The sequence below is a fragment of the Ambystoma mexicanum genome, chromosome 8 (assembly GCF_040938575.1).
Source record: "Ambystoma mexicanum isolate Mex_15411 chromosome 8, UKY_AmexF1_1, whole genome shotgun sequence".
Lineage (NCBI taxonomy): Eukaryota > Metazoa > Chordata > Amphibia > Caudata > Ambystomatidae > Ambystoma > Ambystoma mexicanum.
The window spans coordinates 463085512-463157600 of NC_090929.1; positions in this window are offsets into that span (position 1 = coordinate 463085512).

A 72089-nucleotide genomic window follows, 5' to 3' on the forward strand; every position below is an offset into this window, starting at 1 on the left:
CGCTTCTGGCCCATCATGCTCGCACTGGTGGGTGGCAGGTCAGGCGACCATTTTGGTGTGCGCAAAACTGCGCGGTTTTCCTGGATTCTGGCGCAAATGTGGGCTTTTCGGCCATCTTGGATTTTCTAAGCCCACAGCACCAAATGTTGCAGCATAATAACTCGAACATGGGTCAATACACCTGACACGTCGACCATCAAATGAAAATAAGGCAGTCCTAGTGGCGTTGGGTCAACTAAAATGGTCTCATACTAAGAAACCTATTGCCACACCTTACAACTAATTCAAAAAGGGTGTGGGGTAGTTCTCAAGAAAAGAAAGAAGTGTTCACAAATAATATATCAGGATGCCATAGCCTGAGACTCCCTTCCCCACGTTTGGAGCACGGGGTAATGTGGGAGAAGAGCACACTCTCGAGCTTCTCCAGCACGAGAAGACATTTCCCCTTGCAGCTATCAGGACCGTTGATGGCCAAGTCTTGTTTCTCTTGACTGTCTCTTTCCTTCGAGGGCCTGACGTGTTCAACAACAAAACAAACACAAAGTTCCTTTTCACGTAGTCTTTGGGTGATGGATTCACCCTTAGGTCCTTCTGTTCCGGGCACTGACCTTTCACAAATCGTGTCTCACAAATCAAATAAACAGTTCCTTTTTGTTTCTTGTAGGTGATAACTCCTGCCTGCAAATTCCTAGAAAATTCTTTACTAATGTCAGGACCTGAGATAACTATGTTCTCTCGCTTTCGAGGGCCTGTCAGGTTCCGAAGTATTGAAACAAAATTTCAATCACCGTGTTTTTCTTTTTACTTGGATGACAATTATTCACCCTGGGTCCCCCATCTTCCGGGCACAGACCCCTCTTTACTGTCCTCCATGGGTTCACTATGGCTTTTCCAGCATTCACAAATTTTAATGTCTTTTTAAACAGTTCCAGTGGACATCCCTCGGCCAAGTTCACTCTTGTCAGCACACTGTTTCGTGGGACTTTAGACTTGCCCCCTTTTTGTCAGCATCCCTCTTCCGGGTTCACTCTTGCCAACTTCACATTTACATTTGTTTTCCATGTTTGCGGGATTCACTTCCCTGGCTGTCTCACAGTTCTTATGTCAAAGGCTTTTTACTGTATGGGGATTTTCCTTGACCTCCTGTATGACCACTTTGACCTATCTTGGCGGCTGTCTTACAGCCTTCTGTTATTTGTACTTTCATTCAGACAGGGATCAACCAGAGTTTCTCGGAGCAGCACCCACGTGGTACCAGTCCCCTTTTGAAGCTGGTCTCCCCTTTAAAATGTCACAGTTCTTTGGAATTCTTCCTTTTGCCACTTTGCAACTTTCATTCACCACAGCCCGGCTCTTGTTGGCTCTCCCTTCCACTCACTGGCTGTGATGAAGTGCTTGGCTTTCCTCTTTCCTGCAGTCAAGGCCGGTACCACGGAAGGAGTCTCCCTTGCTGCGGCTTATCAGCGTCGATACGCTCCATGTACCGTTGACATCTGCTGCAATACTCTTGGGCTATTGTCCTTTGTTGTACAATTCTCTCTGCGGAGGGTTCACAGGGTTTTGTCGAAAAGGGCAAGGTCGTGTCTATCCTCGTCAGCCTCTCGATATTTGCCGCCTTACTCCTCTGCTTGAACTGCTGGGTCTGGATAGCTGTCTCATTGTGTGGTCTGCCTTGCTCGTACTTTGCTCTCTTGCTCCACCTTTTATCCCTGTGGGAGAAAAAGAAGGGCCGTCAGGTGTGTGTGATTTGAGTCAATTGCCTGACTTTGCCTAACGCTTGTATTGGGACATGTCTGGTGAACGGTTCTGGTGTTAGTCTGCCGTCTGCCATGCAGTGAGTATGTGCCACAAAGAAATGTTTTGTCCTGGGAAATTATATTATTTGTCCTAGGGGTGTTGGTAAAGTCAGAAGGGTGAAATTGATAAGATTTGGAAAGCAAACAGGAGTGACTGGAATTATTATCAGAAAATAAACCAGGGGGATTGTGGGAATGGTATTGTTTAATCTGAGTAGGCTCGGTGTTCGGGGAAGAACAACCAGAGGGATGTGGAGAAGAACGATTGGGAATATTCAGGCAGGGAACAGGGTAACAGGGATTCTGGGAGATATGGTTTCTGGGTGCAATGGGGGTTGGGTTCCTGGGGATTTGCTGAATATGGAGGTTTCATTAGAGTGGGGAATAACAGAGACAGAGGATTCTCAGAGCTGGGGTGCTTGAGGTTTGGAGTCCTAGTTGCTTGGCTATATACAAGGGAAAGTTGGATCACGGCTGGAGGGATTCGCTGGGAGGAAGGGGGGGTAGATATCATATAGCCTATAAAGGCTTCAGAGGTCTTGTCTTCCACACCCTCTTCCTCAGTATAATACCGTGCCTCACCTGGGGTCTTTCCCTGAGCACAACCTTGGGTTCCCCTTTCCAGGTGATATTCTCTCTTCCATACACCCCTGGGGTTGGGGTCTGAGAGCATTGGCCCTTCCCAAGCCACCTGAATTAGGGATTCTCAGGGCTGGCTAACGAGAAAACCCTTGGGTTTCTCACAGTACCTTAGCACCCATGTGAAGAAGCACCATCAGCTGGGAATGTAAGCAGAATTCCCAAACAAGCAATCTAGCGAGTCCCTAGCGAAGAGGGGTAAGGAGCCAGAAAAGAGGCAGTGCAGTGAGGAGATGGGAACATGTAATAGACAGACAGCAAAGGGACATGTGAGGAGTGTGATGTAGGAGGATGAAGAGTAGATTAAGAAGGGAAGAAGATCAGGGGCAACCTGAGGACAGGAGCAGTCATGTGGGAACTACAGGTGAGGGTATGAGGGCCAGAATAAGACGATCAAGTCAAAAGACAGTGTATAAGCAAATAAGTGATGTGTGGAAGGTTTTGAATTAATCTGAACCACTGTCACAGCTTTACCAACCTTCCACACCACCATTGCAAAAGGGATCCAGCCATATGCAAATCAGTCAGGTACTGCCACCAATGGGAGCAGCCCTGCCCGAACTGCTAGGCCAGGTCCTCTCTGCATGGAAACACAAGAAACCCAGATATGTTGGGCCTCATCATAGAGGTGCAGCTGGGGGCGCTGTTGCGCAGCAGACCATGATGGCCGCCGCCTGAAAAGCTCTGGCAACGGCAAACGGAATAACAACTAAATATCCTGCCTTTTACACCCAGATCCCCCCGGCGACCATCGTAGAAGAAGTGGTGAAGTTCTACAACATCGTGGTGAAGTTTCACAACAATCCGCCGCCTCGGAAAGCCGTAGTAAGAAAGTGCAGAGCTGCGGAGTGCGATCGTAGGGAGAGGAGGTGGAGCGGACAGCCCGGTGGAGCGAGACCGCGGAATACACAATAGTCGCCCCGCTCAGACACCCTGGAAGGTAACCTCTCGTAGCGCTGAGGAGCGGAGGTCAAGAACATCGCCGCCGGGAGAGGAAAGGCACGCCAGTGTGGCTGACTGGGACAGAAAGGAGGAGCGCATTAGTCCCTCTGCATCCTGTGCTGCTCGACCCGACGGGCTGCAGTGCAACAGGCCGAGTCACTGGGTCACCGCGGATCGAGTGGTGCGCACAATCTGGCCTTCCCTGCCAGCCTAATACAGCATGGGCAACCAGGGTCTGGGGCCCCCTCCACTGCAGGAGAGAAGCGCCAATTGAAGTGCAAGGTGGCGAGACGCACAGCCGTGCACCCTCCAGCGGAGCACGATGGAATCCTGAGCGCACACCACCGGCCCCGGACCAGCATCAAGACATATCGTGAGGACCGGTGGACGCCCCCCTGCACACACGCACCTGCATGGTGGGGCACCCGCGAGGGCCCCCTGCCTGGGACATGTAAGTGCGACGTAAGGCCCTGCAACGAGGCCCAAGTACAATACCAAAGCGCCATCATATAACCCAGCAGGGGATAGAACTGCCCACCCTAAGCTGTACGGAATCACAGCAGAAGCCGAAGAGTGGCGGAAACACCGAAAGGGAGGTGACTAGACCATCAGATCCTCCTGGGCACATCCAAGCACAACAGGGCTGGGACTGTAGGTGGTTCACCACCTGGGAGAGCCATTGCCCACTCACAGTGCCCCTGGAAACAACGAGGGATCCCCTCCCATGACTGGAGAGGCCGTCCAGAGAGTGAAGATAGAACTCGGGCTGCTAGAACCAACAAACAGTGAATTGCAGCTGCCCAAGATCCGGAGACCTCACGGAAGCACTAGACAGAACTAGCAGGTGTACAACATAAGAACATACAGTCAGGACAGCCGGTGGAAGGGCAAACCACGCATACTGTAACGTGGAACTGACCAGAGGGCGGACACTGGCATATGAGTTCTGAGCTCACGCACTAGGTGCCCTGACACCACAGAAACCTATACAAAACAAACGGAGCGCATATGGACAAGCAAACAGAGTGATACCCAAGTATAACACGGCAACTGTGCAGTCCACAACAGAGGAGCTAAGCTTGTATCTAACTGAACCCCTCAACAAAAGTCGAAGACCACTAGAGGGACTGTTGGCAAACCACGCTTTGCCCCTAAACCGCTGACCATTAGGCGGCATTAGCATTTAATCTACACAGAGTGGCAAGTGGCTATGTGAGATACCAGGCAGACCCAGCAAAGGTAGACCAACTGATACTAGCAACCATAAAAAAGAACCAGGCACAGCAGGAACAGACTGGGATCCCCCCAGCGTCATTATGGTTAATCCAAAAAAACTGGCGAGAATGGAGCAATTCACACTCACAGAGCATGCCCAGGCCTCGGCCTCCAATCCACAAGCCCAAACAACAGAACAGGTGGACATAGCCGCCCTGCATCAGACACTGCTGGCATTAAAGGACAGTACTGACAACCTTAGCGCCAAGATAGACGCCCTCACCTGTAAAGTGGACATTTCCACGGAGCAGATAGAAAAACTCTGCGGACGCATGGAGGAAGCGGAACAGAGGATCGGGACAGCCAAGGACAATGTTACGTCCCCTCAGCGCAAGGTGTCCTACCTACAACAGGTGGTGAAAAAAATAGCGAAATAGCGGCAAAGAACGAGGACTTGAGGGCCGCTCAAGGAGGAATAATATCCGAGTTATGGGGGTCCCGGAGTCTACAAACATAGGCAATATGGAGAAATTTGTAGAAAAACTCTTGGTCGATATACTGGACAACCCCCGTTGTCAGGCATTTATGTGGCGGAACTAGCACACCGCTCATTGTTGGCGAGGCTGCCACCGGGTGCCCCAGAGCATCCCATAATCGCCAGAATTTTCTGTTACCGGGATAGAGACGCAATACTACGAGCTGCGTGGGAGAAGAAGGAAGTAAGATGGAGAGGTTCCACTGTACAGCCATTCCCGGACTTCAGCCCAGCGGTACAAGATCAGAGGAAGATTTTCCAGACTGTGAAAAACATCCTACAGAGTAAAGGAATAAAATACTCTATGATGTTCCAGGGTAAGCTACGCGTGCAGCACAATGGATCAACAGTGTTTTTCACCACACCAGAGGCGGCAGAACAATTTGCTAGAAACCTACCAGAACCAGGCGGCTCGCCACAGAACCCACCCTGATCCAACGATAATATCCTTTGAGAAGTAAACTACAGGTAGTCGGGGAAGAGCCTTGATAAACCTAAGTCCCCGGGGGACGAGGGGAGGCAAGTTATATATTGGCGTTTGCCACATGGAGCGCTGGGGCTGCCCTCAGAGCCCCACTTGCCGTAGATACTGCGCTACAATTTAGTTATGGTTAAAAGGGGGAGAGGGGTGAGCAAGGGCAGGGGGAGTTATAGTCCACAGTTCGCCTGTCCCCCAAATCGTGAGTAACCACACTACCACTAGTTACTTCACGACTCGCATGAATCACACACTCAATACTGAACCCGATGACACTGGGAACGCAAAACCAGACCGTATCCTGAGTTACAGACCTCTGGCAATTACTGTACTCGATATAATATGGCCACAATAGTGACCGGTGGGAAGCAAGGAGAGCCTGGAACGTGAAGGGGTTTACAAACCAGAAAAAGACCTATATCATAGCAAACATTTGCAAGGCCCATAAGGTCAATGTACTATGCCTGCAAGAAACACATCTGGCTCGGAAGGCCCCCCTCCCCAGGCTCCCTGGATGGGGAGTGCATAGATATTGCTCGTCCTACTCCACATATTCTAGAGGGGTCGCCACATACCTTCATGGTTCCCTGCAATTCAGGCTACATGACCAGATAGGGGACAAAGAAGGCCGATACATAATTTTGGCCGGTGAGCTGTGCGGCACGAAACTCCTCCTCATAAATATTTATGCCCCCAATACAGACACACCTGATTTTTTTCATCAATGCGCCCGACATATACACAGGTTCCCATCCTGTGAGATAATTTGGATAGGTGACTTTGATCTGGCTCTCACTCTGGAGATGGATAGATCCACCACAAGGCAACGGACACTCCCACAAGCGGCTAAAGCATGGTCTGCGATCTCCACATACCACGACCTACACGATGTGTGACGAGGCGAACACCCTACGAATAGGGAGTATACTTTCTACTCCGGGGTACATCACAGTTCATCGAGGATAAATTACATTATGGTGACCAGCTCCATTGCTAGAACAGGCACGACAACCAATATACTACCCCGTACCCTTTCAGACCATTCACTGGTACCGGCCCAATCTCAGACCTCACAAAGCCCCCCAGACAGCTTTTATGGGGGTTCAGGGCCACGGCCTTAGAAGACGTGGCGTTCAGGGAGGAAATAAGTAAAGACATAAGAACCTACTTTCAAACTAATGAAGGCTTGGTTCCCGACAAGAGCACTATATGGGAGGCCTTCAAAGCTTATATCAGAGGGTGATGCATTTCAAAAGAAGACGGGGTGCTAAAATCGATCCGCAGGTCCATGGGTAGACTGGAGGACACCATCCGGGAACTGGAAAATGAGCAGGCAGAGTAGACACTCCTGAAGTCCAGCGAGAGCTAAGGGACCGCAGAGATGAGTACAAACAACTAGCGGCAAGCGAGGAAAGATTCCTAGGTAACCCGATAACAGCAGCAAGATATGGTGAGGGGAACCGGCCTAGCAGAACCATGGCCTGGTCCATAAGACAGGAACACCAAAATACCCCCATTACGGAGATCATGGGTCGAGATGGTAACACTGTTAAGGACCTGTATGGGATAAATAAAGAGTAAATAAAGAGTTCTGGGAAAACTATACCCACCTATATGAGTCCCGCCAAGCCTCCGGGCACGACGCTGTCACACAATACCTCGATGAAATAGCGCGGGGATGGTTGGATAGGGACCAGGGGGAGGCTCTAAATGCCCCAATCACGGAAGAAGAAATTCATAAAGCAATTAAAGCGCTCCCCAATGGCAAGGAACCACGACTGGATGGCATAACTGCTGAATTGTATAAAGCGTATGCAAATATTTTAGTTCCCCAATTGCTAGGCATGTCTGAGGGGGCTATATCAAGGAGTACCCCCTCCGGAAACTACCAGATCAACACTAGTGACAGTGCTCCCCAAACCAGGTAAAGACCCCCGGCAACTGGCGTTTTACAGACCATTATCATTAATTAATACCGACAACAAAATATTGTCAAAATTCTTAACCGATCGGCTACTACCGCATATGCCAGCCCTGGTCCTCCCAGACCAGGCCGGCTTCATCCCGGGCCGATCTACACAAAACAACATGAGACGCCTACTCAACCTAATGCATAATGTGAACCCCGAAATCCCTATAACAATAGCGGCCCTAGACGCCGAAAAGGCCTTTGACTCGGTGGAGTGGCCCTTCCTCTTTGAGGTGCTCCGTTGATCTGGGCTCGGCCTCACGTGTATCAACTGGGTTACACGACACCCAGGGCGGCCATATACACAAACGGCGTGGTCTCAGAATACATCTATCCCACATGGGAAACTCGGCAGGGTTTCCCCTTCTCCCCTATCCTATTTTCCCTGACAATGGCACCACTAGCATGTCACACCCGGGAATACACATGCAGAGAGTGGTCTGGGGGAATACATCGCGTACCATCTTATGCCCATACACGGATGACATTTTACTATACATTAAGCACCCCAGAACAAACCTGGCCCCATTAACCCAGGAAGTGGTAAGGTTTGGGGAATTGTCCGACTCAGTATCAACTGGAACAAATCAGAAGTCCTCCCCTTGACCCATGGGGTACAGCGGGAAGATGTGTGCGGAGAATTTCAGTGGAGCCCACAAGGGCTGCAGTACCAGGCCATCATGGTCTCCACAAAGGCAGAACGCTGTATAAAGATCACTACATGAAAGTCCTAGAGGCCCTGGAGCAGAAGGTGGAATTGTGGATCCTACTTCCGATCTCCCAGGCCGCTCGCATAGCCCTGGCCAAGATGGTCATACTACCCAAGATGCTCTATATTTTCAATAATGTACCAATATGGCCCCTGGTCCAGTTCTGGACCGGTGTCAAGAAAATGATGGTCAAACTTGTGTGGGCAGGCAAGCAACCCTGCATAGCATATGATACACTAGCTATGCAGGCAAGCAACCCTGCATAGCATATGATACACTAGCTGCCACATACGAACACAGAGGCTTGGAAAACTCGGAAATGAAATTATACTACTCGGCGCCCAGCTGCAATACATAGCGGGCTGGTACTCCTCACAATCTAACATTCCACACGTAAAGGTGGCTAAGGCAGTCTCCCATCCGAATAACCTAATGGGTTTGCTTTTGAGAAACAGGGGTCAGAATCTGAGAAATGAGGTCCACCCAACTGCTGTGACATGCAGGGCTTGGGAGCTCCTTGGGCAAATATTAAAGAACACCCCCCGACTATCACCCAGACCTACTGGTATACAATATAATAGGCATGCGGCTCACTCACAAGAAGTCATTCTAAGAACACTTCCAAAGGTTGGGGATACAGAAATTGGGAGACCTGGTGGTAGATGGGCGATTCAAGCAATGGTATGAGCTACAGGCGCAGGGGGAACATAATGCAGTGACCCTGCTGCAATACTGCAGACTCAGAGGGATATTGAGAACAAAAGGTCGGACTTTCCGATGGCCCCTGTCCCTCACGTGGCCCAACAATATGTAATCCAGGCTTTAGCAACCAGCAAATTAGTCGCCGCTATCTACAGGATGATCAGAAGTGGGAAAGGGATGCAGAGACAGGGGTTCAGGGGTTCAGGGTAATATTGGAAACGTCCTTGGAAGTGGCACTAAGTGAAGAACAATGCAAACTAATATGCATGCAAACAAGGAAACTTTCACTAAACGCTAGACATAGACTGGTTCACTACAAATTCCTGCACCAAGCCTACTATGCCCCACTGAAACTCAGCAGATACTACCCTGAGAACACCCTAGGATGCAAGAGATGTGGCAAAGAACTAGCAGACTTCTATCACATGACATGCGCCTGCCCCTGTATGAGGTCTTATTGGGAGGATATTGAAGGCGCCATGAAGGAAATGCTCCCTACGGCACCAACCTATTCACCGACACTGTGGCTACTGGCGTTAATTGAGGAGGGTTCTCGGACTGAAAAGAGACAGCTGGGTATGGCGGCAGGGGTAGTCAGGGATATAGTGGCCAGGGCCTGGGGCAAATGTAAATCCCCAACCTTCACAGCCTGGCTTGAGAATATGAGAATGTGTTAACTTAGAGAAACCAGATACGCGACGACATTGCCCACCACCAGCCACCCTTTGGACTACTGGCCTCTATTCTGGCAGTACATGTTAGAAGATGCCCGGTCAGTACAGGCATTTGAGGCGAATGAATGAGGTTGCATATAAACAGGGCGGAAGGGGAGGAGCAGCAACAATGAAGCAGTTGACCAGGAACTGAATGAAGCAAACCAAATAATGACTGGGTGGGTCGGCCCCAAGATGCGATTAGAGACTATTATCTCCGCAAAGATAGTATGCGAGTCGTGATGAGAGGGGAGGGGGTAGGGGGCGGGCAGGGGAGGGGAGGGTAGATGGAGTTAATGTTGATTTAAGGTTGTAATGTGTAAAAATCAATAAAGAACTTTTTTTAAAAGTATTGGAAAAGGATGAAAGGCCTCAACACACTAACGCTTCGCAAAGAGGCAATATAAAAAGGAAACATGCTGTACAAGACAAGGAAGCCGGTGGCTAATCAAGGAAGGCGAAATATAACTAAAATACCGAATGGATAAAAGATAAACTTCAAAGAAGAACACATGCCGGCCAAGAGGCAATAAAAATAAAGGAAATATGCCACATAAAAGAAGGAAACAAAGGGCAGAAATTAAACCGGACACAGCTCAACGCTGTGTCATTACAAAGTCGCAAGCTTTGAAATGAAGGGCGGCAGAGATCAGCCTCGAGTTTGCCCTACGGTGGAGTAGGGTCCCCGCTCACCTGATCCCTTGATCCCCAAAATTGTTTTGTTTTATCATTATGTTTTTTGTTTGGTTGGTTTTCTTTACACATAGCTCTTTACACAATAAAGCTTGTGGCCAAAGTTTGTCCACCTTAAACATGTTTTTTTTTTTTAAAAAACATCAGTGAGGTGCAGCTTGGTTCCTATTGCGCAGCGAGCAAGGGACCCACGTCTGGGCATACCCTCTCTCACATAGGGAGACAAACTATAACCAGAAAAGTGATGGGTGCAAGGTTTTGAATTAATCTGAACCACTGGCACTGCTGTGGGCAAATTTCCACACCACAGTTTTTTTAGCAGCCCATCTCTGCCATTGCAAAAGGAGTCTAGCCATATGCAAATCAGTCGGATACTGACACCCAGCGGAGCAGCCCTGCCCAAACTGCTAGGCCAGGTCCCCACTGCACAGAAATGCAAGCAACCCCAGACATGTTTTCGACCCAAGTTACTCCTCACTGATGAGAGCCAAAAAGGCTGAAACATGTTTGGTGATGCTTGTGGTCTCGTGCAGCAGAGATGTGACCAATGGTGTCTAGTCAAATGGTCGACACAATTTGGTCGACAGGACAAATGATCGAATTTTTTTTAATTTATATATACATTTTTTAGGTTTTCGTTTAGGGAAAAAAAGGGGTTTTTAGGAAAAAAAAGGAGGTTGGGGGGGACCCCCCAAAAAAAAAATGTGAAAAAATAAAAATATTCAATCATTTGACCTGTCGACCTTTTGGTGTCGACCATTTGTCCTGTCGACCATTTAGATTCGACCAAATGACCTACAACCGTGACCAATCAGTTTCAGCTGGACTGCCCCTTTTGGGGTGGGACCAAGCCTGATTTGCATATGGTCTTTCATCTTTTGTACTGGCTTGGCAGGTGCAGAACGATGGCCTGGAGGGTTACCCAGAGCAATGACAGAGGTTAAGATTAATTCTAAACCTTCCAGCCATCACCTGTTTTGTATTGCTGAAGTCAGAAAACAGGGCAGAAGGATGCAGGGGCTCAGGGTTAAAGTCCTAAAAAAGTAGTGGGGGACTCATTAACAAACACAATTGGATGCAACGTCACCAGAAATGAGCATATCAAGGTGAAATATGCACATTTGCCTTTCATAAAATCAACACACACACAAAACCAAGAGAGAATATTTTCTTCTGATAGTGTTTTGAAAACTTTAAAAGGTGTGCATGTTTTAAACTCCAAGAACCAATACCAATGTTTTCCCTGGAACATGAAGTACTGAAATGGGGCATATCACCTTTAGTTGTTTGTTATTTTCAACAGGCTATATACTGCAGTGGTGAAGTTTCTGCCCTGTGAACCTAAAGACCGTGGTTCAAGGTTGCTGTTAATTCATAAATTCAAAGAAGATACTCAATGTTTCTCATTTTTGCTGAGGGGCACTTAGTTCACCGTCTGAAAAAAAGAGTGTGGACTCCATCCACACGCGTGTACCCTCGACTTAAGCCCTGCAGGATAGCAAGAAAGAGGGTCAAAGAAGGGTGAATAAAAGATGTTAAAGGATGAATAGAGTATAGGAAGAAGTGAGTAGAGCAACAAAGGAGGTTCGAAGGGAGCTACACCTCAGCTAAGATCACCTGCCATCATGCCTAATGATAGGCAAAGTGGAGAGGATGGCAAGCGCAGCGTAGAGGTGGGGAGGTGAGACCCTTGACCAAGCATGTTTGAGCCACCCTATCATTCATTAGTCCCCGGCGAGGGGGTGGCAACCTCCCAGCCAATGGGGAGACTCAGAACGCAGGCATTACCATAAGGTAATCCCGTTGCCCTGAGCCTCCTCAGGGCTGGTGGCCGCCATCTCCCCTCGCCAGGGAATCAGATAATTCTTTCTCCCACTTGCCTCTCCCATCCACAGAATTCCCACCCCATCCTCCCACCCCCACTTACCTTATTTTCTGTCCTTTTCGAGACCGGATGCGCCAGAAACATTTCTGTGCCCTGCGCGCCCGCTCCCGATCTGCGTCAGGCCGTCATGGAAAGGAATAAGGGACTACATGTAGTCCCTTCTCTCCTTTCTATGGTGGGCATTTTTTTGTTTACTTTTTTCCCTATTTTTTAATGGCCGCCATGGAAAGGCAGAAGGGACTACTTCCCTTTCCATGGTAGCCATTTTGTTTGTTTACTTTTTTTCACTTATTTTCAATGGCCGCCATGGAAAGGGAAAACGGATTTCATTTTCCCTTCCCCAGCGGCAATTTTTTTAACATTATGCGGTAATGGCCGCAGGCTCGGGGCTTATTGCCTAAATAATGAGAATCATAAGGCCTGCCAGAGCCTGCCCTCTGCCACAGAGGTGGGAGGTTCTTCAGCCACTCAAGGTGTTCACAGGTTGCTGGCACACAGAAAGGCCTATATGTGGGATAGGAGCTTCCATCTTGAACAAGGGTCTTATCAGCCTGCAACAGATGAACGTGTGGTTCGAGGGGCTTCAGATGGACCCCCAAACTCAACCCTGCAAGGAGATCAAAGATGGATGTTAGTTTCAGGGGTCTGCAACATTTGGCTCTCCAGATGTTTTGGACTACAAACCCCACAGGTCCTAGCTAACATAATCAATGGCGAGGGATCATGTAAGTCTTAGTCCAAAACATTTGGAGAGCCGCAGGTTGCAGACCCCTGGTAGGTAGTCAAAGTGCTCTGTTGGGGCGTTTTATTTTTTTTAGTCTTTGGTCCTCGGAAGCAGTGGCGTTGCTAGGGTGGAGACAGGGGGGGCATGGGCCCCATCCTCTGAAATCCTGTGACCCCTATTTAGCCCTCCCTGCAGTGGCATACTGAGCGGGGAGGGGTTAGGGAGGGCAAGACCAGAATATTTGTCAGTGGGACACCTCTCCAGTTAGGCACCTCAATGAGGTTGCCCAACGGGAAAGGTGTCCCACTGGCAGGACAATATTTGCTGAGCAATCCTTTCAGAACGGCAGAGGTGTCCTGCTGCCAGGACAATGTCTAAAGGAGTTCTGGGAAGCAGAGGGGCTCTCACATTGCTCTGTGTCAACAGAGCATTTCAATGTGAGCCATTAGGCACTGATGGTGGGGCGACTATTAGCAGGGTCTTTTGTCCCTTCAGAAATGGGAATTGGAGGGAGTGATCAGAAGTGCGAAGGGTGCATAATGTTGCATGCTTTATGAAATTACTATGGCTTTAAAACCCAAGGGGGATTTGTTAGGCTCACATTCATCTACATGATGCGACTGTGACTGCATGCAGGATGGGGAGAATAAAACTAAAGCCATACTCTCAACGTATTTCTATGACAATGTATATAGTGTATAGTTAGTTTACTATGAAAGGCTAGTTTATTATGTAATGTGGTTTGCTTCCAAGGCATTGCTATAAAGTATTATTTAAGCACATGAAATGCCAAGCAAAACATTAATAAATAACTATATCAACTAAACCCGGGAAGATGTACTCAGTTTCTTAAATTGTCCACATCCCGGTTTCACCATTTAACCAAAGTGTGTGATCCTGGGCAAATATTTAATTGCACTGTGTCTTATCTGCAGCTCTGTAAGTGATTCACTTCATAGCTTATGTTAATATATCACGCTGTTATTTAAGAATAGCCTAATGACTATGGAATTGCTCCATATATAATAATAGTGCAATTGAGGTATTTTGCACCACAAAGCTATTTGCCACTTGGCTTACTTATGACAACTTATTCTAAAGTCACTTCCATGGTGCCTCCAAGTATCAAAGACTGATGATGCTCCTTGCAATGTCCATTTCGTTGAAGCCATTTCTGTTGGTTCAATCCATATGCAAATTAAGAGGTTTGCATGTATTTTGCCCCAGAGCGCCTGCGCAGAGCTCTAATAGATGAGTTTCCTGCATCTGTAATGATTCTAGAATTTTCTTTTTTTGTTTTGTTAAAATACCATCTGCCACTAATGTTACCAAAAAAGTAGACTGGGGCACGGGTGGGCGGTTTGGAGGCACAAATGAGACTGTATGGAATTGCGCACACTGCATTTGAGGGGAATAGTAGCAGGACTTTTATCGTGGCTCGTCACCCCCCCCCACTCTTGCAGTGCTGGATACTCACCTGCCCCCCTACCTGGGCTACTCTCTCTGCAGTGCTGCCTGTGTTCTGCCCGCACGGCACACACACAGGGCCGCAATGCTGCCGCTGGGGCTGGCTACGCACACGGCAAATGCAGTGAAGAAAGCACCTTAAAGGTGCACACAGAACAGCAGCACATGGGTGATGGGCAGCAATTGGGGTCCAGGGCTTGCCATTTCTACTGTATGCGTGCACACACATGCGCAGATAGGTGAAAAGGCAAGCAAGGGAGGGAGGGCACAGTGAAAAAAGACCCCAATTTGAATTTCAACAATCGGGCCAGCCCGGCTGCCAATTGTTGAAATTCAAACTGGTGTCTTGGCAGGTAGCTCGCCCCTGACACGGGTTTCCCGCCCAAGCCCACAGCTTTGCTGGGAAAAGCAGGGGGCTCAGTGATCTAATCTGCTGTCCTCCTTTCCCTAGCCATCACTTGGACGTTTGCAGGCTTCTTGCCTAGCCTGTTTCTTTCTTCTGGCCTGAAAGGCCCTTGAGACATCAGAGTGGCTCAATCTCTGCATTAGACACTGCTTTAAAGGATCATATCTTGTCGCTGGTGGACCACTGTTATAGTGCGCACACTGACACACAATGTGCTCCTCTAGTTCAAGTGCACGTCTGGATATTCTCAGTCCTCTTGCTACATTTGCACTATAAAATGTCCACACAAAGACACTGCTGAGCCCTTCCAGAAAATCACCCGCAGCCAGATGCGAGATTCACAAAAAGGTATTGTGAACCGTGGGTTTTAATGGCACACTTGTGAAAGGCCCCCTGCAGCAGATGTGATAGGGACACAATATGGACACTGTATCATTTCAAACTGCATAATATGGCAAGTGCCCATTACCAACCAATGAAAACAGGCAACACCTGAACAAATTGCCCATGAAATTGTCTCGGGAGGATAGCTCAGGGGCAACGTTTTCACCTTGGAAGCAAGACAACACGGAGCAACACAGGTTCTAATCCCTTGGTCCGTACTTAGAAACCTCTGGGTATTAAGCGTGTTATAAATAACCTATCATATCATGAAACCAGGAGTGAACTTAACTGGTAATGTGTGTTTGCTGGGCAATGGATCGAGTTTTGGAGATATACCAATATATATTTTAAATATCGATATAGGGTGAGACAATATCATTAACATTGAGATATATACAACAGAATTGCTTGCTGTATAAATGTAAGATTTTTACGTCCCTCGGGCCACTTTAGACTACTTTGCCCAGTCAATTTGGGAAAAGCATACACATTGGCTTTTTATAGGCGGTCCCCCTACTTTTGTCTGTGGCCTCCTCTGTGCCCAACCTAAATTTGATTCCTGGAGAGGCCACTGTTCGGAAGTTGCCAAGGCATGCGTGCAGTAGCACAGGAAATGTCGTGAGACGTTGCCAGCGGAAGCTTGTTGTACAGTCGCTGTCCTCGGTTGTTACAATAGGATGCTTTCTTCGACACGTCAGGCCTTTTTTTATGTTGTTATCTGCTCAATACGTATTTTTTGTTTGTTGCCAGACGATGCTTGCAGCACAGTACATGTCTGCACACGTGTTCAAACACACAGTGGCTGAATGCGGGCTGCGCGAGCAGGAAGTGCCATGTATTGAAGCCTGGGGTGGGCGTTTGATGTTTTCATAAAAGAAACGACGTCATTCCGCGTCTCTGGGAACAGCTCTTTGAAAGGAAAGCGGACATTCTTTTTATCGGCTGTGTTTGTCTTTCAATCTATATTTTGAGAAAAGAAAAACAAAATCCAGGACCAGTGGAAGGAGAGATAAAATCATCAAAAGTGTTTGCATGAGACAGAGGCTGCCATCTGTGTTGGCTCTTATCTTTCCCATTTTTTAAGTTCTCTTTTGTTAGGTGGGGTGATGTCATCCTGTCTGTCAGATGGACCATCTGTAACCCCCGTCCCCACACTCTGATGCGGTCCTTTGAAAGACTCCTCTTCCTGTGTGTATGTTGGATCTCAAAGCCAGGGGGCGCGGAAGGTCAAGGAGCCGGGGCAGGATCCCACGCTTGGACAGTCCGGAAGTTCAGCTCTCGAGAACATCTCTTGTCATGACATCTCAGTCTCCTAGGAATTAGGAAATAAAAGATGAAACTGTTAAAAATTCTTAAGCTCTCTATATAGTGCAGGTTTTGATAGTTATTTTTGGACATATTGTGGATTATTGCAAGCTAAATAGTACAATTAATGAACTTTCAAAGATGCATATTCTCCCTCAGATGACAGTGGTGCCACCATGTGGATTATCGGTGCCACCTGAAGAAATGGACGGTGTGATTTCAAGCAGCATTGTGCCATTTGGCGCAATAACTTCTGATAGCCCAGTAGGGGTGTTATGAGGTCCACTGCCTGGATTTGTGGACCCGAGAGAAGGTGACCCAGGGGGCGGCACGAGGCAGAGGGCAGTCGCATGACCCCAGCTCTGGCCAGTCTTCAGGGCCTTGACTCTCCCCAACAAATCAGTTCCAACAGGCTACCAGATAAAAAAAACCTAAAACCAGTTACCACGAGAAAGAGCCCGAATCCATATAAGGCCGGCCCATAGCCCCATCACTAAAGCCAGCCTCTCCCCTTTAAGGAGGACAGTTGTCCTGGGGTTAAGGAAGGTAGCTGGTACACTGTCCTCATTGACGCTTCAGCCAGCGCTGCAGGTGAAGGGAGAATTTGACACCCGCATAGCCCGCAACAAACCTCCCGGTCCCACGGAAACAGTAAGTGTGGTTTGCAGCATTCAGAAGGCCTAGAAGCGAGCGCACGGAGCAGCATTCTAGCTTCCCCGGTACTCGCCAATACACGGCGACATCGCGGAGCCCTACATTCTGCTCCCCACATCCACTCCAGTAAAATCAAATCTTGCAGGATGAAGATCTTATCCAGCATTGGCCTATCGCCCAACTCGCCCAGCCGCATAGTTGAGGAGAACCCGGAAGGCTTAAAGTGACACAGCCAAAATCCAAGACGTGGCTCCTTCAGACATCGCTTCGTTCCCTCCCCTTAAGATTCCATCTGCCACAGTTGTTTCCCGAGAAGCTAACAAATCCTGCTACGCTCCCGTCGAGTGGAGCTCCATCCTGCTGGCAATCCAAACTGCTCCAAGTTTCCGTCATTTTAAGAAGAAACTGGAGGTTTGGCTCTTCCAACAACACTTAGGAGTAATCTTGTGCACAGCCCCATCTGTATATTGGACTGTGAAAAATATTGCTAATGTCTACTTGATGACTTGTTAATTTCTCACCACCAATATTTTACTGTGTGATCTGTACAGAGATCTATTGTAATGATAATACTAATGACCAATTCCAATCTTAACCCAATCATGGCTCACAGGTCCAAACCCGTCATTAAAGAACTATGCAGAGAAGGGAGTAGGAAGAAAAGCCAGACAAGCCAGTCTGGTAGGGTGGGCTTCTGGAATTGGTTACGGCAGATAGCTGGAGGAGCTTGGAGAACAATACGGGTAGTGTAGAGGAGAGGAGGCAATAGGGCAAGGAGGAGGCAGGGGGAGGCAGTAGAAGGTTAGAGGAGCTGATAACAGGTGAAGGGGATTACAGCACAAGGATGTGGTAGAAGTTGATAAGACCAACAGGAGGAGGTGGTATTGTATTGGAGGAGGTGGGTGTAATAATCAGTGTGGTGCTAGAAGAGTTGGTTGCACTGGGAGGGACTAGGAAAAGGTGGAGTGAACATCAGAAGAAGGGTCTGCTGTGCCCAAGGAGAAGTTGGTAACAGTCAGAGGAGGTGGTTCAGAGGTCAGTAACTGCAGAAAGGTTCCGACTGGCCAGGTGTGCCCTAGTCAGCACCAGACGACTGGAGGAGGTGCGAGATGGGGACAGGAAGGCGATGATCAGTTCAAAGACACGCAGGGGAAGTCAAAAGGGTATGGTCCTGGACCTGCAGAATAGCCCTGGTGTGCAGAGAGTGATGGTAGGGACTCCTGGCTCCAACCCCAGCTGTACTAAAAGTTAATTGAGGAGGTGCAGCCCCAAGTGCAGGAGGAGCAACAAGCAGCAATCTCAGGCCAGGCCCACGGGCAAAACCCGGTACTGGGAAAGTCTGCATCGTCCGGCGGACCGAACCCCAGGACCGGATGACTTGGTATCCCCAGCGGGAGAGACAAAGCTTTCCAGATTTCAAATTCTATCTTTAACTGAGGGATGCATGCAAATCAAAGCATAAAACCCACTTACTGGGTCCATTAATGTATCATCCCATGAGGCCTCTGTGACAGTGGATACTAAATGAGGCCACCTTTGGAGTAAGAGATTACCTACCTCTACATCAAACCACTCTGCATGGATTTTAAAGGCGACAGTGTTTTGGGGGGCATGCCTTCCCCGGCCTGCTGAAGCTTTAGTGAGTTGCATGTGCCACTGAGGCAGAAAGGAAATTTATCACAAAATGAACACACATTTTCAGAAAAAATGGCCTCAACTCAATGACATAAATGGAGGATTTTTCATTTCTTAAAAGCATCAGTTGAACCGATGCACCATGGGAGATAAATATACACTTTTCTTTGTGCCAGGGGCACCCAATTCTCTGTCCCATTATTTAAAAATCTACTGGGCACATCATCACTGCTTCCCACCCAAATGTTTCGTGGTTAGCGCAAATCCATCCAGTGGTTTTCACTGTGCCAGTGTATAAATGATGAACCTATCAGCATATAGGAAAATCAGTGGGCTCGCTCCAAAAACAGCCCTTTTCAATGCTTAACAACTTTTGAACTGCGGGGCGAATTTGCACCACATTTTCAAGTTTGCGAGTCCCCTGCCGTGTGGGACTGATACGTTCGATAAGTAGCAATAGAATGTTTAAGTCAATGGCTCATGGGTTTCACCTTAGCTATCGAACTGCAAACTCTGCACTAAATGTGGAATGAGTGGGGAGTGGAGTACAATCAGTGAGTGGGAGTGGGAGAGGGAAAGAATCTTTTAGGGGAGTGGTAGGAGAGTGTCAGCGTTCAGTGAGGGGCTTGAAGGGAGGTGGAGTCTTCTGTTCCTTTGAAATGCAGGCGGGATGGAGCCTGCCTGATGTGCAATGGCAGGTTGTTCCATAGTTCAGCATGAGAAGGTTTGCATCCTTCTTTTTTCCTGCACTGTATGGCTCCCAGCCTGGCAATTTCATGGCTTCCTGTGAAGCACTGCACTCTGCAGATCCTGATTTCCTCCAGTTGGTAGGACTGGGTATTCTTGGAGGAATGGATAATGTGGTCGGCGTTCTTTGTGCCTTTAATTAAGCAAGCTGCACCCTGGCTCAGTGGCTGGCTTCCAGAGTAGCCAGGGCGCACGGTATTGTGGACGTTGCCATTTAGCAGAGGGAGAAACAGAGTTGGAATGGCATCCATGAGGTCAGTGGCTGGGAGGAATGGTTTGCTTTTTCAGAAGAGTAAGAACTGATTTCAGACTGCCAGTGTTGTGGTGTGTCTTTAAAGGAGAGGTCATGGTTGCTCATGATTCCAGGACACTTTGCCTAGAGGCTTGAGACACTCAGTTGGGATGAGAATCCATCCAGTTTCATTTCCATCAGCCAGGTCTGGGCTTGAGCATGCCTTGAGAGGATTCTGAGGAGAGGGAATTGAGTCTTGGTTAGATTCAGTTTCAGCTAGTGACACCACATCCAGGATTGAATGAGGAAGAGGCGGTGGCTCAGTCAGTTCATGGTGGACTGCAATGTCGAGGTTGCAGTTGAGCTCTCCCAGTGGTCCTACATAGAGGTGAAGATGACTGTGGAGCGTATGGTGGCCTGTGGGACACCGCAAGTGATGAGACAGCACTGGGATCTGTTAAGGCCCATCTGGTAGAACTGATGTCTGCCTGCAAGGTAAGAGTTGGCCCATAGCAAGACCAATGGATCGAATCGCAGGTATGGGAAGAGAAATGTGGACCAATGCGTTGTGGCAGGCACTTCTGAAGATGGTTAAGAGTTGGGGTGTGCCAGTAGGCACGTCTTCCTTCCTTTATGATCTAGTGAGCATTGTCAATGATGGCTGACATGAGACTGCAGCTTCAGAGGAAACCATACTAGTTAGTCTTGGGGATCTCTGCATACCCGCTCTTGACAAGAAGTGCTGGATTCTGTACCCACTTAAACTCCTGGCTTGTGTTAGCCACTTCAAGGACAGTGAGCTTTTGGAAGTATCCGCCATACAACATGGAGCAGCAATCATTATAAATTGATCGGGCCTGGAGTCTCTTTGTAGCACATTGAGTGATTGCTTTTCTTGCCCCAGTCGTGGCCTAAAGGATGGTTCCAGAGACCCCGCCATTTGGACACACCCCTTAAGGAAGTGAAAGCCTTGCTGCTTGGATGACTGTCCAGCCAGCAGGCGGTTATGTGGCATGCAGGGCTTGGGGCCATATCTGAGCCGGTCTCATGCATCCGAGCCCTTCGTGTGACTGAGGAGATAGAACTCACTGCATTGCCCTTGAAGCGTGAATATCTGTCCTTTCCACACCAACCCCCAAATCCTGCCCCCTTTTATATCTAGGGCCATGGCTTAAACCGTTCTTTAAGTGGTTCAGCGGATGCACAGGGGCCTATGTGCGGTCACAGTGTAAACATTGTCCTCTTCACTATGCTGTCTCAGTACCGCCATGAAGCCCTGTAAAAGTCCTAAGCGCTAGCCAGTAGGCGTCGGCTTCAATGACAGGCTGACTCCCCGTCCTGTGGCGCATGACCAGATTGGCTCATAGTAGCCGTACCCACCACTGGACCTGGATGCGGCAGGGAACCTTATCCTCCCTCTTGACGAGAGACTGTTCTCAAGCAGTTTTAAGCAGAAAGAACCGGAAACGGGGGTGGATGCGCTGGATGCAGGCGTCAAATGTGCCTCTAGATTCTACATTAAACCCATTTTGCTATTATTTTACGAAGTGACCACTTCCAGGCCAACCTCCTGGTTCCACAATAGATTGTATAGGGAAGATATTGTTACATATAATGCATAGAATATGTTCATTGATTTCCCAGGATTGTGTGCCTCTCAGTTTTATAAAACCTGACTCTTCTTTATTCATAAATTATGTATGTATGCGAGACACATGACCGTAAATGCACTTCCAGCAAATGTGGGATTGTTGTAATCGATAAACTGGCTTCACGCAAGCTCTTATGCGGGTCGCAGGGTTTGTGTTGAATGTTTTATAGAACCGAGCCCATGCAGGTCCTGCTCTTGCGACTTATATTTTTTCCTATAGAGCCTGAAACGCACTCACTCTTAGAGATATAGTGGGATGGCTCAAAGGAAACCTGCCCACCCACTAAAAGAGAACTTGGAAGCAAAACACCCAGAAGCTTAGAGTGATGCATTCATATGCAAAACAGAAAGCGGAACTCTGGATGTGTTCCCAGTTTCGGGGGTGTACGTTGCATGTGAAACACACCAACCATGCTAGCAACATTATAATTTGACTGCTGCAGTGTTTGCATTCTTGCAAGGATCAGGATCAGATAAGTGAGATCCCACACATGCCACTCCAGAAAATGACATAGGATGTTATCATTCCAGACAGAAATCAGCAGCTTCGGGATGAGTTAAAGAGCATCTAGGCCTTGCCCTAAGTCCTGGGATGCTATTGGACTATTTCAGTGCTCGTCAGCTAAGTAGGAAGTGTTGCATTGAAGGGGATCAACAAAGGACTCTGGGGGTAATCTTGGGGTAACAAGACACGTGTTATTGTAGAGGATGATGAAGATGGTACTTCCCAGCGACAGGTGACTGTGGATTTCATGGCATTAGAACCTCTCCTCTCCACAGGACTTTAGTATATTGGTGGTCTTGGCAAGTCCATCAGATATGGTATATGTCTACCGGCTAGTCCCACTCTTGCCTGCCTGTTCAGCTGTCTTTCGGTTTGTGCCCTGTGGGTCCAGGCCAACAGGCCTTTCAATGATCTCATCCTATCAACCTTGGCCGCCTCCACGTAAAGCCCCAATGACTCAATCTTTCACCACCTGACTCCCCATTTCTCCTTCTTGGCTAAGGTAATGCTGCGTTGGCTTTCTGGGGCTTGCTGTCCATCATGGTCCCAGCCCCTTCTTCTACAGATAGCACGGCCTCTCTGTTGAAATACTGCCTCCTCTCCTCTCTCCACATGTTTTCATTACTCCTCCTGATCTCTCTATTCTCCAACATTTCTCATTCACTGTTCTTGTCTCCCTCTATGCTCCTGATGCTTTCCTTTCTTTTGTCTTCTCCTTCCTCCAGAAGGTCTTCTGCTCTCTTCCTCCTAGTTGCTCCTCTTCTCCTCCTTGCTGCTAAACTCACCGCCCTCACACTTGTTACTCTCCCTACTCTTTGATATTTATTCACTCTGCCTCGCACTCTCTCACCATTTGCAAACTCTCACACCAACCCCCAAATCCTGCCCCCTTTTATATCTTGGGCCATGGCTTAATGCGTTCTTTAAGTGATTCAGTGGATGCACCTGGGAGGACACAAGGGCTGGGCCCAGGTATTGTTTAATGTGGTCGATCCCTTTCCCGGAGGAGCAGAAGAGCTTCTGACTACAAATGATTGACCCGCGGCTCCATGAACTGAGGGTATAACTAACAGGACCTCCATCTTGGAATCAGGCATCCCTCCCTGTGGAGATGGCAAGCAAATTGGGCCTGCGGAGGGAGATTTCTCACTGCTGTCTTTCCCACTGCAGCTTCCTGCATTAAACCTTTTTACAATGCCACTCCTTGGCTCTGTCACTTCTGGCTGCTGACTGAGCAATCCCAGACTATATCGGTGGCATTTGCACCTAAAAAACGCTACCTGACAATTCCGTCATCCACGCTTCAAGGGTTGCCTGAGCACATCTTGGGGCCATCACACAAGCCTGCTTCCACAGATTCTACTACTACTTGCACTGGAAAATTCCCATGAGCACAAGGTGCCTTATTCTCCTTCTTTTCTAGATCAGCATTCAGTTATGATCCATTGTCTATGATTAGACACGCACTCCTATTTACACAATCAATTCCCTTCTAATTAAACCTGCGTACACCTACCCAATTGGTCTGTTTGTTCAGCTCATCTCCACCCCTGCTGCTACATTCACCTCACGTTTGCCCTTTCCTTTTTTCCCGCAGAGACTTCAGTCAGGGTACCCTGGGCAGGGGAACAGTAGGCCAATTTTCCGGGCATAGTACTGGAACCATAAGACCATACATTGTTGAATGGTAGATCAGTATTGACAATATTGATATGATATGATATGATATTTTATTTGTATCGCGCTCATACACAAGTGTTTCAGAGCGCGACGAAGCAGGGAGAGGTACAAGGGGAGAAAATAAAACGATCTTTCCAGGCCCAGTGACATTGAGAACGCGTAAGTGCAGGGGAGAGGGGAGGAGTGGAAAGTGCTGAACACGGGATGAAAAGAGCAACAGGTAGTGCAGCCAGCAGGTGGCAAGTGCAAGGTTAAAGCGCAGACAAGGGGTGTCTAATAAGTGCAGTTAAGGGGACTGTAGGTAGCAGATACAGACCCAAGTACAGGGGTTGCCAGGAGGCAGTGCGGGTGTGCGGCTGGGTGGGCAGGGCCTGGGTCCGGAAATCTGAGACTTTATTGTGGAATAAGCTTTTAAAATGGGGCTGCCCAACTTATCTAGTAGAAACCTTAATGGAGCTTCATCGATCAACATATATCCGGGTCGGACTAAATCACAAAGGTAAACTATCTAAACACGTTGACTTTTGGAGGACTAAAAAAGGGGTGCATACTTGCTCCTGCCCTATTTAATCTTTTTCTGTTTGACCTTAGTGAAAGTTCATGTACAGCTAGATCTTTTCCTCCGTGTGTGAATGGACATCCCATTAATTGGATTTTGGTCCTTTTTGATCAAACTCAAGTGGGCCAGCAGTGGCAGCTTCATGTGCTGCATCTTCACTCTACTAAGAATGATCTGTCTATTAATGCAGTGAAGTCGAATGTCGTGGCTGTGAGATCTGTACGGAAAAGGTATATAATTGCTTACACTTGGTATGTGACTACGACCCCTCTGGCCAGGGTTGACTCCTTTATTTATTCAGGCTTTTGTAAGAGTGGAAGTGCAAATGATGCACCCTACGTCAATATGCTCAAACATGATATTAATGTTGCAGGTTTTTATGCCGCGCACTGATGCCACTTGTGTGGTCACCAGGCGCTCAGGCGGATCTGTAATGCAAGGTGGGAATGTGTGGAGTTGAGCGGGAAAAGAGCAAGAAAGCTGTGATGTGCTGTTAGCAGCTTCAGTTCGGAAACACTTCACTGAGCATAAATGTGATTTTCGAAAGTTGGCCACCGTGGGCTGTTGTGCTAGGTTATATGTGATTTGTTTTGTTGTTGTTGTGTTGTGAAGTATGTGCGGATTGTGGTGCTGTAGAGGTCTGGTTGAGTTTGAGAGGTGTATGTAGAGCGTGGGGTTATTAGTACTGGTTGCTGATGAGAGTCCTCCTGGTAATCCATTTACGTGTTCCACAACTCCCACCCTCAAAATCCATCCAAGTGCACCACATCTCCCATGCTAGGAATCCCTCCAACTGCACCACCTGCCCCAAAAAAAAAAACACCAAAGTGCACCACTCCCCGGCACCCCAGGAATCGAACCAGGTGAGTCATACCTCCCCCCCTGAAAAAATCTATTCAAGTGCATCACACCTCCCAGCCCCGAAGTTAAACCAACTGTGCCACAATTGCCACCCCTGAAATCCATCCATGTGTCATACCTCCCTCCCAGGAGTCAATCCAGGCGTGTCACTCCTTTGTTTTTTTTTGTGAACCCCGAAAGCCACCTTAGCGCATCAGATTTCCCAGCCCTGACATCCATCCAAGTGCATCACAGTTCCCACTCCTGAAATCTGTCTAAGTGTGTGAGATTTCCTACCCATGACATTTGTCTGTGTCTGTTTTTAGGTGGGGGTGAACCATCTAGCCATTGCTTTCTTATTGAGGGGATGAGGTGTTTTTCTGGGCAGATGGCATCTATTGTTTCTCCGAACCATTTCTGGAGCAGGTTTGCTGTTCTGCCTATGTCTGTCGCATCCGATGATGTGGCCATTGGCTTCGCAGTTTCTATTTGTTCTTCTTCTTTGTGACTGTTTTAATGGTTTTCCAGTTTCTTTTCTAGTTTGGTGGGTATTTTAGCTGATTTTCAGATGGGTTTGATGGTATTTGGATCACAAAAGGGATGATGAGGTGGTACCTCCATAGTATTTGGATGGGCGGTGCTGTTGTGATCAGGTTTTTTTGTTGCAAATATGTCCAGGGTGTGTCCTGCTATGTGTGTCACTCCTTTCACCATCTATCGAAGGTTCATGGTCTCGAGTTGTTTGGTTAAGGTTTTCTGTGAGTTGGGGTTCTCTTCTTTGAACCATATGTTGAAGTCCATAAGAATGATCATGTTTGATGGCTAGATTGGTGGCTGCTTCCATGAAGGTGCCTTTGAAGGGTAGGTTGGAGCCCTGTAGATGAGTATGAATGTAAGGTTTAACTGGTAAGGTGGAGCGTGAGGGATTCACAGTTCTGGATCTTTAAAGCCTCGCTGTTTTCATTTTTAAGTGTTCTTTGTAGGGTACTGCAAGTTCTTCTCCTCTTTTACCTTTCCTGTTCGCCTTTTTGCATTTGAAGTTATCTGGTAGGCATCTGTGTAGTATGGCTTTGTAGTTTTTAGCTAGCCAAGTTTATGTGATGAATAGGATGTCTATTCTCCCACCGCAGAGTAGGTCATAGAATTTGGTGGCGTGTTTGGACATAGTTCTGGCGGTGATAAGGCTGCAGTGTAATTTTCTCTTTGTTGTCAATTGATTTGTTTGGTTTGCACATTTGGGTGGTTTTGTTAGTGGTTTTCCTTATTGTCTTTCTATTGTTAAGAGTGTTCAGTTATTCTTGTTTCATCGTTGACGAGGTTGGTTAGGTTTTTAATTGGGTTCATGGCCATTTCAGGCTCCTCATCTAATTCAGGATGGTGTTTAACGGTTTTCTTGGGGTTTGGTGAGGTATAGAGCAATGGTGCATCTTCTCATCCTATCAGTTGTTTCTGCCTTTTTTCTATGGGGTACCGGTATCCTGCTGTTGTGTATGGGAATCTGTTCTGCTGATTGGGTTTTTGCAAGATACAGTGTAAGGTAGAGCGGTTTTATTCTTGATTTCGGGGTGGCTCTTATTCCTATGATGGTTGTGGCTGTGTGTAAAGATGATGATCAGAAATGTGTCGGTGTAGGGGTCTGTTGTGGTTCCCATTTGGATATACTTTCTAGTTGTTTTCTCTCACATCGGCTGATTCTCTGACGTGGCATGGTCTGGTCTTCTGGTATTTTTCAGGTTGCCTCCTGGCTGCGAGTGGCTTCCCGTGATCTGAGGTTATTTGGTTACTGCCTCACAGTTGCGAATGGCTTCCCACGATTTGGGGTTATTTGATTACTGCCTCACAGTTGCAAGTGGCTACCTGTGATCTGGGGTTATTTGGTTACTGCCTCACGGTTGCAAGTGGCTTCCGGTGATCTGAGGTAATTTGGTTACTGCCTCATGGTTGCGAGTGACTTCCCGTAATCTGAGGTTATTTGATTACTGTCTCACGGTTGCGAGTGGCTTCCTGTGATCTGAGGGTATTTGATTACTGCTTCACAGTTGCGGGTGGCTTCCTGTGATCGTGGGTTATCTGGAGTTGTAGGGGTGTATGCCCTCCTGTGTTGGTTATTCTGTGTTTCTGTCTGCCTTGTAGTTGTCTGCTTTGTAGGTTTTGGGTTGGGTTTCTTTTAGTGGTAGTTTCCTGATGAGTTTTCTTTCCACTGGGAAAGTAGTAGGTGTTGAGAGTGGTAGTGTCAGGTGAGTGGTTGGTGGTGGTCTCACACTGTGTCCGGTCTTGATGAGTTGGGTTTGGGTAGTTGCATGGAGAGCTTGTAGATGATAAGTAGGACTTGGTGGGGGTCCTGGTTTCTCCCCTTGGGGTGGTTTTATCCAATTAGTCTAATTCTGGGTCCTGTCCTACTGAGGTTCCTGGCAGGATTCCTTCCTTTCTCTAATTGTTGAATGTTTTCCTGTCTTTTGTCTGGGTGTGAAATAAGGCTAACTAACGCAGTTGATCTAAAATCAAGTAGGGCTAAAGCACAATATGCCTAAGTATGTGATAGGGTCGACAAAAGCTGTTTGCCCAAGTGCAAGATGTGATTAACTGACACACTCTGTTCAAGTGTGAGATATGGCAAACTGACACAATTGGCCTAAGGCCAAATCAAATATGTTTAGCACACAATTCACCTAAGTGTGAGACATGGTAATTCGCACAATTTGCCGAGCATGTAGTAATACCTGGCTTAAGGGCACCTAAATAGAGGGGGGTGGCCTAAAAATGGGACACAGCATTAAGTGCAGTAACACCTAAACTTGTGTTTTGGAAAGTAATCAGTTTGAATGCGAGATATGGCTAACTAAGCACAGTTAGGCTAAATGTGAGATATGGCTAACTTAACACAATCACGCTAAATGTGAGATATATCTAACTAAGCACAGTCAGGCTTAACCACTTAAACTTGTGGTTTGGAAAGTAATCAGTCGAAATGTGAGATATGGCTAACTAAGCACAATCAGGCTAAATGTGAGATATACTTTACTTACCACAATCAGGCTTAATTCAGGATATCACTAACTAAACACTATCAGGTTAAATGCGAGATATGGCTAACTAAGCACAGTTAGGCTTAATGTGAGATATGGCTAACTTAACACAATCACGCTAAATGTGAGATATAGCTAACTAAGCACAATCAGGCTTAACCACTTAAACTTGTGGTTTGGAAAGTAATCAGTTGAAATGTGAGATATGGCTAACTAAGCACAATCAGGCTAAATGTGAGATATACTTTACTAACCACAATCAGGCTAAATGTGAGATATGGCTAACTAAGCACAGTCAGGCTTAATTCAGGATATCACTAACTAAACACAATCAGGTTAAATGCGAGATATGGCTAACTAAGCACTGTCAGGCTAAATGCGATATATGGCTAACTAAGCACAATCAGGCTAAATGCAGGATATGGCTAACTAACCACAATCAGGTTAAGTGCAAGATATGGCCAACTAAACACAATCAGGCTACATGCGAGATATAGCTAACTAAGCACAATCAGGCTTAAACACTGAAACTTGTGGTTTGGAAAGTAATCGATCTAAATGTTAGAAATGGCTATCTACGCACAATCAGGCTAAATGAGAGATACAGCTAACTAAGCACAATCAGGCTAACTGTAGGTTATGGCTAACTAACACAATCAGGGTAAATGCAAGATATGGATAACTAAACACAATCAGGCTAAATGCAAGATTTAGCTAACTAAGCACAATAAGGCTTAAACTTGTAGTCTGGAAAGTACTCTGTCTAAATGCGAGATATGGCTAACTAAGCACAATCAGGCTAAATGCAAGATATGGCTAACTAAGCACAATCAGGCTGAATGTGAAATATGGCTAACTAAGCACAATCAGGCAAAATGCGGGACATTGCTAATTAAGCACAATCAGGCTAAATGTGTGACATAGCTCACTAAGCACAATCAGGCTTAACCACTTAAACTTGTGGTTTGGAAGTAATCAGTCTAAATGAGAGATATGGCTAACTAAGCACGATCAGGCTAAATGTGAGATATGGCTAACAAAGCACAATCAGGCAAAATGTGAAATATGGCTAACTAAGCACAATCAGGCAAAATGCGAGACATCGCTAATTAAGCACAATCAGGCTAAATGTGAGACATAGCTCACTAAGCACAATCAGGCTTAACCACTTAAACTTGTGGTTTGGAAAGTAATCAGTCTAAAAGCGAGATATAGCACAATCAGGCTAAATGTGAGATATGGCTAACTAAGCACAATCAGGCTATGTGCAAGATGTGGCTAATTAGACACAATCAGGCTAAAGATAAGATATGGCTAACTAAGCAGAATCAGGCTAAATGCAAGATATGAATAACTAAGAACAATCATGCTCAATGCAGGATATGGCTAACTAAACACAATCAGGCTACATGCGAGATATAGCTAACTAAGCACAATGAACCTTAAACACTTAAACTTATGGTTTGGAAAGTAATAAGTCTAAATGCGAGATATGACTAACTAATCACAATCAGGCTAAATGCAAGATATGACTAATTGAACACAATCAGGCTAAATGCAAGATATGGCTAACTAAGCACAATCAGGTTAAATGCAGGATATGACTAATTAAACACAATCAAGCTAAATACGAGAAGAAGTTACTATACAAATTGTGGGCTAGACACACCAAGCAACCAGCTAATAGAAAATAAAAGGGGATTAGATTGGGTTGGTCAGTTTAGTGCGGAGTAGTAATGGTTGCACCACCTGCCCGAACCGTTACCATGTCAATAGCTGCTGGTTGATGGCTGCAGGCTCCACAGGCTAACACAGGTCAATACCGTCTGGGGCTGCTTCTGCAGAAGCTGTCCTTTGCCTCGGGATCCCTTCTTGGCTACCCAGGAAGTCGCTTTAAATAGGTGATTTGGTTGCTTTTCCTTAATTCCCGGTTTTGCAGTTCTACCAGATAAAGGTAGTCCCAACATTAATTTACAGTGCAGAAATGTCATTTTTTTACTCCTTCCGCTGTATGGAAAATGTAAAGGTGTTTATTTCGGAAGAGAGTTTTGTTTACACCTAGAGGGGTTCCTATCCAGCTCATTTGTTACGAGGTGGGTTTGTTATACCTTCAACGTCGGTTCATTGGAAATGAATTGCACTGGATATTAAATGTTTGGTTATTCTAAAGAATACCTTATTCCAAGTTTTGAATGATGCCCTGGTAAACAAAAGGGATACATTGCTCTCTGTATGGAAATCTGGATATCTAGAGATTATTAATTCTCTGAATATAACTACTGATTTGCTCATTGATCGCTCAATGGCTGTCAAACATAAGCTCTGGATGAACGATTGGATAAACATGGAATCTCAGTGCAGAATTTATCAAATATTTATCATTTTAAAAATTAGACAAAATCTTTAATTTAAATGCCAAATTATTTCAAGAAATGACATAGTGCAGCATACAGGACTCAATTTTTAAGAGTAGATCTTAATTTGTATCCTTCAATGGAGGTTGTAGGTGATATGATATTTTGTTGTGCCTTAAAACACTTGCGTTTAGGGGCGTTACAAATGCCATATCATAGGTTATTTACAACTCACTTAATACCCACAGGTGTCTAAGCGCGGAGCCGGGGATTGAACCTGTGTTGCTTCTTTTCGTCTTGCTTCCAAGGCGAGCACGTTGCCGCTGAGCTATACTCCCGGGTGCTCTTTCTAAACTTATAAGAATGATATCCTTTGTAGATTTTGCAAAGATTCAACAACAGAAATAGGGCTTCATTGCGAGGTGGGCGGAATGGGTTTAACGGCACCGGTGTTGGTGCCGGTGCCGGTAAACTCATTCCGCCCTATTATGAGGTTCCCTTGCGGGTCCCGCTCTGATCGTCTGTCAGACCAGACGTCCTTTGCGGGTCCCGCAAGGGCACCAGGGAGCTAATAACGGGCCCATTATTAACGGGCCCATTGTTAACGGGCCCGTTATTAGCTCCCTCCCCATTCCCATTGAGCCCTATGGGGGCTCAAATGGGAATGGGGATGGGTTTTTTGAATGGAATTACCGGGTCCTCCAAGGTTGGAATGGCCCGGTAATTCCTCATTCAAGGAACCCAAACTCGTAATGAGGCCCATAGAAACCTTATGACACTTGCTTAGAATTTGTCCAGCTTTGGCAGATTGTAGGAATCGGCACTTTAGTTGATTTTTATCTCAGTACGGAACACTCAGTGTAGAGGATTGTGGGCAATTGTGTGTAGTGGTTCTTATATTGGTCTTGTTTTAGCTACAGTCAGATTTTCAAATGGCTTGTCTTTGTAAATACTATGTTAAACTGCTTTTTTGTTATTTTGATGGAAATTGTCCTTTTTTTTCTTCTGTTTTTCTTGACTTATCCTTTTTTGTATTTTATACTTGGTATTGCATTTTTATATGATGTTTTATACAATGAAATTGTGTGTCTGTTCTTTAGGTTTTATACAAAAGGTTTGTTTCAAGCCAAACGCTTAAACTTAAATACAAAATAAAATGTAAAAAAAGATTCATAATATAGCATAACCTGGTCTCTCTTTCCGTTGTGCGTTTTCTCTCTTCCTGCTATGGCTGTTCATCTTCTTGGGAAGTGTGGGGTGAGCAGCATCCCACGTCCAGTATACAGGCTGCCAGCATGTGCCCTGCAGTTCTCTTTAGCTGCTCTTTCATGGCCCTTTTATGGGTTGTGCCCCTTAAAATTGTTTGGTGGTATGCATCCTTGTTCCTGAAAAAGAGGAAGTGCGTGCTTTTTGAAGGGTGAAACACAGCAGTTTGCCTCCATGAAATCGTGATAATGGGTTGTTTTTTGTGCATATTTATGTGTTATCTTTTATTACAGGGCTGGGGCAGACAAAGTGTAAAATGGGGAATGCTAATTGCCACTTTTCCTGACAAGTCACAGCTCACTGGGAAGGGGCCATAAGCATTCCAAAGCTCCTCATTCTCTGTATATTCCACAGTAAATGCCTAGACCAAATAAGTCAAATTTTGTTCTAGCTACTCTACAGTGTGTCAATGTTCATATGAAAGTAGTGAGGTAATTATGCATACACACTTGCAGCTTTAATTTAGAAATTGCTTGCATGAACAAATTCTATGAGTGAAGACAGGTGGGGCAATACACAACAATGGCCCACATTAGGACTCCGGTGGAAAACCATCGGAGTCCGCCATGGCGGAATGGGGAATTACCACCCCATTCCAAGGTTGGCGGGGCGGTAATTCTCCATGCCACCATGGCCCTTCCCCATTCCCATTTTTGCCCCATAGGGCATAATGGGAATGGGGAAGGCGGTAAGTACAGTACCGCAAATTGCGGTACCGTACTTACCTCGAGAGTCTCTTTGCGGGCCCCTACTTTAACGGCTGGTCCAGACCAGCCATTAAGGTCGGGTCCCGCAAAGGGACCTTGTAGTAAGGCGTTAAGGGTTTAACGGCGCCGACACCTTTTACGGCGTCGTTAAACCCTTAACGCCAGGGTCCTAATGAGGGCCAATGTCTCGTTGTCTTGTGCAGGTTAGAAAATTTCAAGCATCAGAGTGCTGTAATTGTTTTACGCAATCCTTGATTTCGGGAATAAGGGGTGTGTAAAATGAATGTTGAAAACAAGGAAAGGAGGTGTTTTAAAAAACTCAAGACGAGCATGGGTACAACTTTAGACTGAGAGTGCCACGGCCAGGGGTTGTGCCCTCACCCTCATGGGTCCCTGTGCCAGGTGTGGTCTTTTTGTCTCTCTATGATAGTGTTTTTCAGCACAAAGAGGCTGGGAAGGGGGAGAAGATGTGGGGAAATTCCCCCTGTACAACATTTGGGGTTGATATTATAGAGCAGGTGGTCTCCCCTGGGCCACATGATCACTTTCTCCCGACGTCAGTAACTCATACACTGGATTTTGTCACAGAATTGCACTTTCTGTTTGCATAATATGTGTAAGCTACCCAGCTTTGGTTTCACTTTGGGTGCCCTATTCATGTTTGGACAAAGCTATTCCTCTCTTTTAGAGGTGTCAGTAGTTGCTTTCTCTCTACCATAGGCGGGTGTAGGCGGCATTTCAATACACCAAAAGATGCAGGACTTTGCCAGGAGTGGCACATGCATATGTAATTCCCAGGCACATTGTGGGTAGTATTTGAATAATTCAATGCATTATCTGAATTAATTTGTCAGAATACAGATATTGAAGTGGTCAATCGTGAGTGTTGTTGTTGTGATGGATGTGTGTGAATTAGAATGCTCTGCAAATATAATGGGAGTTTACCGAAATAGAATGTCTCTTCTGTACTGAATCAGACAGAGATTGCAACCTGTGCATGGCACCCACCTTGTCATGGGTGTCAGTTGCACAACCCGGTTCCTGGAGTTGGCCAGGCTCCACCCGAACTAGCATCAATGAACACAAGTATCCAATACGATGCTCTTCAGGTGGACATATGATAACCCAGACTGCTACTCGACCCCCCCACAAACCTACACATCTCTGACAATACTCCTCTCTACTCCACCTGTATCCGCCGCTACTAGTTCTAAACTGCACATTCGATGTCAATGGAATTCCAGTACCGGTACCTGCACTCAGCTCGGTCAAATCACCTTATTCCTTCAATTCCATGGTATCCCCTCTAGTGCTATCCAAGCTTGGGACTTACACGCAGTTCTTCAAAATGACCTAGGTTTGACCCTGCTGCAACCCCTTGCTTTTCCATCTGTGGGATCCAACCCACACCGCTGCCACCACAGCTCAATCCTGGTTCGAAGGACCTTCCACGACTTGGCACATAGTGCTCCTCTGTCAATGCACCTGAATATTGATTTACGGTACTCCCTGCAATTACAGTACCTCACCTCCCAACCAGCTCTGCTGATGCACCTCAATCCTGACACACACCAGCGCTTTTTATTCCAGTTATGTACCTTAACACAAATCTAATGATGCAACTTGTTAATGGTACATGTGACTCCCTGCCATTCAAGTAGATGGGTCAGCATACAGCTCTGCCAAGGAACTTCCATACTGACCCAGAACACTCCCCCTGCCCCTTCCTCTCCCCGTGTTCCAGTACTGGACCGGCACATAGGTCTCATAATGCACCGCATTTCTGACACACATGCCTCCCACCCCAAATGCTGGCAGGATACACCTTAATCCTGACCCACAGCATTGCTATTCCAGTGTTGGGACCCTGTTACAGAAAGCCATCTGGTGAGGGCAGGAAAGCTTTGTTGATTTTTAATGCCAATGGGATGCAGGTAATTCTGCTTCTGAAAGCGAGCTCTGCTAATCAGTCTCTCTTTCTTACATACATGCTTCATGCCAAAAAGTGTAGTTTACCCATGCATCTTGCTGTGGCTGTTTACTGACATTCCCCTGCAGCTGCCCTGCAATGGCAAAAAGGTAGGTTCAAAGGTCACATGTACATTCCTGAACACAGCTGCTGAAACCCAAACTTCCAACAGGCGTGTTAACCATAAGCAGCTCTGACTCAAAATGTTTTAATCGTGTACCACAGACAGCCTGGTTGCAGTTGATTAATACATAAATATAAGCCATGTCTGGTTTCCATAAGGTGGCTAGTAAGATGACACAAATATGCAGCCACAAGAAATGAATGTCATTCTAGTATCAGCTTAGCACAGTGACTCGTTCATGACAAGGCCCGTTGTGTATTTCCCACCCAGAAAACCCTTTCTTTCATCCGTCTGAGAATGCTTGTCACCCTCTATTGAACACAGAAACTATCTTTAATGAGTTAACTAGGAACCAGTGCTTCAAAAGCAGCCTTGTAATTTCAATCACCATCTCTCACAAGGTGCTGATCATTGGAGTCCTTTTGATGTGGGCAGAAAGAGGGGATGGTGTTGAGTAGCCCAGGACAAATCTTCAGTCTACAGAGGGGTCCTGCCATCTTGTATTCTGCTAGGGCTCTCCAACTTTCTGGTCTCTTCCCCATTTCCTGCAGACAAAGCACTCTGGTTATGAAATAGCCAGGCAAAGGACACATGTTACAGCAGCCTGTACTCTTTACAGAAGCATTAAAGGAAACCAATGGGACTTTTGCCTTTGTAGGTGGGGGAGGCCCTCCCCTTAGTGGATTCATCTTTGGAAAATGCTTGGAAAAGGATCTATTGGAGCCTTATTGGGAGTAATGTCTACTCCAATGTATACTGCCAGAGAGGTAAATACCATTAGCTCCAAGGTAGAAGGAAGCTCTTCTTCTTAACCATCACCAGGGCCTATGTGTGATGATCAGCTGACTGTTAAAAGCATACTGCATCTGAGACACTGGTACCCTGCTTATGGGTAATTCTGCCTCTGAAAGAGCTCCCTGACTCAGCGCTGAAAGCACCCAAACTACTGATTTGACTTCAAAAGCCTACAAAAGCAAGAAACTAAACCTTCCTGTTTGGGGAGTGCAGAAGAACGGATCCACATTCCCATGCAACGCTGGACTGGGTCTCTCAGCATCCAAAGAAACAAGGGCACGACCCTTGGCTCTCTCTGGATCTCCAAAGAGCCTCAACACCATCTTGGGCACCTGCAATACCATCAAAGTTACTGCAAGGGAACCACCAGAGACAGCATTGACCTCTACCTTCAAGTGCTACTGTCTCTTAGAGTTTTGCCCAATGCCGATGACAAGCTCTGCTGTCTCCATATCTGAGATGTGCTTAGTGTTCTAGCGCCCCCAACGTGGCGTGCCTGCCTGCTCATCAGCTTTCCCAAGCCGTCGCCACTGCATTACCTTGAAGACATGTTGAGCCAGTCGAGCCTGCTGCTCCACTCAAAGCAAGTCTCTGCTTCCCCACACCTAATGCTGTTGAGGCTTCCAGCGCCCCTCTGACCCAACATCACCTGCTGTTTCCCAGACTTTTTGGCCTGAAAGCCATGTGTTCATGCTGGTAGAGAGTCTCCCACAACACCCTTTGTTTTGTATATTAAATAACTTTGGGTCTCACCCTAAATTACCAGGGGAATCCAGACGTGGACCCATTGCTCACTGTTCTCAGAGAGGCACAGCTCCACCTCACTAATGATGCCCAACAAGGCTGAAACACGTGTATGGGGTTGCTGTTGGTACTCTTGTTCAGAGAAGAATTGCCTAGCATTTTGGTGCTGGACTGACCCCGGGCAGGACAAAGACTGATATGCAGGGATATTTCTCCTCTGTGAAAGGGACAGTGAGCTAAACACTTGGTTAAGACTCTCCCAAGGGCCATTCACCCAAGAACATGTAAATGGGCTGTGTTTGTGCTGGTAGAGTCTCCCAGAACCCATTTTGTTTTGCATATTCAAAAGTCAGCTTTCTTTGTGTTTCTACTTACATGGGTGGGCCAGTAGTGTTTTTATTAGTAGTGTGGATGTTTGTTAGTTTATATAAAGATCCTGTTTTATAGAACCTTAGTTGGACATTCTTTTATTTTGCTACCAGTGTGCTCTATTTGGTTGTGTTGCATCTGCGCCAGCTCACACCCCTCCTGAGTATAGCCTGCCCTCGGCCCATATTACCAAGAGGTCATATCGGGTGCCTTAGCCACTACTCACTCCTGCACACCTGTTAATTCTACCACAACTCCATACACAGCTTTCATCTGCTTCTTACTTCTGACTTAAGGAACCCCCTGCCTACAATTACTGACCCTGCCTTATAAGTGCCTTTTGTATCTGACTCCAACGTGTTTCCAAGGTAAATTGCATCCATCGCCTTCACGAGTGAACCCTGGATACGTGCGTCGCTTCCATCAGGACGGCCACCCATTAAGGCGGGGAACATCAATAACGAGTTTGAAACAAATTAAAAGCATCATTTGTCAAACTCCTGGCAAACATGTTGCCGAGCAGTCCCCTTCTGGGGGGATCCGACATTCTGTGTGATCCCGGGCGCTGCGCGGCCGCTGCAGGAGGCTGGAAGACGCAGCCATGAAGAATCCGATCGCATAAACATTTCATAATAGAAATCCCGATGTAAACTGTGGCCCCCGACACATCCCAGGCCGGCCTGCAGAGGTGGAGTGCTGTGGATGGCCTCTGGTGCGTACCAGCTGTGCTCGTGTGTTACCTGTGATGAATGGGGCAGTCTACACGAACACACTTGGCTACACCTAGGCATGCACTCTCCCAAAATACTTCTGTCCACGAAAGACACATTCCAGGCCAGCCTTATAAGTGCTTTGGATGCCCTCTGATGCGTACCAGCTGTGCTCATATGTTACCTGTGATGAATGGTGCAGCCTAAAAATGTACGAACACAATAGGCTACACCTAGGCATACACTCTCCCACGATCCTTCTGTCACGAAAGACACATTCCAGGCCAGACTGCAGAGATGGAGTGCTATGGATGGCTTCGGGTGCTTACAGGTGTGCTTATCTGTTGCCTGTGATAAATGGCGAAGTCTACACATGTAAAGACACACTAGGCTACACCCAGGCATGCACTCTGCCAAGATCCTTCTGTCCATGAAAGACACATTCCAGGCCAGTCTGCCGAGATGGAGTGCTATGGATGGCTTCTGGTGCTTACCAGCTGTGCTCATGTGTTACCTGTGATGAATGGGGCAGTCTACACGAACACACTAGGCTACACCTGGGCATGCACTCTCCCAAAATACTTCTGTCCACGAAAGACACATTCCAGGCCAGCCTTATAAGTGCTTTGGATGGCCTCTGATGCGTACCAGCTGTGCTCATATGTTACCTGTGATGAATGGTGCAGCCTAAAAATGTACGAACACAATAGGCTACACCTAGGCATACACTCTCCCACGATCCTTCTGTCACGAAAGACACATTCCAGGCCAGACTGCAGAGATGGAGTGCTATGGATGGCTTCGGGTGCTTACAGGTGTGCTTATCTGTTGCCTGTGATAAATGGCGAAGTCTACACATGTAAAGACACACTAGGCTACACCCAGGCATGCACTCTGCCAAGATCCTTCTGTCCATGAAAGACACATTCCAGGCCAGTCTGCCGAGATGGAGTGCTATGGATGGCTTCTGGTGCTTACCAGCTGTGCTCATGTGTTACCTGTGATGAATGGGGCAGTCTACACGAACACACTAGGCTACACCTGGGCATGCACTCTCCCAACATACTTCTGTCCACGAAAGACACATTCCAGGCCAGCCTTATAAGTGCTTTGGATGGCCTCTGATGCTTACCAGCTGTGCTCATATGTTACCTGTGATGAATGGTGCAGCCTAAAAATGTACGAACACAATAGGCTACACCCAGGCATACACTCTCCCAAGATCCTTCTGTCACGAAAGACACATACCAGGCCAGCCTGCAGAGATGGAGTGCTATGGATGGCTTCGGGTGCTTACAGGTGTGCTTATCTGTTGCCTGTGATAAATGGCGAAGTCTACACATGTAAAGACAGACTAGGCTACACCCAGGCATGCACTCTGCCAAGATCCGTCTGTCCATGAAAGACACATTCCAGGCCAGTCTGCAGAGATGGAGTGCTATGGATGGCTTCTGGTGCTTACCAGCTGTGCTCATGTGTTACCTGCGATGAATGGGGCAGTCTACACATGTACGAACACACTAGGCTACACCTAGGCATGCACTCCCCCAACATACTCCTGTCCATGAAAAACAAATTCCAGGCCAGTCTGCAGAGATGGAGTGCTACGGATGGCTTCTGGTGCTTACCAGCTGTGCGTATCTGTTGCCTGTGATAAATGGCGTAGTAAACGCGTGCACAGACACACTAGGCTACACCTAGGAATGTACTCATTGAAACATTCCAGGCCGGCCTGCTGAGATGGAGTGCTACGAATGATATGATAGGATGTGGCATTTATAATGTGCCTGTACACAAGTGTTTCTAGGCGCGAGGATGGCCTCTGGTGCTTACCAGCTGTGTTGCCTGTGATGAATGGCGCAGTCTACACTTGTACAGACACACTAGGCAACACCTAGGCATGCACTCTTCCAACATCCTTCTGTCCATGAAAGACACACTCCCGGCCAGCCTGTTGAGGTGGAGTGCTATGGACAGCCACTGGTGCTTACCAGCTGTGTGTAGGTGTCTGTGATGAATGGTGCAAGCTACACATGTGAAGACACACTAGGCTACATCTAGGCCTTCACTCTGCCAAGATCCTTCTATCCACGCAATAACTTTTCGTATGCATTTTAGTAAACACAGAAAACTATCTACCTTGTTAGAGATTTGATATAGCAGGGAGCTGGCACAGTGAGTGTGCTATGCAGGGTTCAACACCGGAAACAGAATGCAATGGGGTAAAGGCATGGGAACCTGCAGGGTTCAACACCGGAAACAGAATGCAATGGGTGAACGGTATGGGAACCTAGAAGCAGACCAGGATTTGGCACAGCACTGTAGCACATATTGCATTAATTTATGTTGGTTTGCAATTCACCATATACAAAAGATGTCGCTTGAAATTGTTGTCACCAATTTTGCCGTCCGACCACATCATACACCAGAGATGTATTTATGTGGTTACTGCCCTCTACTTATTATTCCACTTCTTGGTCGGTTATTTCGAGAGTTTAGACCCTGTCACCCAATAGGGCATTGTTAATCGTATGGCAGCAATGGCAACAGCATGTGGTATTTTAAAGTACTGTTTTTTTTTTTAAAAGGCCACTAATTATGACTTGAAATGACATGGGATATCCAGAGCACTGGCTATTTGGTAAGCACTGCATGGGGGAATCAATGCAGATTTACCCCCCATGACGAAATCTCTATGTAACCACCTGAGAGCCACACTCATATTTATGTAGTCTTTTAAAAATAGGCGGGCGTTTGAAATACCCCATGTTTTCACCATTATCAACAGACAGGTAATGAGGACATCAGCAGGGATAGTATTGGAACTACACGTACCGCGGTACTGGAACTCGTGCCCTTAAAGCGAGGGATATCAGAAACATTGCACGCACAGAACACTGTCATTATCGTCTTCACAAAGCTCCAAGGCTACTTTGCTATTTCCACCACTTTATTGTCAGAATGTGCATATCCGCAAGGTATCAATTTCCTATACATTTCAACTGGTGATCATTATTTTGTTGAATCCTAAAATAGTCCCGCTGCAACCACACATATGAAACAATTGAACATTCACATTGCATTTTTTGTAATATTGTCTTGTTTAAATGCCTGCAGTAGCGTGCACATCGGTTGTTAAACAGATATGGTTAAAGGCACCAAAGGGAACTCCTCGGCAAAAGACATGATGTCAATGGAAGATGTCAAAACCTTTAAGGCATTACTCCTTCCATTGACGCCCGGCTCATTTCCATTCACTGGTATGGTGGCATTTCCGCTGTCTCTCTTCGTCTCTGCCATACTAAGGCTCCAGTAATTGCGCCGGCGTGTATTTTCATGCCAGCGCAAATGCTGGAGATCCCTATGCGGTCTGCCAGCTTTATGCACCAGCATAAAGCAGGCAGACCCCATAGGGATCCATTGTAAACGCAACAGGTGGTGTTTACAATTACAATTAATTTCCTTCGTCTCATTGTCCCCCATCACACATCTCGGGATCCTCTCTTGGTCTCATATTCTCCTTGGTCCCCTGTAACGCTTCATTTTCCTCCGTTTACCTCATCTCTTCCCTCTCCCCAACTGTTCTCACAGTTATCTGCTAATTTTGGCATATATCCCTTCAATATGCACTCACTTCTACCTTGGTCTCCCTCCATCCGGCTTGTCTCTTCACCCCTTCACGTAAGCCACCGCGTCGTTGTTTCAGCCCTTTGCTTCTTGCTCTCCGCTCCTCCCTTTGGAAACTTGAGCGCCATTGGAAAAAGACTTGATCCTCTAACCATCCGGAATTACTTTTTTCTGCCCACCCTTCCTACGATTCCTTCTTCTAGCCAAGAAAAAGCCATCTTTCTCTTCACTTACCTTGTCTCTATCTCATCACCCACTCCATCTTTTTAAACTTCTTAATAATATTAATATTCTATCTCCATGTCCGCCAGATCCCACTCACTAATCCTCACTCTCCACTGTTGACCTTGCTGACTACTTTACTAGTAAGGCCTCTAATCTTCGTGCATCCTTTGTTTCTTCATCTCTGTACCCCCTCCCACCCGTACTCCCCCTTCCCTTCTCCCTCCCTTATCTTTTCTGCCTTCTCCCTTCCTACGGATTCTAATACTGCTCACTTTCTTTCACGTACCCTTCCCACAGCTTCCTCCACTGACCTTATCCCATCTACCCATATCCCTTTGGTCTATCCTCAGATCCTTTCTTATCTTACTATACTTATTCACCCCTCTCTTTCTTCCTCCAATTTTCCTGACTCTTTCAAATATGCTACTGTCACCCCCATCCTAAGAAATCCTTTTTTTTTACCCTTCTCTTCCTACTAATTTCCGCCCTATTTCTCTGTTGCCTTTCCTGTCTAAGCTCCTGGAATCAATTGTTTACTCTCAAGTCTCTTCCTAGCTCCACCTCCTCTCTCTTCTTCCGTCACTCAAATCCGGCTTTAGGCCTACTCACTCCACAGAAACTGCCCTCTTGCAGGTTTCTAGTTTCCTTCTGTCAGCACATCACAACAAGCTTTCTTCTACTCTGATTTTACTCGATCTATCAGGGCCTTTTTACACTCTGGGCCACCTCACTCTACTTTCCTCCGTCTCTTCTCTGGCATTTCTGGCTCTCCTCTCGCTTGATTTAAATCTTATCTCTTTGGTCGCTCCTATTGTGTAGCCTGGGCCTGACAGATTTCTCCTCCACTCCCACTTCTATATGGTGTTCCCCAAGGCTCTGTTCTTGGCCCACTCTTGTTTTCACTATACACCATCTCCTTTTCTTCTGTCATCTCGTCTTTCAATCTTTCCTGTCACTTTTACGCAGATGAGTCCCAAATCTTCTTTTCCTTTTCCGAGTGCTCTAACACTCTTCACTCTCAAGTCTCTTCCTGTCTTTCGTCCATCCAATCTTGGATGAGTTCCCATTTCCTTCATCATAGCCCGTCTAAAATGGAAGTCATTTTCTCCCCTCTTTCCTCTGCCTACCCTCCGTCCCCTCCATCCTTTCTTTCTTTTCTCCCCTTTCAACTTTCCTATTCTTCCTCTGCTCGGAATCACTGCGTTTTCTTTGATTCCTCTCTCTCCTTTTCCTCTCACATCTCTCTTACTGTGTGCAACATTCGTTTTCCTCTATTTAATCTTTGCCATGCTCACCCCTTTATCTCTTTCCCTGCTACTAAACTTCTTATTTCTGCCTTCATTTTTCCCCGTATTGACTATTGTTTTTCCCTCTTAAGTGGACTTCCTGCTCGTCTCACCCCTCTTCACTCCATTTATAATTCTGCCATTTGTCTTCTCTTCGGCCTTTCCTCACACACCCCGATCTCTTCCTCACCTCTAGATGCCTCAATTCTACCATTTGAACCTCATCTTCTTTTTCGTTTCCTTTCTATTGTTTTTAAATGTCTCCATGGACTTGCTCTCCCATATCTTGCTTCATTTGTTTCCTTTTACCCCCCCTCGCGCTTCACATTCCCAGTCCACCTCCCGCCTTGCTATCCCCATGCCCCCTTGAGCTCCTTCTCACTCCTTCTCACTTCTTGCTCCATTCCACAGGAATTCTCTCCCTCTTACTGCTTGTTCATATCATATATTCCGTACCTGCTTAAAAGCTCATCTTCTGTCTCCATTGTCTGCTCCTTAACCTGTTGATGTGTACTGCCAACTTCTCACTGTAAAAAGAAATGGTTTGTACTGTCCCCTTTTTTGTGAAAGCGCTTTGGCGAAAGCACAATATAAATTCAAATAAATTAAACAAATCAAAATCAAATAAACGTGAGTATGTCGGGTAGTGTTTATTTTAATTGTGACCATGGCAAGCAGCGCTCACGATGAAAAGTAAACGCTGCCTGGTATTCCAGCGTGCCAGGCAGTATTTACTCACTGTCCAACACAAGGTCATGGCATAGGAATCTTTTAGCAAACAAACATGTATTGACATAGCAGGTCACCTGCATTGTGTGAGTAAATATCCCTACATTTGTAACTTAAAAACTCTGAGATTCTTGCTGTTCACACCACGGTTAATATCTCCTGTAAATGATTTCTCCAGGGTCAAACACTTTAGGTAAGTGTTGAAGCCAGGAGTTGAGGCCTGTCCATAATTAAAAGACTTGACCTCATATTTTCTCATGTCTGGTTGGTAGAAATGTGTTCACTGTTTGGCTTTCAAGAATATTCTGTCCAGAAGTCCACAAAACATAATAAATCCACCTGACAAATATACAAACCCTTTATGAGGAGTCAGGAATGAAACACAATACAAGTGAGTCATGTTTTTCGTGAAAGACTTGTGAGGAATCTAGTGGGATCATCCCCAAAACCCTGACATGAGCCTCCTCTCATGTGGCCAGGGAAAAGCAGCTGCTACCTGATCCTGACCCTGGGGGTGGTCTTATGCGGGAGGATCACATGGGAGGGGACTCGTGATTCCTCTAATGTTCCTAAAGCCTTAATGACTTATTGTGAAACTGGCAATTGTGACCTAAAAACAAACAAGACCATTATGGACTTCAAGTCCCATAATTCCCATAGTATTGAGACGAGGAAGAGGGGCACAGAGTTTATGAAGGGTTATGAGCGGTCTAGTTGTTCGAATAAAAAGCACCTGAGTGGGACCGTTTAAAACTGAAAGGACTTTCAGGTGCGAGAGCAGCAGCAGCAAGAAGCAGAAGCTGATGGTATCGTTGTGACGGTAGCAGCACGCTGTGTAGGAGCTGCGGTAGATGTCGGAGAGACGTGGCATGCAGAGAACGTGCAGCGGGAAACGGTGCTGAAGCAAGCCACGCCATGTGAGAGAGGAGTTCCCAACATCCCGTGAACTTCTCCGCTGTTGAATTTACACCAGAGAGTGAACGGAGTTGCAAGCGCTTCATTGAAGGTCTCCGTGCATGGGGGCAGACCGAACGGAGCAGGCAGAAGCAGAAGAAGCCACAAAAAGACCCACAACAACACCAGCGACTGAGAAGGAGACGCTAAGGCATACCGGTGAGTTGGCCTGAAGCAAGTGGGCTAGCGGTGCTCCGAAGGAGACTGCTAGGTGAGAACGCTTTATTAGAATTCCGAACAAATTAATTGATGCAAACTGGGCGCAACTCTCCTAATGAGGGATTCCAAATAGGGGACCATTGTAACCCTCATTGCCAAAGTGAAAGAAAACTGATAATAAGGCAAACTGTCCTCAACTCTCCGAATGAAGGATTCAAAATAGAGGACAATTGTAACCAACATTACCAAAGCCAGAGAATAGTGATAATTAGAAGTACAGGGCGCAACTCTCCCAGAAAGAGATGCCAATTGGGAAATAATTGCAACTCGCATCACCAGCAGCCAAGAGGTTGCACAACAAGATAACAAAGGCTGCAGGAGAAAAGCCCTCCTTGTATGAGAATCCAAGGGGAAGAGAACTGTAACATGCATTGCCTAAAGCCAAAAGACAAGCAAGAAAACAATGATCCCTTTGTGGAATATCAATTTGGAAAGAGATGTAACACATTTTGTTAACAGTCAAAAGACTATCAAGAGGAGCAGCTGCTGGTTCAATTCTCTTCATTTATGATTCTAGTCTGGAGAGAATGGAACAAGCCTTACCACAGAGTGCACAATGTAGTAGTAGGAGCTTTGTCCTGGAAGGTGAGCAAACCAGGAAGAAGACAATGATTTAAAGTACTGTAGTTGTGGTAAACGGTTGTGGTGGAAAAGAAGTGTTTATTCCATCGCCTTGTCTTGTTGAACTTCAACTGTGGCATTTCAGAAAGTAATTGTTGAACCATTCTAACTAAAGTGTTTATTTTGAAGAAGTATGATGTGATAACAAGTAATTGGCCTTTTGAGAAAAGAACACTTGTATTTGATTCATGGATTTATGTTTGGAGGAAAAGATATTTGTTTTATCAAGCAGGAGGTTGTGGAAAAAGTTAACAATTGCTTTGATTGGTGAACGAGCCTTTGGAAGAGAGATGTTCACGTTGCCAAGTGAAAGGCTATATTGTGGCGTTCATCCCCCGTTCCAGGGGCTCGAACGGGGGATGAAGGCCATTAGCACCTCGGGTTACCAAAGCGGTAACCCAGGGTGATAAACAAAAAGGATTTTCCTTCCTACAACCGGATGCGCGCTGTAGGAAGGAAAATCCTTTCCCAAGATGGCTGACATGGAAAGGGAAGCAGGAGCCCCTCTTCCCTTTCCATGATGGCCGGGGGAAGGTGCGGCTGCAGCAGTGAGGGCCGCAGCAGCAGAAAGAAGGTAAGTGAGGGGTTTGTAAGGAAAAAAACTCTATGGGAGTGGGGACCACGGAAGCACCAGCACCATTAATAACGGTGCCGGTGCTTCCGTCAAAGTCTGCGGACGGGCCGGTACTGATCCACCCGCCAGGTCTGACCCTGGTGGGTGGAACGGCACCCATCCGTAGACTCGTAGTTTGCGGGCCCAGAAACTACGCTGCAGGAAAACTTACCGGCACCATTGTAATGAGGGCCTAGGTCATTTTTCTTTAGCCTTAGTTTGTTAGACATCCTTGTTAGTTTAGGGAAAGATAGGCATTTGTCTCACCCTTTTTTATTTAATAAAATGGCAACTTGTGAGAAAACTATAGCTTTGTGTCCGCCTCGCATTTCTGACCACTCACAGACTTTTATTGAAATAAAACGGGTTGGGAAAATGCCTCTCTGACACTGCTCTAAAAGGATTCTTCCTACCTATATCAAAAACTAAGGCTCTGTCTGTGTCAGAATGTCCAAAACAAAACTGTCCTGTGCCCAATGTTCTGTTCTGACCCTCACACTCTAACCAACTAAATTCAAAGGTGAAAATGGTAATGTCTTTGGCCTGGGGTGGTTTAGAAAAGTGCTCAAAAAGGAAGAATGAATAGCTCCAACACAAACGTTCTTCAAGGATAAGGATCCTTGCTCCAGAGGGTAGCTCCCTTCCCCTGGATTCCTCTGGACTTATTGACATTTTCACAACAGGCAGTTCCTTGTGCCTTTCTTGTCCAGCAACAACACTGATACACAAAACTGCTTGGTTTTCTACTTTTGTCTCTTTATGGATACCTGTTATACTCGCCTGCCAGATTTTTGCTCCGTCTCTCTTAACACAATCCTGTTTCTAGTCCTGATAAGATCTTCTCAGGACCTTTTTAACTTCTGTACTTTCTTGCAATTACCTGGTATGCTCTCCTGCCAGGGCTTCTTGTAATCACACACTTGTAACTGCCTGGTATACTCACCTGCCAGGGCTTCCTTTAATCACACACTTGTGGCTGCCTGGCACACTCTCCCGCCAGTACTGCTTCTCCTATGGGCTTGGTGCCCTCTTCCAGACTTGGACATTTACTTTGTTTGATAATGCATCTCCTTGATATATTACCCTATCAGGGTTTCCCATATTCTTTACACTGTATGATATGATATGATCTGATATGATATGATAGTCTATTTATATAACTGTATGGCAGGCACGGCTACCGCCATGTTCGCTACCGGCACCGCCTCCCGCGATTGGGCAATAACCGGCCCATTATGAGATGAATGGTCCAGTAATTGCCCATTCGCTGGTGGCGGTTTTGCTAGGGCAGAATGGGGGGGCATGGATGCGCCGGCACCGTTCATAACGGCGCCGGCAGCATTATGAGTTATGCTCGCGGGTGCGGCACAGCCCACCAGGTAAGACCTGGCGGGCTGTCAGGAACTCGCAAGCAGATCTCATAATGCGGCGGGACGGTATGAAAGGTGCCGGTGCCTTACCAGCACCGTTCATACCGTCACCACCAGGGTCGTAATGAGGCCCAATGTGTACTTACTAGTGTTGAAGATTACATGTTTTAGTGGTAGGCATAAGTTGCCCACCTGACAGATATCCAATCACAATCCCACTCCTTATAGAAAGTATACTTAGATGTTCCCCATGAACATACCACAACCCCTTCGTAGGTTTTTATCATTTGCCACATAGGATGACATCACCTGTGACACATTTTTAGTATATAAATGTGTTTTTAATATTAATTTCACTGAGAGCTCGAGTGAACATCCGTTGATGTACGCTGTAACTCGCTGTTTTAGACAATTGATATTAAAACAGAAACCTTTGCCATCTTCCTGAGTAGGTTTGATTATTTGTTGTCAGAGTTATTCTGCATTACCAAGCATTCCATGCAGGTTATCCAAAGGGCCATAAGCTCACTCGTCCCAGTATTTTTGTAGTTATGAGAAAGGAAGTCCATTTTTGACAATTTGCACAATAAATCTGTGTATGCATTCTCAATGGTTTTCAAGGGCAAGTCAGTCCTTGATGATATGTATGTGGAACCTGAGAATGTGTTTTCAGAAGTTTCACAAGGCAGATCAGAGTTTGAAGGTTGGCCTTTGGGTCTTGGGGAAAGGTGTTCAATACCCTACATAGGTGGATGAGCAGACGTATGACAATATGCTATGAGGGTATCATGTATGGGAGGGATATCCTTAAGGGAAGATGGGAAATACCATGTCTCATCGGATGAAGTCATGACATCTCTCCCAAGGTCGTCGCCCCTCCTCCCCCATGTGATCCTCCATCATATAGCCACCTCCAGGGTCAGGATCAGGTAGCGGCTGCCGTACCCTGGCCACATGGAAGGATGTCACCGCCGGAAAAAAAGTGATGATTCCATCGGATTCATCACACCTTATAGAAATATGTTAAGAAGAGAAAGTATAATTACAGCTTTCATTCCCCCATCTTGATTAAAAGAGAACTAGCTGAATGCAAAGTAATGTGTGTCGGTTACCCTGTGCACTATAGTAACAGGAGTACTAGGCATCCTCTGAACACTGCTCATTTGGGCAAGGGAAGGCTGTGACACCGGAGGATTGCACACCCTCCCATGTAAGTGTCCCACCCATGTTGCATAATATGCATTGAACTTCTACACCTCTCTTTGAAGTTGTAGGTGAGCGAGGGACGGGGAGGTCAGGTCAAGGCACACAACCCTCATTGAATACACTACCAGCAAGATAGCTCCGCGAGTTGAATGCTACCTGCGCAACAGGACACAGGCTCAATTTCCTTTAGCGATCCCTCTAGCAGGCCCAAGTGTGATTACTCCTCCCCACAAACCTTTTTGTCAGCCGTGCAGGTGAGGCAGACCCTTGATTAATAGAGAGATGGATAATCTGTGTGTTCATTGGGCACCAGAAGTCTCAGAGTGGCCCCTGAGACCCAGAGGAGTGTGGCCCACCGAGACCGGAAGACACAGAAGGCCCACAGAAGGTCTGCGCTCCCAGCAACTCATAGGCAGTTTATCCCGTTTGTCTTTCAGTTTCCATATGAAATGTTATGCATACACAGTGGGAATTCCCTGCTCTATGCAATTCCATGCATTTGACCAAAGAGATTTGCCGATTTGCAAACAAGATTGTAATATTTAGTGTAGATGGCAACAGACAGTGCTTTAAATGGGATGAGAAATGGAGGGGCGGGCTGAGCTCTAACAAGGGAGTTGGAAGACCAGGCGGGTCTAAAAGAGGGCGGCGGGATAGGTAAGGGCCACCAGCACCAAACAATACAGATTCTTGGTGTGGGGTGGGGGGCTGAAATGCAACCCACACGTTTGGGAAGAAACATATTTCTTTTTACGACTTACGTTGCAACAAGGAAGACATTTTCACTACACAAAATCCAAAACAGTTGGCTTTGTCAGTGTTGTACTATAGTCCATTAAACCATGAGTGAAGCTTTTTTTGGAATTGCGTAAATAGTTAACTGAATCCCTTCTATGGACCCCACATTTTGGCAGCTAAGGCACAGTGAGAGTAAATGATTTGCTCTGGATCACATGCTTTGTTAAGTGTGAAGATGGAATTTGAGCCCAGGCTCCAATTTAGGCACTTCATCAGATATCATCCCAGCTACATTTGGTTCACTTATTTGTTCATTTTTGGTTTCCCAGGGCTAAAATAATATTCAATTTATATAACTGGCTTGAAAAGTAAATGAATCACGTAATACATTCAACCAACAATTACACAGCCACGTTAGTGGCTGTGTAGTTATGGTTAAATTGCTGTTTCCATAGGAAGAGCACTTTTTGGGAGGCCTATAACTCCGCTCCCCCTGGACGAATCCTCACCAAACTTTGCAAAAAAAAGTATATGGGCCACTCTGAATTTCTTTGCAAAGTTTGGTGAGGATTCGTCCAGGGGGGGAAAAGTTAAAGGGGGGTCCCAAAACATCATTTTTTCCCATAGACTGAATGGGGGAAAACTTTGTGCACGGCTACAGGCCAAACCGCTGGACGGATTTCAACCAAATTTGCGGCAGTGGCAGGGGCTTGGTCGCGAAAGCGTGCTTTTGTAAATTTAGTGACAATCCATCCAGTAGTTCCCTTAAAAACTATCAAAAAGTATGGCTCTACAAATTAGTGATATCTATGTCCCCTCCGTGGACACACTTCCCTTTTCGCTCCGTGGAGAAGTTTGCAATTGGCTATTCCGTGGCGTGCTGGCCGCGACCATGTTGCGCTTTCACCGATTGGTTGTGCCACAGCGTGAGGCGCATCTTAATCTTTCGATATGTCCGCCATGTTTACTTTGTTTTCTGTTAAACGCGGACATCACTGCTAATATACCTAAACGAAGAAGACACCAATGCAGTTGTTACACTTATGGAACACTGTTTCGAAATGTGAGCGTTAATGAGACTTGGTAGTAGAAAGTGAAACATTGAAGTATTCTTATTAGCACTGTCGTACGGTACAGTGAAACTTGGTACTCATTGTACAAAATGAACTTACTGCGTCCATTTTACAATACATAAACAACATTACTGCGGTCAGACTGGCGGGAATCTGAGGCAGCCACCTGCTCTATTTCGTACACACAGCAGTTCCGCACATGTACGGGAGTAGCGGTTCTCATGAATAGCCGCTGATATGTTGTTGCAAAATGAGAATGTATTTGCATTCGCAGTGAAGGCCACTTTATTTTCTGTTTGAAATACGAGCTCAGTACGGCTGCATATTTGTCGACAGCCATAAGGGTCAGTTGTTTTTTAACCTTGAGGTCCAGGGAAAGAGCAGAAAGAATGCAGGGAGTAACAGTTAGTAAAACATATCGTTTGATAAGGTTATGCTTCAAAAACATTTGCACCAACCATGAAATATTAGTTACACTACTGCCTGACTGCAGCCAACGCAATGGAGCCGGTCCACATCATGTAAGTGTATTTTTCCCGCCTATATACAGAATTGACATTACATTTTTACTTTGGGGAAAAAAAATATGTTTTCCTAATGAATTACAAGGTTTATGTGCCTTTGAATTTTTTTTCCCCATTATGGATATTGCACATTGTCGCCGTTTGTAGGGGGCCAGTACATTTCCCGAGATTAAATTAATATTTAGTAATAAAAGTATGTGTTACAACTTTGTTTTGTGCAGAGGTTGCGTATTGATATACGTTTTATTTACGCTTTTACCCTCAGATACTTCCTTCCCTATTGTGATTGTCACGGATTACAGTTGTCGAGTGACGGCTTTTTTAACCGTCAAATGCAACTGTTCATTGCCGGTTGTCTATGCATCATATTGCACATTGTCGCCATTTGTAGGCTGCTAGTGCATTTCCCCAAATTAAATTAATATTTAGTAATAAAAGTATGTGTTACAACTTGTGCAGAGGTTGCATATTGATATACGTTTTATTTACGCTTTTCCCCTCAGATACTTCCTTCCCTATTGTGATTGTCATGGATTACAGCTGCCGAGTTACGGCTTCTTTAACCGTCAAATGCAACTGTTGATTACCGGTTGTCTGTGCATCATAATTCAGTGGGATGGCCGTTTCGGACCTCTATGTCCTTACGTTGCTGTCGCAATAAGAAGTAACATTCCATCCTTTCTGGTGGTGTAGATCACAGCGGTTGACATCGTCTTGCACATCAATGTGGGAGGAAAACCACTACTGTGGCGGCAACGCTTACTTTCTGTGTGTGAAAGAAACCAACGTGCCCATTACCATTTTCATTGTCCACCAAAGACAGAGGGCCTCATTACGAGGTTGGAGGAAGCCATGGCGCTATTAGCGCCATGGCTGCCTCCAAACTCGTTCCGACTCCGCCCTGGTGAATGGAGCAATTACGGGTCCATTTCAAGGTTGGCGGGACCAGTAATTCCCCATTCACCAGGGCCCTTCCCCATTCCCATTTGAGCCCCCATAGGGCTCAATGGGAATGGGGGATGCGCTAATAACGGTACCGCAATTTGCGGTAGCGTTATTAGCTCCAGAGTCCCTTTGCGGGTCCCATCCTTAACGACTGGAAAAACCAGGCGTTAAGGGAGGACCCGCAAGGGAACTCGTAGTAGGCCGGTAAGGGATTACCGGCACCGATGCCCTTACCGGCGCCGGTAATCCCTTACCGCCCGCCTCGTAATGAGGCCCAGAAACGTACTACTTGTATGGAAATGTGAATAGGGCAATCATTTTTCACAGTTCATTGTGAAACACAACTACTTTACTAATTGCTTAGGGCGATGATTTCGCTCAGTTTATTGTGAAATAATACAACTGTACTAATTTTTATATGTTAGTGTTTTTTTTACAAATTTACTCTCTGTTTTCACAATGTGGCATGCTACGTTGCAGGTTGTAATGTCTTCTATTGTAGGTGCTACATCACGGCACGTACGTCAATATGGACGCATTTGTTTAAGCTGCCAAGGAACATTATGGAGAAAGGTACTGCATACCACTTGCTTTGGCTACGGGAGGGTCAGGCCCATCTCATATGCTTTAGTGCCGTCAGGCCAATTTCTGTAACCGTCAGACCAATTTCTGTCACCCAGATGCCCTATTAACCAACATTAGTTCAGAGTAATTACTATCTTTTTAAAAGTGGGAAAATGAGGTAAGGTGCACTGAAAGTGTTTGGTGCACAGAAATGTTTGTAAAATAATACATGGTTACACCCTCCCAATAGACATATCTTCACACCTTTCGACCTGTGCCACTTACGAAATTATGTGTCGAAAGGTGAGTGGAAATGGTGTTGCTTCCAGTATTTCTAACGTCATTGCACTTCCCATCACAGAGTTTATTTGAGATTTTATGTAAACGTAAGTAGACTACTCCTTTGCATTTTTTAAGCACATTTTTACAGAAAAAAATTACTACATGTACAACACATGTATGTAAAGGTCATTGACAACACCCAAAAAGGTTTATGTTGTGCATGCGATAGTGTTTTGATATTTAACAAGTGTACTCATGTACATTACAAATCAACGGTACAACTTCCGTCTCTGAGGGATAGCCTCCATGTATGGTTAGTGGCCACAATGTCGGGGATGTGGCTACTGGTTATTACTGGAAGGGACAAAACATTGCATTGAGGTCGCCATGTCACCAGGGACTGCCTTTCTGGTAAAGGTCTTGCTCATAACCATACATTTCTCAAGGAACACAAATGTGGTGCTGCCTTTACGGTCACACAGTTTCATTTTTGCTTTCTGTAGCCTGCAATGGAAAGCGAAGAAGGGTTTCTATCCAACACCCGTCTTCCCTTTCTATGGTGGCCATCTTGAAAAAGGATTTGTTTTCTTCAGCCGGGAACGCCGGAGGCATTCCGGTTGAAGACAAAAAATCCTTTTTCTTGGTAGCACGTGTTACTGGTGTAAAATCTCGATTGCTTATGGCATTCATCCCCCACTCTGTGGGGAGGAATGGGGGTTAATGATCCAGATACGTCGGTATGCACTCTTGCTTATATTGTGTTGCACGCTTGCCTTGTGGAGTTCTGTGCCGGAAATTTCCCAGTTACAAGTTCCTACAAGAATATACAATGTACTTCCCCACTATCACCCAGTTACACATGTCATTGTGAAGTGGGTATGACTTTTCGAACACGCCCCCATGCTGTGCGCCAGCATATGATAATGTGCAATTCTTCGGAAGGTGGGCAGTTACTTCAAATGTCCCTTTACAGTAGTATGCTTATGTGTTACTATTAGTACCCTCATAAATGTAGTACAACATTTTTGTTAAAGTACTGTTATGATGTATTTACACTACTAAAAACCTATGGCATTCAGGTAAAAAAAACTTTGTTAAAGGGACGTTATGGCTATGTTGCCCTCCCAAAAACCTGTAAAATTCACTACAAAAAAAACTTTGTTGAGGGGACGTTATGGTTAAGTTGCCCTACGAAAACCCTGTGCACTTCACTAAAAAAAAATGTTTGCCCTCCCCATTATGGTTCAAATTAAAACCGAAAAACCCCTGAATTCGCCAGTTATGGCAGACTGAGCCCCCATACTTGCCATCACCACTGTGCACTGCTAGCAGTCACACCCAGAACATGAAAGATGTCATCTGAAATGTAACTGATGACATCACTGACGACATCACATGTTTAGTCCCTTTGTTTTCGTTCCCTGCTCTATATATATATGTACATTCAGTAAAAAAACTTTGTTAAAGGGATGTTATACTTCACAGTGAAAGCAAAAAACACTGCACATTCCCCCATTATGGTAAGCTCAGCAACCATAGCTCACAGCATCTACGTGCATTGCTAAGACTAACACCCAGGACATCAAAGATGACATCACAAATATCATTGATATGTGATCGCCTTACACACAACACACGTGACTATGTCAACAAACAGATTAACTCTTCTGTGCAATCTAGTTCAGCACAGTGCCGCACTCCCCACAATGTCACTTTACCACCTTTAGTCTCTTAACTTCACCAGAGCCCTCAGTGCTGTCACTAAGACATACCGGCCAGGCCTCGACCGAGGGGCCTTGCCCGGGCCAGTTCCCTCTTCAGGCTCACCTTCATTGTCTGGAGATGCCTCATCATATCCTTCGGGTAGTTTGTCGGACTCATACCTCGGGGTCTCCTCTCTCTCGTTTTGATGGCTTGAACCGTCCGGCGGCGGCTCCGCATCCGCCGGGGGATGCCTGTCCCCATCAGTCCACATTTGTCGGCGTACCTTCTTGAACCACGACGCGTTCATGGTGATCGACTGGTGCCCTCGTGCTGCTGTCACCATCGTCCCTTCTGTTCGGGTCACTGTCCAGGGTACACAATCATACCGTGTTTCAAGCTTGGTCTTTGTGGAGTTTCGCACCACCAAGACATGGGCCTCATTACGAGTGGAGGTAAGTAACTGTCCTTACCGGCATGGCACAAATACCGTGTCCGTGTAGTAAAGAGCACGCTAATAGAGGGCTATTACGACTTCGCGGGCACAAGCTTTGCGCCATGCTGGTAACGACATTACCGGCATGCCGCTAAAATCCCCAAAATGGCCCTTAGCGGCATCATGTAAAGCGCAGATAACACTACCGGCATGAATCAAGACGCCATTAACCGTCACCACTAATAACGGTCACCGCAAATAAGCGGAACCGGAAGTAGCGTCATCGCACAGGAACGGGAAAGAGCACGGTGGCCATCTTCAAAAACACAATCCATTGCCATCCTCAGCACCCAGGACCTGGAGTATATTGCTGTGTACCCACATCAACCCACAACAGCTATATAATGCCCAAGGCAGTGAAAAAAGGCTCCTCCCACCTGCGCCATGAGCACTTTAATGAAGAAGAGCTCACCATGCTGGCAGAGACCCTGGCTGAGAATGCCGATGTATTTGCTCCCAGCCTCAAGAGGGAGGCAGTCATCCAGAAGAAGGCGATCTGGGCACTAGTTGCACAAACAGTCAGCGCGGTTAGCAACAGCCCACGCCCAGCTAAGGATGTCAGGAAGAGGTGGGATGACCTGCGCCTGCGTGTCAGGAATATCCTGGCCGCAAACAGGAGCAAGGCCATGGTAACTGGCAGAGGATCAAGCTCACTGATAAAGCTGTCCTGGTGGGAGGAGATATGTGCCAGCACGATCGGCATAGAGGCCATCGAAGGTGTGGGTGACATGGAGTGTGGCGTAACCTCATCAGCGGAAAGAGGTGAGTGTCCTAAGAAAACACTGTGATGCAGAGTCTGATGATAGTCCACCAATGTGTTTGTCTAAAGAGGCAAGCCATGCCCCAATACACACACATTCCCAGCCTAGTTGTCGTCCGCATCACAAACACATACAGATGCTTGCAGCAAGGCAATGACATACCTTACACAAACCACACTAAGATGTTAATGGCAAAAGTCACACTGCATGCAGGCTGCAACAGATATGCATGTCACATAGCATATGTCCGACCCAACATGAGTGACCACGACGGATGCCGGCATTACCCACCCATATTTCAAGCAACGTGATCCTCCAAACTCCCCTGCCTATTCCCCTCTATTGTGTAGATGAGCAATTATACAAATGTATGCATGATGCTTCTCAAACCATCACTCATGCCGTCCCTCTCTTTGACCCCCACAGGCTCAGATCCTGACAGCAAGGCCCAGGACTCCCTCACACAGCCCACCACACCCCGGAAGAGGGCCCGGGATGAAGGCAACAGGCCTTCCACCTCCAAAGCCTCACGCAAGCCATGGCATGCACTGAAGAGCAAACTACCCGAGGATGCCACGGCACTGGTGCCGCCAAGGCCCATCACCACTGTACCCACAACTCCAATGACAATGGCACAGGAGACAGTTGAAGGTGCACTCTCTGCAGAGAACATTTCTGTCGGGGAGGCAGCAGCTACCGCACCCCTGACTGATGACAACGTGCAGGGACAGGTGTGTGTGCCCGTGGAGGACGACTACGCCGACCTGCCTGCCACACCAAATCCGGCACCATCCCCCCAGCTCACATCGGTCGACTCTGACCACGGCACCACCCCGGAGCAGTCTGGGGGAGGGGGGGGGAGTACATCCAAGGGAGCATGAGTCCCATAGAGGACCCAATTGAATTTGAGCATGACATGTTAGCACCCTCCACCTCCACTGGTGTACCGGCGGGGGTGTAGCAGGCAGGGCACGCTTCACAGTGGCAGGAGGAGCTAACTGCCCTGGTGAGTCAGTTTGTGACTAGCAATGCCCAAGCAAGGCAGGAGTGGCGTGAGAACACCACCTCCCTGGGGAAGATCATCGCAGATAGCACCAGTAGACTGTGCAAGGAGGTGTCTGCCCTGCGGCAGGTCCTCAGCCGCATAGCAGATGCAATGGAGGCTGAGTGTCCGGCCCCCCAATTGGAGCAGACGGCCACTCCATCTTCCTCGAGCTCCACGCAGACCAGCCCACTATGCAGGTCGGCACGCACATTGCGCTGCCCGGACATGCCGCCACCAGCTGCAGGGAGTGGCAGGATGTAGACTGGCCAGCCTGATGAAGGCAATAGACAATTGTTCGGACACCATATGTGGGGGAGTGGCAGGGGGGTGAGGGTGTGTGGGGGAATTGTGGGGGGAGGGGGATGAGGGTGTGTGGGGGAGTTGTGGGGGAGGGGCAGGGGGTGAGGGTGTGTGGGGAAGTTGTTGGGGAAGGGGGAGGGGGTGAGGGTGTGTGGGGGAGTTGTGGGGAGAGGGGGGTGTGTGTGGTAGAGGGTTAGTGTACTTTCATCTTTATTTGACAGTTAAATACACCTGTTGTATGAGAAAAATATCTTGAGTGGACATTACTCATTGCGCATGTGTCATTTATTCGTATACAGTGCATAGTGTACATGTACTCCCACAGCCAGTGCCCTCTGTCCAACTATCATGTCAGCCTCTGCAGCCATGTGTGTCAGAAATATTTTGCAATCACTGCCTGACGCACAGCACGTCCTTCCTGTGTATTGGCACTGCGATGATGTGCAGCCACATCTTCTTCATCCCCTTCATCATCACCAGGTGGTAGCAGTTCAATGTCAGGGGGCAGGGGCACGTTCCGTCGGATACACATGTTGTGCAGCATGACACATACCATGATGATCTTGGCCACCTTCTCATGCCTGTAGAGGAGTGCCCCACCTGACCGGCTAAGGCAGCGAAACTGTGCCTTCAACAGGCTAAAGGTCTGCTCAATGACCACATGGGTACAGGTGTGGGAACGATTGTAGTCCTCCTCGTTCCTGTTCTGTGGGTTCCGGACAGGGGTGAGGAGCCACGGCTTCAATGGATAGCCACTATCACCTGCATGGGAGGCAAAAAAAGGTATCTGTCAGTCGATTCATGATGGACAGCTGTACTAGTCACACATGCCTGCATATTATCATTGGTCACAGGCACATGTCCCTGGTTGTATGCAAGCCATTTTCATGCCCTCAATGTGTCCTGTGCCATGGGCTAATGGCGTGGGTTGAATCTTCAAGATGATGCACAGTGTGCACTGCCTTGATGTTGCGCATGCATTGTGGAGGCATTAAGTTGTGTTTGTGTCAAATTTGTGATGTGTTCTGTAAGGTTTTCTGACTGGGAACGTTGGCAGTAGGCTCTGCAATATTAGGCATTGAGCGCAGACTTTTCCTATGGTTACATGCTGCACTCCTGTGGTTGTGGTGGCCCTGTGACAGACAGTGAATTGCATTGGTGGTTTTGTTCAATGTACTCCCATGGATGCTTGTCCTGTGTGGTGATTTGCTGGAGACAGCAACATAGTGCATATTCACTGCATGTTGCTGGATGGTGTTACGAAGGGACGTCCGCTGATGAGTGGTGCATGTGTTGTGGGATGTGGGGTGGTTTACTGTTTGGCATGTTGTGATAGGTGTTGACCTTACTTCAGTCCTATGCGATTTGATTGTCATGTTCTGTTTGGGATGCTTTGGGGCACAGTGTTTTGGGATGTGCACATCGTGCTGTCACATCAACATTGACACCATGGTGGTGTGTGCATCTCTCCCTCCATTTCACTGCCATGTGCCTGTCATGCAACTTACCAAGCAGCCAGGCACGTCGTCCTGCATGTCGCTCCATGTAGCGTGGTAGCGTGGAGTTGCGCAGGACCATTGAGTCATGAGTTGATCCGGGATATCGGGCACAACAATGTGTGACGATCTTGCTGGCGTCACATACCATCTGTACATTGATGGAGTAGTATTGCTTGTGGTTACGGTACACCACCTCCAAGGCATGCAGGACCACCAACTCCACGTGGGTGCAGTCAAGGGCACCTATACAATTTGGCATGCCTGCCAGTGCATGGAAGGCAACTTTTGTATCAGAGATCTCCTGGGGAGTACGTGGTAGGGATATGTAGTGCCTTGTGTACTTGAGGAGGGCATCCAGCACTTGGTTCAGAATGCGATAAAATAAGGGTTGTAATATGCCATGCATGTGCCCCACTGTGTGCTGGTAGGTGCCTGTGGCAAAGAAGTGGAGCACCGACACTACCTTCAGTAGAGGGGGGATGGCGGTGCGTATTTCAATGAGGCTGACAATATCGTTGTGTATCATGTCCACGATGGTGGTGATGGTGTCCCGGTCCAGACGGTACAGGGTGTGGATCTGCTCAGGGGTTAGGTTGAATGGACTGGCTCTGATGCAAGGGATTGGGGGCTGCCTGCGTGGTACCACTGGCTGCACTGGTGGGGCATGCTGGGCCTGTCTCACCTTCCTTCTCCTCCTGCGTCTCCTCTGTGGTGCCTGCTGTTGTTGTTGTTGTTGTTGCTGGTGTTCCAATGCAAGCATGTCCTCCATCCCCAGTATTGCTACTACTAGTGGAATCATTTTGGTGTGGGAAGGGGTATGGTGTGTGGGTGTGCTCCTTTTGTGCTGGCTCAGACTCCATTGACTCCACCTGTGCTGATTGTGTGCACCTGTGGCAGTTGGGAACACTGCACATAGCATTTTACGGTTGGTTCACAATGCCGGTATTGCCGGCATGCCGGTAACCCCTATTAGCGCCTTCATGATGCCGGTATTTGCATGTCTGCCCGACTTGTGATGTCCTCCCATTAGCGGCATGCCAGTATTGCCGGCATGATGGGCCATGTGCCCGCGCCCTTGCCGCTATTAGAGGCACCGTTATTAACAGTGCTGCTAATACTGGGGTCTTAGGTCGGAATAGCCTGGAGCGGTATGCGCTGCCGGTAATCCTTTACCGGCATCGTTTTTCCATGACCTCCAACCTCGTAATAACCCCCATGGTCTCTGACCTGGTGTTCCGACTTCCTTGCTTACCTCCTGACGCTCATGTGTTCATTCGCTGCCACTCTCCTTCGTTGGGTACCATCGTTGTCGTAGATGTCTATGCCCCTGCTTGGGTGTTGTGGAATTGACGAGTTTACCAATGTCTCGTACATGAGGTCTGCCGGTGATAGACCTGTGGAGCTGTGGGGCTTCACTCGATAGTTCCGTAGGAATCTGTACAGATCCACTCTCCAGGGGCTGGATTGGGCCCTGGATATTCGTAGCACCTTGTTAATGGTAATGGTCTGCATGAACCTCTCTACATCGTCGTTTGCTTGTGGCCACCTGGACGTGATGTGGTGATGTTTGATGTGATCATCCAGGTATTTCTTGATCTCCGTACCCTGGAATGGCGGTCCGTTGTCACTCTTGATGCGTCGTGGCAAGCTATGTGTGGCGAACATCTTCTTGAGTGCAGGTATCACCATTTCTGCTGCTGTCGAGGATACAATCTCCACCTCTGGGTATCTTGAGTGGTCATCGATGGCCACCAGTATTTATGTCCCTTCCTGAACCGTGCAAAAGTCAATGCTGATCACGTCCCATCTTGACGACCCATGCTCTGCCGACTGTATGGCTTCAGGGTTTGGCGGTGCTCCTGGTATTTGGCACGGGGGGCAGGATGCAATGATTTGCTCCACCTTGGTGCCAATGTGCGGGAACCACACTCAGTGTCGGATACTGGCTTTTATCCTGACCATTCCTTGATGGCCTTCGTTTGCCAGCGCCAAGATTCTGTCCTGCAGACTGCTAGGGATCACGATGCGGGCTCCTCTCAGGATCAACCCTTTGCTGGTGACCGACAGGTCCTGTCGTACTGGGAACATACCCATGAGGAAGTCTCTGGCCGCCGGCGTGCGGTTGAGCACATTGCGGAAGAAAGATTTCCGCTCGCCCGATATGATGGTGTTCTTGATCAGGTCACAACAGGGGTTGGTGTGCGTGGCTTCCACAATATCATTGATGCTGACTGCCTTGGGCTTCATGGTGCGGATGATCTGGCATATGTCCTCTTCTGTCTCCTCTTCCTCACTTACTTCTCCTAGGGTGGCAGCCCAAGGGTGGCTGGATAGGAAGTCTGCCAGGTTGTCCGTGCCCGCTTGGTAGGCCAACTCAAACTCCCAATTCTGGCCAGGGGGGTTTGACAATAACCCCGTGAAAATCGGGATGAGAGGCTTGTGATCTGTGTAGGCCCTGAATTTTCGTCCGTAGAGGTAGATGTGGAAGTGGTGGCATCCCCACAACACTGCTGCTATGGCCTCCTTCTCGATGTGCTAGTACTGTTGTTACATCAGTGTGAGGGCACGGGATGCGTAGGCGATTGGCTTCGTCTCCCCCCTGTCCAAGATACTTGAACGAGGATGGTCCTGAGGCCGACAAGGCTGGTGTCGACATACAGTTCTGTTGTTAGTGTTGGGTCAGAGTATGCCATTGTTGTCTCGGCTGAGAGGGATGTTTAGATCCGCTTGAACGCCTCCTGGCAGTCAGGGCTCCAGTCCCATTTGGTGTTCGATCTGGTGAGTTCCCTGAGTGGCTCGGACATCGTTGCCAGGTTGGGGATGTACCTCCCACAGTTTGTCACCATTCCCAAAAAGCTGCGTATCTCTGTGGGTGTTGTCGGGGGTGGCCTCCTTTATGTCTGCAACTTTTTGTGGGTCAGCCGACACTCACCCGCTGTTGAACACGTACCCGAAGAATGTAATTTCCTCTTTCAGAAACTCGCACTTTTCCCGGTGGATGGTCAAACCTGCGGTCTTTGACCTGCTGAGCACCATCTCGAGGCGACGCATGTGTTCCTGCCTGTCGCTGGCGTGGATGAGGATGTCATCACTGACATTTAGTACTCCTGGGATGCCGTGTATTACCCCTGAATGGCCTGCTGGAAAACCTCTGCCGCTGAGGAGATGCCTCTTGTATCGGCATAGGCCCCGGTGCGTGGAGAAGGTAGTGATGTATCTTGAGTCGCGATGTTGTTTCAACTGGTGGTACCCAGTGTTTAAGTCAATTCTCGAAAACACTTTCGACCCTGTAAGGTCCGTAATGATTTCATCAAGTGGGGGGGTGATGTACCATTCTCTTTTGATTGCCGCATTTGGTAGGCACATGTCAATGCAGATTCTTACTTTCCCCGGCTGCTTCAACTTCTTTGTCATCACCATGGGTGACACCCAAGGTGTTGGCCCTGTGACCTCTTCGATGATTCCAGCCTTTTCGAGTTCTCGCAGTTCCTTTCCGACCAGTGCCCTCATATGGAATGGGGTCCTTCTGTGGCATACTGCCCGGGGCTGTACTGTCTGGTCGACGTGAACTTTATGAGTTTTCCTTTTAAGCATCCGATGCCCTTGAGGATGCCCGGGTACTTCCCCAGGAGGCTGGAGATGTCCGTTGAGTCTGTGACATCGCAGATGAAACGGATTAATTCTAGGTCTTCCACTGCATCCCCACTGAGTAGGCATTCAATTCCTGCATTAACGTCGTATATCTTTGAATGGAGGACTCGATCACCCCTGCTTAGTGTTGTTCTGAAACGTCCTTCCACTGGTAGCATCTGTAGGCAAAATAATAGTGTGTCGGTTGGCTTGAGGCCAGGACGGGGACTCAGCGTTTGGAACATTGTTGCCGGCATTACGTTTACTGATGCTCCAGAGTCGATTGTCATTTGCGTCTCCTGCCCCTGTATGGACACTAGGCATTTGCATCTTCTCTGTCTCTTTGTCGACTCCATGCCTCTGTGTTCAAGTGCCGAGACCAAGTAGACTTTCCTTCTTCTTCTCGTCCGTCCACTTCCCGCATCCTTTGCTGGGTCGCCATCGTCATCACTGGATTCATCGGTTGACGAGTTAGCAGTCTCTACGCGGCGGGTGTTAGCTTGCTTCTTCTTCTTGGAGAGGCCTTTGTCTTGTTGCAGTTGGGGTTGTGGGCATTGTAGTTGCCCTGATGATCTGCAAACACACGTGCAGTGGTCCTTCCGGCCACATGCTCGTGGTTCCTTGTGCTGGGCAGTTTCTTCGTCCGTGACATGCACCTCTGCACCATCCACACTCGGTGGGCCCGGTGATCCTTGGTTGCCACTGTGGTGAATTGTTTGTCTCGTTGTATTCCTCCCTCGGTGGTCGGCAGTTGGCGATTTGAGCTATTAACACTGTCGTCTGCACCAGTTGAAGCTTCTGAAATGTGGTTCCCATGTATGCTGCCCTCGCGTGCGACAGCTCTCTTTGACGCCCATATTTGAGGATTCTGGCTAGGGGAATGCCTTTCTCACCCAACACCAATCTGCGCAGTGTTTCGGAATGCATACCATTAATGATCTGGTGCCTTATCTCCTTCTCGACGTTGTTGGATTCACACGAGAGTGCACATTTCCTGAGTCTTGTTTGGTAGGCGTCGAGTGTTTCCTCCTCCACCTGAATCGTGGTGCAGAAGATGAAGGTTTTGTAGTCCGGGTTCAACTGTGGCATGAAATGTGCTGTGAGAGCATCTTTGGCCAGTTGGTAGATGTCTGCACCATCACTGATGACCAGCATGTTGAAGATGCACAGGACGTCGTCACCCACGTTGAGCAGAATGTGTGACTTCATCTTCCTGGGCGTTGTGATATCCTTGCAGACCATCACCATCTCAAACTTCTGGATCCACAGCATCCAGCAGGGTCCCACTGACGATGGGTCGGTGCATGGGTCGAAAGGCAACAGCACAGCTGTGGTCCCCCCACGAGGTCGAGGGGACGATGGCGTGAGCTTCAACGACGCTGAAATTCTTGATGGTGTGCCAGGCCTCGGTGTGGAAATGCCAGTTGCGATGATGTTACGGTGCTGGAGTTACCACGGTCGATGTGTGTGAACGATGGGTCTCTCCTCACCTTTGTCACCTTTTTGTTGATGGGGCACTGAGGAACCAAGCTGCTCTGCTTCGTTGTTGCAGGTGGTTTAGTGGTACTTCTTGTGCCACCTGGCTTGAAAATTGAGGAGCAGGCGAGCCAAAAATGTTCTCAGCTACCTCCACTGTTGCTTTTTGCCTGTGCTCTGTGGATGTTGGAGCATTGCAGGAGAAAAGAAAAAAAAAATGTTTTGGGTGGGGGATGGATCCCCCACCGTGTCTCCAAAAATTCGCCCTTGCCGAGGGCTTGTGGGCCGAGTTATGGCTTAGGAAGCTGGTATGTAATTCATCCGTCCATCGTCGCCAGTGTAGAGTCCCTCTCTGCCGGTGCAGCCGGCGGAAGGAGAGAGAATCAGGGCCTGCATGGAGGACGGGCTGAAGAGCTGCACAAAAGGCACGACACGCTTCATGTAGCTCATGCCCAGAACTGACCTGCCCTCTGGCAGGGTAGGCGCTTTATTTAGATGCGCCTTACGTCACTGGGCTTGCGGGGCGTAAGGCGTACATAACACTGGCCTGCAGTCCACCTGGATGAAGACTTAGCTCTCAAGACCTTTTGCCAAGGAAAAATATATATAAGACATGTACTCTCTCCGTCTGACAGATCAGTCCTTGGGTGTTCCTTGTTCAGAAAAGGATGCATGCATGATTTTAAGCAGGAATTAATACTGGTTAATGGTACAGACAGAAGCTGGCTTTGAAAAAAATGTAATACATTAACATGATGGATGTCATTCCAAAAGGTTGTCAATCTATTCAGAAGTGCATATTTGATATACAGTGTGCAGGAATGCAAGTCCCAACATTCAAATATAATGTGTGACTTAATTCCTGCTTTCATTTTCACTGTCTTCTGTGGCCCATCGCCCCCACCTGCGCCCCCGCCGGTCACAGCTACTAACTAACATGTTGTGTGCTGTAAAGGACGGCACTTAAAGGCCACTGAGCTCGATTTCATTCTGCCACACTCTAGACTCTGCTCAGCACTATACTCTGCCTAGACTCTGCTCAGCACTATACTCTGCCTAGACTCTGCGCAGCCCTATACTCTGCCTAGACTCTGCCTAGACTCTGCTCAGCACTATACTCTGCCTAGACTCTGCTCAGCACTATACTCTCCTTAGACTCTGCTCAGCACTATACTCTGCCTAGACTTTGCTCGGCACCATAATCTGCTTAGACTCTGCTAAGCACTATACTCTGCTTAGACTCTGCTCAGCACTATACTCTGCCTTTCCACTTACTCTACACATTTGGTGCCTACTATTGAAAATCAAAGCTGCCATTAGAATTCTACCACAAAACAAGTTTTGACAAAGCTCAAACCTCCTCTCTCTCCACCCTGGCCTTGCCCCCTCCCTCCCACGACAACACCCTGGGCCTGTCCCCCATGGCCCACAAGCTAGGGGTTCTCTTTGACAGCCACTGAAACTATTACAATTAACGCTCCATCACTGGCTGCTCTGTTTAGGAGAGTGAAAGGTGGGAAGGGGGTAGACTTTATGGATGCTGACATCCATAAAATCTACCCCTGTCTCACCTTTCACTGGCCTAATACTCTCAACTCCGCCCTTATCATCAGCAACTGGACTCCTGCCTCTGCATCCTCATTGAACTCCTTTACTCCACTCTACAAAGTACATCACTCTTCAAGCTCCCCGGGTAAATTGTGAAATGGATGTGGCAAGGCTGTGGGTGGGGGTCACCCTCACATATATATATGGGTTGAAAAGGGGTAAAAATAAAAAATTAGGTTGGCATTTTATGGGGTCGCAGTAAAAGAGTTGCGGTAATCTCATAGATCCCCCTACCTCTGTGCATTGCCTCTGTTTGGGATGGCAGTCCAAGCTCAATCCTTCCCCATTCCTCCTCCTTGTCTACAGATCCATACATGGTCTGCCTAACACAGTCCCTAATCCCTCTGACCCCCCCATGTACATTGAGATCTCTAACTCCCCTCAAACTCTTCTTCGTCTGTCGGTGCTACTTCTCGCTTTCGTCCCTTCACCCTACTGATCTCCACCCCCAACCACTGGACCCTCTACCCCCTGACCTCAAGCTGATCTCCAAACTATCTAACTTTAAGTCTGCCGCTATCTCTTAAAGGGGCGCCTGAATTGTATCTTCTTGACATCTCTGAGTCATTGTGCAACCATGCTCCCACTAATTCTAGTACGTCTTCCATAATACTGGACAATGGGCCTCATTACGACCCGGGCGGTAAGGGATTACTGGTACCGGTAAGGGCACTGGTGTCAGTAATCCCTTACCGCCCAATTACGAGGTCCCTTTGAGGGTCCCTACCATAACGGCTGGTTTTACCAGCCGTTAAGGAAGGGACCCACAAAGGGACCTTGGAGCTAATTACGGTACCGCAATTTACTGTACCGTAATTACCACCTTCCCCATTTCCATTGAGCCCTATGGGGGCAAAAATGGGAATGGGGAAAGTCCAATGGTGAATGGGGAATTACCGCCCCACCAACCTTGGAATGGGGCGGTAATTCCGCCATTCACCATGGCGGAATCGGTAAAATACCGGTGGCAACCATGGCGCAACTAGCGCCATGGTTACCGCACGGGTCGTAATGAGGCACAATCCTAGTCCTTCTACCACGATCCCTTCATACCACCCCAATTTGTTCGTTCTGTGCATCCGCATTCTAGTCCCGCTTCTCCCGCCTACACTTTTGCCCTGCTGCACTTACCTGCTCTTCCAGAGACTGCAGTGTGGTTTCCCTGGACACAGCACAAAAGGCCAATTTCTCAGACAAGCTACTGGCTCCATAAGAACACTTTGGAAGAATGCGCCACCTTCAGAATAGGTGTTAAGTACCAAAGAGTTCGTTAATGCTTTCAGCAACCTTTTCTGTCCTTAAGACCCCGTTGAGAATCGGGCCCTCAGTGCTGAACGGTGCAGTATACTAGCTTCATAACATAACATAGCTGCCTATCGTGCGTATGATAATCCTGTGATATGTGGAAGTACTCCACGCCCTCAATCCCATGATCTACATGTTTGCTAGTACTGCCCTCCTCTGATTTGTCCCATTTCTTCCCTGTTACACTTGGTTAATGTATCTGCCACTGCCTCGACTCTACTCCTTGAACAGTGGGGGAGAGGGCACAGACCACAATGACTCCTTATGGGAATTCAGGACGAACATACTCGCCCTTAGCACTTAAGGGGTTAAGTTCCACTCTCATCCTTAAAAACATTTCACTTACTTTTTAGGAAAGGGTCAGCCCTATTGGCTTGGTCAGTGTTGTTATCTTTCTTCCGCAGTTCTTAAAGAGCCGTGGGAGCTGGTTTGGCTGCTGCTGGCCTCTGAAATCCGAGCGCTTGCAATGCTCTTTAAAGTGTGTAAACCAAGAAGGGAGAGGATCCTTTCCCCAAGCTCCCCCCTCCCCACACCTCCTCCCCTGCTTCCTCGTTACCTGTGGCTGGAAGCTTGGACACTTTGAAGTCGTTGTTATACTCGAGTGACCTGACTGATATCTTTTGGTCTCGCTCGCTACAGCGCTTAGATGTCTAACCTCTGGTCTCTGTTTGCCTGAATTCCACAACACTCCATTTATAGTCGCTCAGTTTGTCATCGGGCGCCCTGTGCCTCGGAGCAGGCTAATGTGCCAATCGCCCAAAACATGTGAGCCTGGGGTCCTAATGCGAAATAGGGCCCCTACATTAAGGGGACAGGAGAGTGTTAGTGTCCCAAAATGCGATCCTTCTGTGCAAAACATTAACTGCAGTTGCCACAACGTTCTTTATAGCTTGCGTTGTGTCCCATTGACCACAAGCACATAAACCAGTTAACCAAGAGCTTGATGCCAATGGGCTGCGGCGCGGAGAAGACGCTGCATGCTCTTCCCTGGAGAGAGGGCACTGGGAAGCCATGCAGCTCCACTTCATATTGCCCTGTCCTCATTCGTCCATCCGTGGGCTATGAGCACTGAACCCGAGGACTCACCCCTCCTGCGTGGCACTCCCCCGCACCCACCATTCCCAAGTGCTCCAGGTGATGCCCTGGCCTCGCTGCCCAGAAAGCTCTTGATTTCCAACCTGTGTTTCTTCAGAACAAGGAAGCTGGAACGCTGTCCCTCCTTTCAGTGACGTCTTACGCTGGAGGAAGAGCCCCATCATGTGATCTTGAAAGCTAGAAGACACAAATATGGAGTAAGCCTAATAAAAGTACCATTCTTGCAAGATCCTCAGTTGCTTTTTGTTTTTCCTTAAAAAAACACAACCTGAACTGTTTGCTTGGCTGTCAGTATTCTTAGCTATTTTACGATGATGCTATGCTGGTATTCTCTACTGGGGGAAACAGGTGCGTCCTTATGCAGGTTCTTAACTGGCTCCCCTCTGAAAAAGGGGTAGTTACCTACCTACTCATAAACCCTTGTAACGGACGCTGAGCTACTGTAATCTCGGCCGGGATTCCAGCCGCCTTGTCCCCGATGGTAAGGGGCGTGACAGCCTATCAGCCAATGAGGAGGCTCGAAGCGGGGCCATCCCCGCTCCGAACCTCCCCGCGGCTGAGAGGCTGCCTTGGCCCCCGTCGGGGACTCGGGTAAGCTTTTTTTTTTTTTTTTCCCTTACCCTCCCTCCCACCCCACTTACCTTTTTGCTCCTGCGTCCCCACTGGGGAACGATAGCAGGCTCCAGCAGTGTGGAGACTCGGAGCGGGCCATCCCCGCTCCGTGCCTCCACGAGGCTGGAGGCTTCCATCATCCCCCAGCGAGGACGCAGGTACGTTTTATTTTTTTTTGTTCCCCTCCCTCCCTTCCACCCTCCCAACCCCACTTACCTTCTGCTTCTTTTTTTTTCAGGAGCGGACACGCTTGGAACACTTGTGTTCCCAGCGCGTCCGCTCCCGATCGATGGCCGCCATGGAAAGGGAAAACGGACTCCGTTTTCCCTTTCCATGGCAGCTGCCATTTTTTTGCAGTTTTTTTTTTTCTGTTCCGAAACGTGTTTCGGAACAGAAAAAAAAGCAATTAGTACCCCGGTCTAACGGGCCGGGTACTAATGGCAATAAGCCACTCGGTAGCGGGCCAATACCGCCCGAGGTAATGCCCCCGAGGCACCATTAAGGTGCCCCGGGGGCATTGCTCTGGCCTATAACTGGCTTCGCTCGGGCCTATAACTCGCCCCTGGGGCGGTATTGGCCCGCCACCTCGTGGCTTATTGCCACAGTATTGCCTCATTTTGGTCAAGTTTCAGACTCTTGCCATGCTGCATCAGGTCTTGTCCTCTAATCCCCATGACTGCAAGGGGCCATCGGCTTCTTTTGTTTTGCTCGGCTCCTGTGGTACAGCACCATGTTCACAACTAACGTAGAGAGACCAGAGGTAATATTTTCAACAACCACTTGTGAACAGCCCTCTACAAAAACACTTGTTTAACAATACACTATGTTCACTCGGTCCTTTGCTTCCCCAATTCCATTTGAGGTTGTTCCTTTTTATATATGATTAGTAACCATTAGATTCTCATATATCACACCAATTTATATCAAAAATAGTTATTTATTTTTTATAGCATATCTTCAATAAAAATGTCTTTTCTTTTTCACATCTACAATTTTAAAGAATTTTTGAATAATGTATCAAACACTTTATAAACAACAAACATTACTCAATAATTTCTGTGCACATTCAATATCCTGTAGTATTCCATCATTTAACAATTTTTGAGATTAATATCTTAATCTGGATCTGTAGCCTGCTCTCCTCTCTCATAGAGAAGTGCATCCCAGTCCATAAAACAATTCACTCTATGTTCATAAAACCCATGCTTACTTTCATACCGCATTCATACCATACCCGACATGTTTCATTCCTTTCACACTTTCATACTACTAACAAGGAAATTCTTCAGGGGTAAAATTATACCACATTCCATGTAAATGTACAATTGTTTTTCTCTTCCTTTAGGTTTTTTCTAGGGATCGGCTTTCAATGGGATTCCGTTAGTCCTTTCTTAAGGTCCAACCATCAGACGGATAACTGTTGGAAGCAAGCGTGGGATAGTCTAATTTTAGTACTCGAAAACACATCCCGGTTCTCATTTTTATTATATACAACCTGCTGCATTTCAATTAGCAGCAGAAGGGAATTATTATTTTAACTATCTCCTTCTATACATCTGTTATAACATCATCTCTCTATCTCGGTCAGTGCAGGCTTCAACATGATTAATTCATTCTTGATCAATTTTGTATCATCCTTCATTACATAGACCATACTCCTGTGACATTCACTATGATTTTATATAACCCTTCATTAGATAAGTCATGCTGCTGTGCCACTTACTATGATTATGTCAAGCATTATTATATAGCTAAGATTTGTCTGAGTGCATTATCTTTATGATGCTCACATCCTATTTCCTTTCATCATGGTTTGGCCTCTCTGATTCTATGTTCACACCTCCAGATTGCTCTGATGCCTCAAAGGAAAAGCTCTCCTCCATATGTGATGTAATGGACCACTTGTATATGCCCCTGATAGGGAGACATTATTTATTTGCCATGATATTTTTTCATTTTCTTCACTTTAATCTTTTCTGCTTTTTATACTACAGATCACAATACTACACAGCTTTCCATACTGACCTGGTGATCTTATTTAGCAGGTCCCTGTTCTTAGAGCTTATTGACTGGTCCCGCAGTATGTCTTTTTGCTGGCCGAGTCGAGTCCTCTCACAGTGTCTATGGAGGGGGCCATCCGCCTTTATTTTTCTAAACAGAAAAACACAGCAGACACAACACTTAAATCCTTTGAACAACCGAGCATTTAAATGGGCTTCTGATTACTCCAAAGGTTGAACCCTTCTTACCGTTAATTCCTATTGTCCTCCTGCTCTTTCCAGGATTCAAAATTTGGCTTTCTCTGCTCCTCTACGGGCCGTCCACTGTCTTTTCTGCTGGTAGCGTATCCTTCTATTTTCGTTATTCGCCTCCTTTCTGTTACGTTGTCCATCTTCGCTTTTTATTAGGTCTAACCAGCCATGTGACCCTCATGTCACCTGATGAGGAGGCGGTATACCGGTACTCACCTTTTTTATTTATGTGTGCTTTGTCATATATAGCCTCCGGCCCCCCATCGATTCCACTCGAGGGCCTCGGCAAACTGGCATACTAGCCCAGTGCAACCGCGCATCTCACACATGCGAAATGACACCCGGGTCTGCTGGGGTGCCATTGCATGTTTCCGCTCGGTGAGTGGTATTAATTCATGTTTCGCTTGTCAAATAGAGGGAACCCGTGATGGAGGACTCTAGTTTAAGGTTGTACCGTCCATTTCTTCTTGACTCTTAAATATTTATGGATATGCATGTCAATTACAGAAAAATATTTTCCATGACTAATTATCAATGTTCTTAAAAGTGCTCAGATTTAGATGTGTACTCAAAATCGCCTAACGGAAAAAGCTCGGCTAGGGTGCCCATTTTTTATTTAAAAAATCTGGGTTGTCTTGCCTCCTTGGTGTTCATGAATCACCAATCAATTAGGTCCCAAAACGGGATTCTTACGCCCTCACCACCAATTGTAATATTATGTAATCTTAACGAGCATCATCATCTATTCAACTTGGGACATCTTTAATTAGTGGAATGCAGTCCTGTCCAACGCAGTCATGTTGGAAAAACTAATCTTAATTATATAACGGATAATTTCTTAAGCCCTTCATGAAAATGTCATCTATGTCTCTTAATACGTGGTGATACTTGTTCTGCCCATTGTATCTTCCAGACCTCAGGCTTTGCTTAAATCATCCTGAGCCTCAGTGGATAAAAGGTTGATTTCTCATTTTGTCTTTTCATTGAGACCCAGTTCTATACTTTTTGTTAGAAAAATAAATAATTTTTCTTTTTGAGCTAGCTTTCTTCTATCAAGATTTATATCATTCGTAGGCCTTACCACATAGACAATTGACCTTCGCAGATCTTCTACTTTATGTAACATCTCTATAAAGTGTCCAACTAAAGGGGCAGAATGCACTCTATTTTTTATGCAACTCTTGTGTTCTGTGATGTGGATTTTGATTTTTCTTTCCGTCTTCCCTATATATATATATATCCTTTTACAGGGACACCAGATCACATAAACTACAAAATAAGAAAGAGTTGCAATTCGTAAGGACTTTTTGTTTCCATGGACTTCTAAGACCTAGGTCTATTTCCGTTGTTTTTTTAGTCTGTTGACAGCAAACGCAGGATCCACACGGATAGTGCCCCTCTGGTGCCCGCATCCCCCATGTTTCTGTTAGGGTCATTTGTGGTTTGATCTGTTTAGTAATATCATTTCGCATGATCTGATCTTTTATAGATCTGCTCCTTCGGAATGCCATCAACGGTCTCTGCAGAGGTATTTTCCCTTTCTCAAGAATACCCAATTTCGATGGACAATTTTTTTAATTCTATTCGAGAGATTACTATAAGTGTTAACAAACACTAGATTATCTTTGTTTTTCTCTCTAGGATTTTGTTCAAGAATTGCCTTTCTGTTATTGTTTTCGGCTCTCTTCATAGCCTTTTTCGTCAGCTTCATTGGATAACCTCTTTTATGCAGATCAATTCTCAATTTCTGAGCTCCCTCTTTATAGTCTGCACTGTTAGTACTGTTCTTTTTTAACCGTAGAAACTGGCCAAATGGTAGGTTATCACGTGTATGAATCGGGTGAAAACTTTTATAATGTAACAGGGCATTGCGGTCCGGGGGTTTCTTATAAGGTTTTGCATAGAGTTCTCCCTTATGTGGATCCACTTTGATGGTAACATCGAGATAATTAAACAATTAAACTCTACCTTACTTGAGTTCTCCGTGAATTTCAGATGTTGATTTTGTTGGTTAATCCAATCGAAGAACAAGGTTGCAATACCTTCTTCTCCTCTCCAAATGATCAGTATGTCATCTATATACCTCTTGCATAACAGTATGTTCTTTTTATATTGATTGGTATCACTATAGATGCAGTGTTTTTCAAAAGCCTCCATGTAGAGGTTCGCAATGCTCGGGCCAAGGTGGCACCCATGGCCGGGC